The sequence below is a fragment of the Haliotis rubra genome, unplaced genomic scaffold (assembly GCF_003918875.1).
Source record: "Haliotis rubra isolate DU_JTF1 unplaced genomic scaffold, ASM391887v1 Scf574, whole genome shotgun sequence".
In the NCBI taxonomy this organism is placed as follows: Eukaryota; Metazoa; Mollusca; class Gastropoda; order Lepetellida; family Haliotidae; genus Haliotis; species Haliotis rubra.
The window spans coordinates 868-72,956 of record NW_025767273.1 but is presented as its reverse complement, the minus strand read 5'-3'; the positions used below and the strand labels follow the sequence as shown (position 1 = coordinate 72,956).

At 38.4% G+C, this 72,089-nt stretch overlaps 3 protein-coding genes and 1 long non-coding RNA gene across 4 annotated transcripts; 2 read left to right on the top strand and 2 right to left on the bottom strand.

Annotated features, from left to right (window-relative positions):
* Positions 1-15,006: 15,006 nt before the first annotated feature.
* LOC124254545 lies at positions 15,007-16,240 on the bottom strand. The gene is made up of 2 exons (XM_046688359.1): positions 16,060-16,240; positions 15,007-15,636 (listed from the first exon to the last, which is right to left on the bottom strand). The coding sequence occupies exon 2, from the start codon at positions 15,487-15,489 to the stop codon at positions 15,103-15,105; it is 387 nt and encodes a 128-aa protein (XP_046544315.1). The 5' UTR covers positions 15,490-15,636; positions 16,060-16,240; the 3' UTR covers positions 15,007-15,102.
* Positions 16,241-24,095: 7,855 nt separating this feature from the next.
* On the top strand, positions 24,096-26,324 carry LOC124254542. Its single transcript, XM_046688355.1, has 3 exons — positions 24,096-24,187; positions 24,966-25,202; positions 25,759-26,324. Exons 1-3 carry the CDS (start codon positions 24,133-24,135, stop codon positions 26,112-26,114), a joined length of 648 nt encoding a protein of 215 aa, XP_046544311.1. The 5' UTR covers positions 24,096-24,132; the 3' UTR covers positions 26,115-26,324.
* Positions 26,325-35,511: 9,187 nt separating this feature from the next.
* Positions 35,512-37,601, top strand: LOC124254543. The gene is made up of 3 exons (XM_046688357.1): positions 35,512-35,693; positions 36,052-36,288; positions 37,105-37,601. Exons 1-3 carry the CDS (start codon positions 35,513-35,515, stop codon positions 37,458-37,460), a joined length of 774 nt encoding a protein of 257 aa, XP_046544313.1. The 5' UTR covers position 35,512; the 3' UTR covers positions 37,461-37,601.
* Positions 37,602-63,335: 25,734 nt separating this feature from the next.
* LOC124254541 lies at positions 63,336-63,705 on the bottom strand. The gene is made up of 2 exons (XR_006892485.1): positions 63,638-63,705; positions 63,336-63,572 (listed from the first exon to the last, which is right to left on the bottom strand). It is a non-coding gene; the product is annotated as an uncharacterized LOC124254541 (long non-coding RNA).
* Positions 63,706-72,089: the final 8,384 nt, after the last annotated feature.

Below are 72,089 nucleotides of genomic sequence, written 5' to 3'. Positions count from 1 at the left end.
GAGTTTGACGCATGCATGAATGTACTTATGTGTGCAAAAATTGTGATGTATGTGCAATATCCATTTTTATTTATCTTAAATGAATTATTGTGATATATACATGTGTGTCATTGGCCAAATTGCGGGATGCTATGTAAACGTTTTAATCGTGTCTTTATGTACCGTATATTAATTAGCATGTGACACAATAATAAAATATTTTTCTTCTTCTTCTCTTCTTCGTATTGCGATATATTGGGAACTTAAAGGTCACATAAACCCTAGGGGGTAAAAATACATAAATCACTAACTCGCATCGTTATCAATGAAACCTCGTCATTAAAACTACTCATTTCGACCTTTAATTGACTTAAATCGACCTTTTTGACAACAGTGCACAATTCTCACCCGCGAACGAAATTTCAACCAATCAGAGCGGCGCGACTCTGTGACGTCATATGAGGAATAGCTTGGAGGGCCTGTGCAGAATTCATCTACATTTTAGGGGTTAAATTATGTTGTTTACAGGCTTGTATAAACCTGAAATCGTGACAATTGTTGTGGAAAATAAAAGCTATATGTTCTCACAATCTACTGTCATTTAATTTTGTCTCCTGCTTTGCCTAGTTTCCGAGTTACAACTTTGTTTTCATAGACGATTCTGTCAAAATCGATTGGTGTCGTTAGGCCCTATTTGTATAATGACTCCTGATCCAAATTGATCCCATTTCTGTGTTTTTACCTCGATATTTAATCATGTCATGTAAAAAATTCTGTTTGTATTCTCAAAACAGTGTCGGCCCATAAGTTTTCACATGCAATACAGCAATTAAATTAATACTACACATGTTATTTGTCATCATTCACTTGATGGTCAGTTAATGAATTTATAACAGGTATAATTAGTGGTAACACACTTAAATTACCCGACAAAGGTTCCCATTTGGCATTTTCTTGTGTCTGGAGTAAATATTCAACATTATAAACATCGATCAAAGGATTAACCGATAACACGGTGATTGATTAATTACTTTTATCTTACACAGCGGAATTGTCAAAAGGTAGTGTTTATGTATGTAGATTTACTAATCTATACTGAATACACTCTGTCGTCGGTGTCTGCGTAAAACAACGTCCTTCTTCAAAGGATTAACCGGCAATACATTGATTGATTGCCCATTATTGGCTAACTAAATTACTGTTTTTGAAGAAAGGCGGACATTATGCAATTGTTTGCCAGGTGTGCTATCTTGGGTGACCAATGAGACTATACACCAATACCTGAAAAGATTTATCCCTTTTTCGTATATTAAACTGTTAAAAGACACATCATTTGGAACAGTTTTGTGGATATTGATGGATACATTCCTCGAACAAGGTAATGGCCTGATATTGTTCCTATAACTTTAATCTGTTTTATTTTTAATATTTGCATTTTGTTTTTATTCATTTGTCGTAGCATTCAACAGAATCATTGTTTTCGCCGTGAAGTGTAATGAGACAGACAACATGCACTAGGGTGTGTGTGCGAATTATGATTCACATTGGCAAACTATAAAATGTCTAGATATTACAGTTCTGTTATAAATTCACTATAAGTATCAGCAGATCGTCTGCTTTTTATTTAGTTTCAAAATGCATACAAGTATGATAATAAACTAATTAGGATTATAAGACCAAATATAAAGACGCACATTGACTAGTATCTACATACTGGTGAGTGGACATTAACCATGGGAATGTAGCAAGAAATTTATCGCGCAGTATTGTGACTTCGACCCCCACCTCGCTTCCGTGGAAGAAATCGTTATGTTATAAGTTGTGTCATGCAAAATCCGTTTGGTTATGATTCCAATACATATTTAACTACGAGTAGAAAGTAGTCTTGATTTTCTAACTTGATGAAAACAAACTATAATCTCATTAATTCTAACAGATTTTTTTATTTTTAAAAATGGCGGTATTCTGTCGGGAACATCCGCCAGTCTGAGGATAAATGGTATTTAGGTTTGTTTCCACCGAGTTACAAAATCAAACTACTTTCTACTGGTAGTAAAATATGTATTTTATTGATGGCCAATAGATTTTGCATGACAAAAGCGTATAACATAACAATTTCTCTCGTGGCAGCGAGGTGGGTGTCAATATAATACTACTTACAATATTATTGTTACTTCGACCACAACCTCACTTCGAGGAAGAAATCGTTATGTTACAAGTTGTGTCTTAGAAAATCTTTATGGTCATCAATCATATGCATATTTTACTACAACTAGTAAGTAGTTTTGATCCTTTAACTTCCGTGAAGCGATCTGAACACAAGTAAGATATCGTTTCAGGCTCCCACAACGCTCGCTTCGCACTCACAAACATAACCCATTTAGCACGAACTGCGGGGTCCTGTGGAAATCTGTGCATGGGGACACCATCGCCCGACCCCTAGGAGCAATTGACGACAAAGCAACGATTCGGCATGTCGTCGTTGATGTCGAGAAATCATCAAAATGATGAGCGTGCTACACATTTTCTATACAACTAACTGAAAATCGTTCCTCATATGACGTCACTGCAGTGCTCCGGCGACAGAGTTACCTGTCTGTGGTTTCGTTGGCGGGCGAGAGGGAAGCAGGCGACTTTTTGGCAACTTTTAATCGCTCGGTATTAAATAACCACAAGTTTTTAAAGAATAAATTTGGTGTTCCGCATAAGACTCACCACAAATCTTTCATATGTAATGGTTAAAAGAGTAACAAAAAACAAAGTTTAGTGGTTCTTTAAGTGGTTGATAGTCAGTGACACTAATTGTGCATGTCAATCCTATTTTCTACATTTCACACATTTCTAACAACCCTGGATGCGCTTGTGGATACCACAATGAAGACACTGTTCATTATCTTTTTACATGTTAGTTATACACTGCTATTAGAAATAATACCTACTTCTATGTAAATGGCCACAATCTCCAAACTGTGTTATACGGAATACCTCCGACAAACAACAACGTCAATAAGAACATTTTCTACATAATAAGTCCCTGCAATCAATACATATCATGTTTATGGTTCTGATAACAACAATCCCCAAATATATATGTTGTTATGTAGGTTGCATAGTCATGGATTCCATTATCATTTTTTAATACAATTTATAGCATTACAGTATGCCGTTTTGTCATTGAAGAATGAAGGAAACCATTTGCTGTGAATAAATGTATGTGTAGATTTTAATTTAAACCATAAAGATAATCGCATAAAATCATATATGTTCTTTACCCAATATACTGATAAATGACTTTCGGAGTGAGCCTACAGAAATGCTTCGGTGAATGTGTTGAGACAGTGTCGGAGTATGTGTATCTGAGAACCTTCATTGACTCTAAGCTGACCTGGAACTCTAACAGTGAAGCCCTATAAAACAAGTGTCAGCAACGTCTTCACCTTATGCGTAAACTGAGATCTTTTAATGCTAAGCCATCTGTGGTGTCATCATTTTATGCAGCATTTATTCGGAGTATTTTAACATTTTCCTTCCATTGTTGGTATGGGTCTCTCTCAGTTCATCTCAAATCTAAAATAGAAAAAATTGTTAACACTGCAAGTAAAATTGCTGGAGTCAGATTTGAATGTTTATCATCAATTTATGATCTGCAAATCGTGAATCAAGCTGTCAAAATTATATCTGACCCAACTCACTACATGAATTCGGAATACAACCTCCTCCCTTCAGGCCGCCGCTACAAAGTTCCAATTGTGAAAACTATGAGAGCCCGTACATCCTTTATTCCAAGTACCATATCTCTCTTAAACAAATGTGAAGATGCTTAAATTCATGAATTTATGAAATTATGTTATGTATTTGTATCTTTCTGATGTGTCAGTAACTCTGTTGATGTACCACAAATTCCGGAAAAGGCAATAAAGTATCATTCTGTTCTATTCTATACCGGTTCTCAGAAGAAATATTGCAATATGTATCGTTTGAAAAACGTATTGCGATATACCGGTAATACCGTGCAGTCCTAATTGTTACAGAATAAAGATTTTGGGCATCACCTCAGTGAAGTTGAGAAAAATACTGCTGAAGATTTTACTGACTTTATTGATTTTAAGCCTTTCAGGCCTAGATAAGACTAACAACTAGTCTCTGAAATGAACATATTTTACTGAAAAAAAGTTCATAGTAAAAAAAAAAAAAAATTATCAAAAGGAGCACTAAGACTTTATTCATTTTCCTGAAGCTGTGGGGATCTAGACTTGCCACATTTTCTAGACTTGCGTGGGCTTTCTTGGATATATTTGCTTGAGGGTCTGTACGACAGACCAAGCCGAGATATATGAATGAAGAATGACCCCCATAAAAGGAAAACAATAGAACTCAGTTTCTCGCATATGGACGGTATTTATTACATATACACAGAACATGTTCAGTCCAACATTTCGCTGACACATTCGTCTTCCTCCCAGATGATGTCTAGTCCCCACACTGTTGTCTTTCTTGTGTCCAGACAATACACAGGCTCGTATAAAGGACATTCCTCTGTGTCCTCATCGTCAGTGACGTCAACTACGCTGACATAATTGTCCACATCTTCCCAAAGACCGGAATAATTCAGATTGTCCCCAAAGTGAGGCAGATCCACAATAACAAAATCACCAGGTAGCGCTTCAAATGATAGATCCTCTACCTGTTCCCACCATTGACAGTTGTCTGGAAGAACGTACTCCGAGTCAAAAAGATCGTCTGCTTCTCCGCCGTGACTTACTGGACTCTCGACAGATGTGTTTTCACTTATGACCTCAGTGTTGGTCACGCCTGGTAACAAACTTATGAATTCGTTCAAATTTTCAGGGGAAGAGATATTTTCCTGTTTTGAGATGGCAATCGTTTTGGGAGTGCTTCTGTGATACCTCGATTGGTAGAAAGTTGCGAAGCTTCCCGGTTCAGAATAACCCAGTTCTGGGAAGTTGTCCAAGACGGCAGGGTCAGTGATGAAGATCGGTGGGACTCGGATGTCGATGGAGACGGTGGTGATATCAGGTGCCATGGTGAACGAATAAGGGAGATCTGGAGAGAAAATGTTTTCAGTATAATAGAAGATCCCGATGCGTTTTAAGATTTTCATAAATGATTAATAAAAGTAAGAGTTATAACTCAAAATCTGGCGAAGCGACTTGTTTTGCATGAAAGAAAACCAAACTGACAAGCAAGTCAAACACCCAAGAAACATACCTGATTCGTACTCAGTAGAGTGGTGCGAAGCTGTATGCTGCGATACAAGACTGCAAGACTTTATACCAAGATTCTAAATTCTTCTCTCAACTTCCTTCTCTATACTTCCTTCTCACAGAGGTTCTCTCAGATGAACGAAGATGTTGAAGCGACCAAATACTTATACTACTGTCGCCACATGGTAATCCAATCATGTCATACGAGATTAATATTCTCCAGACGTGTATCGCGTCATGGGTGAACGTGTATTCAGCCATCTGACTGCCATTTGTCTCGTCTGCTCTTGATAGCTGTTCATGGCCGTGACGTCACTGATTGACCTCAGACGGTCACGCGCTGGTCCAGGATGCGTCTCCTTTCAGATAATGAGGAGGGAGATCCCCTGTTAGCTGTCCAAACTACGGAGTTTTACGTTACCACTTTGTTGTGGCGTTGTCATCAGTTCCCAGTTCCCATAACGAGATTGTGTTTATAAGGAGGGATTATGGAATCAGACAATTTGGCGCTGGACAATGGGGCCAGACACGTGATTTTTGTGTGTTGAATTTGACGCCGAATGCGAAAGATGTCGATAAGTCGCGTTCAGTTATGTTAAAAACAATGACCTTAATACGTCAATAAGAACTTCATCTGAACGGATGTATACTTTTTGGCGTTCAAGCATTGACAAGCGTAGCGATATGGTCGTTCTTATGGATCGTAGTAGTGGAGGGATGGGATGCTACATAGACAGCCGACGTAATTTTTAAATGAGCAAGTCGTGGTGCCCCATGACAAGGGCATGACGAAGGGATAATGTACATACATAGGCCAAGATTTAGTTTCCAACGCATGTTTTTTCATATTCTCTCTGAAAGGTGCACAAGTTAAAGAATATAGACTGCATTTCCCCTCGATGGACATAAGAAAAAGGGCTCGATACTAGCTCAAGATTTTACTCTGAAATATTTTACTGATGTTTAGCCTTTCAGAACTGAATATATGGAAGAAGAACATTGCCAAGTAGGCTTTATAAAGGATATGTAGGTTAGGATATTGATCACCTGGCAGTAGAATTGTTACTCGTGGATAAATGCAGAGCTTGTTGGATATATGAGGACGCGTGGGACACTGAGATGAAGTAAAACAGATGAACCACAGACACAGGGTGTTTAGTACTTGTAACAGAAAATGAACACAGACAGATACAATCGACATATATCGGAAACATCCTAGCGTTCATGTGGTCACGACCCGTGAAGGTCCGGGTTAGAATATTGATCTTCAGTAACCCATGCTTGTCGTAAGAGGCGACTAACGGGATCGGGTGGTCAGGCTCGCTGACTTGGTTGACACATGTCATCGGTTCCCAATTGCGCAGATCGATGCTCATGCTGTTGATCACTGGATTGTCTGGTCCAGACTCGATTATTATAGCTGGAATATTGCTGAGTGCGGCGTTAAACTAAACTCACTCATGTGGTCATTTTAATGAAGACGTTATTCACTACCCTTTTACATGTCAGAACTATCAAAATAAGAACAACTATGCATTTTTTATATTCAAGGATACGATGTTAAACTATTCTATACCGTAACGGCGCATTGAATAACTCAACTAATAGTAACATTCTTAACTCATTACACCACTACATATATACTCAATGTACGTCACGTTTTGCATACATGTAATTGGATTTTCTGCTGCAGCTCATTTCGTTGCTAGGCATAACCAACACCATAACGAACATAGCAATTATTCAATCGTATATCTTATATTTTTTGTCAGTATTGTTCTTTTGTTGTTAAATTATTTCATTCATGTATCCAGCTATTGGAATAAGGTACTGGAGCGGCGTTTGTATAAGCCATTAGGCTTGTTCGTCTATTCAGGTTTCAGTTTTGGCGAAATAAACATATGCTTAAAGCAAAAGTAACAGAACAGAAACGAGAACAGTTTTCTGCGGAGTGTGGTGTTTAGAGGTGTGTTTACTAGTCATAATAGTCCTGCAACATTAGCAGGATTGAATTCATTTCCCTTTTTTGTATTACCGAGATTTACATCACAATAAACGTATTTAAAAAGTAACTTCGCAGACATTAAATTTGTCACTTCCGTCCTGATGATAAAGATCGTTCATCTTTAACACTCGTTTATCTTTATCACTCGTTTATCTTTATCACTCGTTTATCTTTATCACTCGTTTAATCTTTATCACTCGTATATTTGGTCACCGTGACGTTCTCGTCTGACATTTGACCGTCACTTTCCTCGGGTAGAGACTTCCAATGTTAACTGTCAAAACTACGGAGTCAGGAGATGTGTTGTTGTAAGTTGTCACCCGTCTTAACGGATGAATGAACTAACCAACGGGATTTTCCGGTATCACCCAATTTAACAGAATCAGGTCTACTTCAAGTGCAGCTTCTACCTAGGAGGGAGATCCTTTGTTTGTTGTTAAAACATGTTTAGAGATGCTATGCGTTGTTGTAGAGTTATCATCAGTTCGCAATTAATGTCAACCTGAGATTGTGCTTATTAGCAGGGATAATTCAATCAGACGATCTGACACGAGACAATGTGGCAAAGGCGTGATGTTTGATCGTTGAATCTGAAGCTGCATGCGATAAATGTCGATTAGCATGGAGTTATGTTTAATACTTTGACCTCATTATGTGACTAATTATCAACAAAGTCTAAACAACTTCATCTTTACTGAGGGAAGCAATATAATTTGCAATCGAAAATCTATTTTAAAAAATCGACAAGCGAAGCGATGCCAATGTTTTGTGGATCGCGCGCAGTAGGGGCCTACATAAGACATAAATATGCTTTGAATGAGCAAGTTGCGTTATTAAAAAAGTTACTTTTGACGAGGGCATACTATATGAATAAAGAGCCAAAATCTAATTCCTGGAGCATATTCGATTCCCGCTGTGAGGTGCTATTGTTACTTGAGCTGTGTATTGGCAAATGAATTGTATTGCAATATATTGTGATTCAGGTACCTGTATTGCGATACGTATTAAATATGTCTTAGTACAGGGTTGGGTGGGTGTGTGGGTGAGTTTGACGCATGCATGAATGTACTTATGTGTGCAAAATTGTGATGTATGTGCAATATCCATTTTTATTTATCTTAAATGTTTTATTGTGATATATACATGTGTCTCATAGGCCAAATTGCCGGATGCTATGTAAACGTTTTAATCGTGTCTTTATGTACCGTATATTAATTAGCATGTGACACAATAATAAAATATTTTTCTTCTTCTTCTCTTCTTCGTATTGCGATATATTGGGAACTTAAGTGGTTGATAGTCAGTGACACTAATTGTGCATGTCAATCCTATTTTCTACATTTCACACATTTCTAACAACCCTGGATGCGCTTGTGGATACCACAATGGAGATACTGTTCATTATCTTTTTACATGTTAGTTATACACTGCTATTAGAAATAATTACTTCTATGTAAATGGTTCTGTGTTATAAATACCTCCGGCAACAACAACGTCAATAGAACATAATAGAGGCATTGTCTATTTGACAAATTATACTAACAATTATATGCAATCAATTAATGAAGTCTCATTCTCTAGGAATATAAATATGTTTAAACCATTTTCTACATAATAAGTCCCCAGACATATATATGTTATGGTTCTGATAACAACAATCTAGTAGGTTGCATTGTCATGGATTCTATTATCATTTTTATACAATTTATAGCATTACAGTATGCCGTTTTGTCATTGAAAAATGAAGGAAACCATTTGCTGTGAATAAAAGTATGTGTAGATTTTAATTTAAACCACAAAGATAATCGCATAAAATCATATATGTTCTTTACCCAATATACTGATAAATGACTTTCGGAGTGAGCCCACAGAAATGCTTCCAGTGATAATCAACGGTGAATGTGTTGAGACAGTGTCGGAGTATAAGTATCTGGGAACCTTCATTGACTCTAAGCTGAACTGGAACTCTAACACTGAAGCTCTATACAAGTGTCAGCAACGTCTTCATCTCATGCGTAAACTGAGATCTTTTAATGTTAACCCATCTGTGGTGTCATCATTTTATGCAGCATTTATTCGGAGTATTTTAACATTTTCCTTCCATTGTTGGTATGGGTCTCTCTCAGTTCATCTCAAATCTAAAATAGACAAAATTGTTAACACTGCAAGTAAAATTGCTGGAGTCAAATTTGAATGTTTATCATCAATTTATGATCTGCAAATCGTGAATCAAGCTGTCAAAATTATATCTGACCCAACTCACTACGTGTACATGAATTCGGAATACAACCTCCTCCCTTCAGGCCGCCGCTACAAAGTTCCAATTGTGAAAACTAAGAGAGCCCGTACATCCTTTATTCCAAGTACCATATCTCTTTTAAACAAATGTGAAGATGCTTAAATTCATGAATTTATGAAATTATGTTATGTATTTGTATCTTTCTGATGTGTCAGTAACTCTGTTGATGTAACACAAATTCCTGAAAAGGCAATAAAGTATCATTCTGTTCTATTCTATACCGGTTCTCAGAAGAAATATTGCAATATGTATCGTTTGAAAAGCGTATTGCGATATACCGGTAATACCGTGCAGTCCTAATTGTTACAGAATAAAGATTTTGGGCATCACCTCAGTGAAGTTGAGAAAAATACTGCTGAAGATTTTACTGACAACATTATTGATTTTAAGCCTTTCAAGCCTAGATAAGACTAACAACTAGTCTCTGAAATGAACATATTTTACTGAAAAAAAGTTCATAGCAAAAAAAAAAAACATATAATGAAAAGGAGCCCTAAGACTTTCTTCATTTTCCTGAAGCTGTGGAAATCTAGACTTGCCACATTTTCTAGACTTGCGTGGGCTTTCTTGGATATATTTGCTTCAGGGTCTGTACGACAGACTAAGCCTAGATATATGGATGAAGAAAATTGCCATGGAAGATTCATAAAAGCGCTGTAGGCCACCCGTTTATATCATCGCTATGAGAGGTTGTATGATTAAACGTTTTTCTTTAAAGATAAACACATCCGGCTATAAGACCATTTATTGAGCCCCATAAAAGGAAAACAAAAGAACTCAGTTTCGCGCATATGAACGGTATTTATTACATATACACAGAATATTTTCATTCCAACATTTCACTGACACATTCGTCTTCCTCCCAGATGATGTCTAGTCCCCACACTGTTGTCTTTCTGGTGTCCAGACAATACACGGGCTCGTATAAAGGACACTCCTGTGTGACCTCATCGTCAGTGACGTCAACTACGCTGACATAATTGTCCACATCTTCCCAAAGACCGGGATAATTCAGATTGTCCCCAAAGTGAGGCAGATCCACAATAACAAAATCACCAGGTAGCGCTTCAAATGATAGATCCTGCACCTGTTCCCACCATTGACAGTTGTCTGGAAGAACGTACTCCGAGTCAAAAAGATCGTCTGATTCTCCTCCGTGACTCACTGGACTCTCGACAGATGTGTTTTCACTTATGACCTCAGTGTTGGTCACGCCTGGTAACAAACTTATGAATTCGTTCAAATTTTCAGGGGACGAGATATTTTCCTGTTTTGAGATGGCAATCGTTTTAGGAGTGCTTCTGGGAGACCTCGATTGGTAGAAAGTTGCCAAGCTTCCCGGTTCAGAATAACCCAGTTCTGGGAAGTTGTCCAAGACGGCAGGGTCAGTGATGAAGATCGGTGGGACTCGGATGTCGATGGAGACGGTGGTGATATCAGGTGCCATGGTGAACGAATAAGGGAGATCTGGAGAGAAAAATGTTTTCAGTATAATACAAGATCCTGATACTAAGGCTGGGACGGGTAACCCGGACGGGTGGGTAATGAGTTGGACGTGGGTAGCCGTCTCAATACCCGGACCCGTTATGATCATGTGACTAATAGATTCAACAATGTAATATGTTATTCTTTCATGATTAAAAGTTTGCACTGACTTAGAAGATTTAGACATTATTTACAGTCAGCTGTTTTGAATGTAATACATGATTAAGATAATGAAAAAATCGAAATTTTAGCCTCGAAGAACATATTGCCATTTCTTATAAATTTGATGTCAGGAATTTACATATCGGGTATCCTTGGGTAGGGTAACAGGGGATCGGCTACCCGGGTAGAACACGCCCTACCTCAAACCTTTAAGATTTCTAAATACATGATTAATAGAGGTAAGAGTTTTGCATGAAAGTAAACTAATCTGACAAGCTGTGGAATAGATGATGTATGAAGTAAAAGTCAAACACCCAAGACACATACCCGATTCATACACAGTAGAGTGGTGCGAAGCTGTATCCTGCGATACAAGACTTCACGCTTTTATACCAAGATTCTGAATTCTTCTCTCAACTGCCTTCTCACAGTGGTTCTCTCAGATGAACGATGACGTTGAAGCGCACAAATACTTATACTACTGTCATCACATCGTAATCCAGTCATGTCATACGAGATAAATATTCTCCAGACGTGTATCGCGTCATGGGTGAACGTGTATTCAGCCGTCTGACTGACATTTGTCTCGTCTGCCCTGATTGCTGTTCACTGCCGTGACGGTAGGTGTGTGAACTCCGACTGCCTTGTGTAGGTCTGGCATGCAGCCTGTTTCTAAGAAGGGAATCCGCTAGTTACTGTCAAAACTAGCGGTGACTATTGAGGGGAAACAACTATAGCGATAGTCTATTGCAACATACTATTGCGACCAACTATTGCAATAGTTTTTTCTCCTTTAATTGTCTCATTTGAAGTCATTTCTCAAATGAATGTACAGTTTATATGAAATAAAAACAAGTTGAAGTAGTTTCAGTCTCCACCTTTTGTTTTTCCTTCCTTTCCCTTTATAAATTCGGCTTTTTGTTATTTTTCTCTTATGTTTTAACGTTTCTATTATAATTCATGTAGGTTAACGCCCCAGCATTTACATTTTTTGGGGTATGGTGGTTTATCCCTTATTATAACTTATTAATTATTATCGTAGCTCCCACCTATCCCGTCGGCGAAATTGGCACCCGCCAGAAGCCGACGTAAAATCATCAAACTCGTAGTCGTTCAGTCTCTTCTATAGTTTGGCATGAAATGCATGTGGACCCGGTTTTTTGTAAATATCTCTTCATCCAATGACCCAATCGATCTCAAACTGTGCAAGTGGATGTTTTGTCAGACAACCTAATCACATTGTAAATCACCTATTTTATGCATTTGTATTAAAGAATCTGTCTATGTAACTGTCAACAAAATAAACAGCAGAACGCAAACTGCTTGCAGAGGGAGGGAGCCAATGACCTGTAACAGCGGCAGTGTTTGGTCATCGATTGGGTCATTGGATGAAGAGATATTTACAAAAAACCGGGTCCACATGCATTTCCTGCCAAAATATTTTTATAATAACTGACAAGAAACTTGAAACACAGATCAAGTTAACAAGTTAACACATAAACTCAATGAAGCTGCAAGTCTGAACCCAAACCGCCTGTATTTTGCGCTGCGCATTTATCAAAAGAAGTCAATTACTAAACTATCGATAGTCACACGTACTATCGATATTTTTCGTTTCTGCCATCGATTAATTGCTATCGGAGACTCAACAATTGCAATTCATCGATAGTTCTATGCATCGTTACAGCCCTAGTCAAAACTACGTACTTGAGATGCGCTGTTATATATTTGTCATCAGTTGGCGATAAATATAAACATGACGAAGTTGTGTTTACTATCATTTTATTTTTACTTTCTATTTCTAATCTCGGTTTCTTCTTTATTTTTTTCTCCATGTTTATAAACTTCTTTTATTCCAAATTAAGGTAAATGTTAGCCCCATCATTTACATTTTTTCGGTATGGTGGTTTATTCCTTATTTAGTTAATATTTGTTTATTTATATTAGATCCCACCAACCCCGTCGGCGACATTGGCTACAGGCCCATATCGTGACGAGAACATTTGACATTGAAGCAGACGTTAAACATCAAATGATGATGATGATGATGAGGGTGTTTACTAGCTGGCAGTATGTATCACGCCCAAGGCATATAGGCGCGAAACGTGATTTTTATGTTGAATTCGACGCTCTGTACCCTAAACGTATTGTTGAGATACGCAAAAGGGTATGATACCCATGGAAACCTTAAATCAGTGAGTGAGTGAGTGAGTTATTATTTAACGTCACATCGGCAATATTTCAGCCATATCGTGACGAGAACACATGACATTGAAATAGAATATATATAGATAGTACAAAAACCTGCCGACAAAGGACAGTAAAGCCCTTAAATCAGCCATCGTATTAAATGTCTCAAAATATATAGGTGGCATGACCACCCGAAGATCGACAGGACTGGATATTATTTGTAAATTGTTATGACATGCTGTTTGCTTCCCCTAAAGATTATCTTATCTCACCTTATATCTCTATGCCCCAGCCCGACCCCAACCACCAAAATAGCTCACACCAAAGCCTTCACCGAGTATTCACCGGACATCCCGCTTCCAAGCTGCGCGAACCTATTTCACTGCGCATGTGCTATGAGCACAGCCCAGCTGTTGAAACCACTTCAATTCCCCCAAGCGCTGGGGAAAATTAGTGAATCGTTTGAACTCCGATTTCGCGCGGTTTTATTATCGCGTTATTTTTCAACTTTATAAGTTGATTTTGCATTTTTGATGATTTGTTTCGTTAAATCCATACCGAAAGGTATCAGAATCTGCAAAGTTGTGTTTTACGTTGCATGTGACCTTTAAAGTTATTATTTTTTAAGTCAGGTATCGTTTATAATGAAGCTAAGTTTAATTTCAAAATGGACATTTAAAATTTGTCCTTTGTAATATATTATCTAACACTAATTTGCATAAAGCCATGTCCTGTTCCAAATAAATGGCTTTGGAATTTGAAATAAACCGCATTTTTCATTTCTGCACTAATCTCTCCTCAGTAAAGTCCCGCGTTTCTTATCTCCCTACCACTGAGACTGTAGTTAGGCCGAACTCAGTTTAACAGATATTTCATATTTACACATATTAACTACATAAATTGTAGATATCAATGCGAAAAAACCCAGTTTTTTTCTATTTCCGACAGTACTTTTTTTAGTAACACTTCGTTATTTAGATTTAACAGCCGCTTCTTTCAGTAACTAATCAACGGGCTTGCGAACTGGCTTGTTTTGATATCTTGTTTATTGCTTCACAATATCCTCAAAGATATTCCTGCTGCATGACGCTTTTTGTCTGGACCAGACAATGCGGTGATCGACATTACGAGTATCAGTATACGCAGTTGGGGTAAATAACGGTTTATTCTCATTGACAAGACACTACAGGGGAATGACAGGTTTCATGTAAAACTCAAGATTCGAAAAAAACCCATGTTATTTTACCGCCAGACTATTTCTAAAACGTTTATGGTGTTTCAAGAGTTTTCTTCTTGTCTAAGGTACAATGTAATTTCTTATGTTATTTTAATAGTGCATTTTAGAGGTGACGTGCGTGATACTGTATTATTTTCTGCTGTCATTTTCGTTGCAGAGTATGATGTTCGATGTCTTCGTGCTCACGAAATCCACAAAGGATGTTGAAAACTGAGATGTGTGTTTTCGCCAGAAGAATACCGGGTGTTCATTCTCCCGGTGGTTGATGTATGTCATCGTGTCCCAATTGCGTAGATTGATGCTCATGCTGTTGATCACTGGATTGTCTGGTCCAGACTCGATTATTTACAGACCGCCGCCATATAGCTGGAATATTGCTGAGTGCGGCGGTAAACAACAAACAAACAGTAAAAACAAAGTGACAGACGATAACGACCCTTTATTACAATGATACGTACAGGGCATATGTACCTCACTGTAACATTCCCCTTACGACTACATGTATATGCACTATTCATCTTCATTCCTCCCAGATGATGTCCAGTCCCCATATTGTTGTCCACCTAGTGTCCAAATGGTATACACGCTCGTGAACAGCAACCCCTTCGTTGTCATCATCTGCACTGTCCACATCTTCCCGGAGACTGGAACAGTTCAAGTAGTCTTCAGCGTAGAGGTCCATCACGCTAAAGTCGCCGTCAGTTTCATAATGTGGGAGATCTGGCAAGTATTGCCACCATTTGCAGTCGGAGGGGAGGACGTACTGGGAGTCGAACAGATCGTCAGCATCCGACTCACGCAGGGTCACGGGACTCTCTGGCTGGACTTCCGGTTGGCGTCCTGGCAAGAAGTCTTCAGATGAGGCCAGATTTTCAGTCACGATTCTTGAAGCGTCATCGTTGAGCATTGCAGATAAGATGTTTCTTGATTACTTCTACAGAATCTGGTGGATAATATCAGGGTTCTGAGAAATGTCAAGATGGTAGTATGTGATCGTCGATGGCACCCGGATGTTAGGGGAGGGAACGAAAGCCACGTGTGTTGACAACTCGTTCTGGAAACAATGTGAGACAATATAAGGCGCCGCTTTCAACAATATTCATTTGTATGATAAAAAACAGTTAAGGTTTATCGCATTTAATGGTAAAGTTTCACATTTGGTGTTAAATCACGGGAGTCGAACCCACGACATGACTAAGTGACGAAACTCCAAGCAAAGTGGTCAACATGTGAAACATTTTGACATTACGAGTGGACCAACTGTGTCCCTAGTGAAATGTTTACTAGAGAAGGCTGATGGTAAGGGTGGGGAAACGGATTGTGGAAACAGATACGTCCACTGGTTGAAAAGCTTAATTCCCTCAGATTCAGTGAAATGAGTGAGTGAGTTTACGTTTACGCCGCTTTCAGAAATATTCCAGCAATATCACTACGGGGGACACCAGAATTGGGTTTCACACATTGTAACCATGCTCACCTTCAGTCAGTTGGGTCTGAAGTGCCTTGATATTTATTTCCTCGGCCTTTTAAGTTAGCGACAAATACCTATGTCGACGATCACTCTGGTCAGATATACTTGAGACCACTGGCTTGCTCACGACGTCCCCAGTTCTTAATTTGCAACGTCCAGACCGAGTTTATGTAATAGTGCTCTGCGTCATACGACTACGTCACATCGTCACGACCAATCGTCTTGCAGCAATCAATGGCTCCATGCTCTGACAGAGGTAATACTTGCTGACTTATATATTGATATAAACAAAGTGTGGAGTTCGTAGCATGACCTTGCTTGTAACTCCCAGTCACGATTTTGCTGAATGGGATAAGCCCAAATGTCAGTGTAGGAAATTCATCTCTGAGACGCGCTGGTCAGTATACAGTCCGTGTTTCTCGTTGTCATGCACGCGGTGACTGTCGTCAACAATGGTCAATCAGTCATCCACGTTTTCGCCGTGGGTCGCAATGCATTTGGTGGGATGCGTCCTTTGTCTTCGGCGTTTCTTTTCTTGTGGGCTGTATGCCTCGAGAAAACTCTGACTTTTAGTCACTGAGTGGGTGCATGCAAAATGACGTTTTAAATCAATAACAGTCGAATGATATAATATATTACGTGTATATTTCGGAAATATCTTCTCACCACAGACCCCCAATACAAATCTACGTGGATGTACAGAAATCAACTTGAATAATGGTAACTATATCCATTTGAATCATGTCGGGGCCATGGCGATCAAGTGTGGTAAGTCAGAGTAAAAAATGTGCAATAAACCATTACGAGAATATTGTAAATCTATTTAGCCTATTGGTAATGAAATAGACTGTGGTAGCATATTTATGAAAACTATCGTAGCCCTCAGATTTCGTAAGATTGTCGCAAGTCTAAGACTGCTCCAACCTTTCGTAAATGTACTTTATCTTTATTCCAAGATGACGGCATACTCTGCTTTACATTGAAAATGGAACATTTTCTGTTTGAGGTGAGGTGAAATTGGGTTTAACGTCGTGCTTGAGAATATTTCGCTCATATGACGACGTGCATGCGTGTGTATGTGTATGTGGGGCTGCTTGTACTAGCCCAGACTTAAGCTGGTTTTATAGTGCTAGCCCACTGAGATACCATGCCGCAGTGAAGCATGAATACCCCACTCAGACACATTATACTGACTCCGAGCCGAACCAGTCCTTGTTGTACCCATTAATGCCAAGCGCCAGGCAGGGACCAACAAGTACCATATTTTAACGTCTTTTGTATGACGCGGTCGGGGATCGAACCCGCGACCTTCCGCTCTCTGGGCGGACGCTCTAACCATTACACCACGGAGGCGGTCTTTTCTGTTTGAACTTCTTGATTCAAATTGTCCCTTCAAGCATACGAATGAGTCGGTGAGTGAGTTGGGTTTTACCCCGCTTTTAGCAATATTCCAGCAATATCACGGCGGGGGGCAACAGAAATGGGCTTCACTCATTTTGCCCATGTGGGGAATCGAACCCGGGTCTTTGTCGTGACGAGCGAACGCTTTAACCACTAGGCAACCTCACCGCCCCTCAAGCATACGGAGAAGGCACAAGGGATGCATTGCGATGGCGACCCCCAAAACTGAGCCGATAGCCAAAATTATATTTACTTTCCAAGTCTAATCCGAAATCAATGAGAAACATAAGATGTTTTCGATAATTTGGGAAGGATATGAGCAGATAGTCTCAGCAGGTAACAGTGATGACCTTGACCGTTTGTATAAACCAGGGGCGGTAAATCTTGGTTCCCACTGTCACACGTGTCCTCAGGTTGTGAATTGTCCGTCTACTGCATCTTATGGTCCGCGAAATACAGTAGACTGGCCAGCCTGGAACATGCCATTTGCACGTTCACGTTCAACACTTGTAAGGCGTGGTGCAAGAGAATTGTTTATATCTCAAGGGTTGTTAGCGTGTTTTTCTAATCACCAGCAAGTTCAGCACATGAAATTGTGGTCACGTGATCTTGGACACGTACATGGTCGCGTTTTCACGAAAGAGCGTGCTGCAATCACCCCCGCAACAGTTGAAATGGGTATGTGCGTCAGGTTTGACCTGGTATTCGCCCATATTAACTACCTTGTACTACCCATTTTCAATGGAATTCATTTCTCCAAGTGTAAAGTTTCTTTTTTCTTTCAGTGTATTTTCGTTTGAAAATCGTCTTTGCATTGGAACGTGCATTGTTGTCGGGTAGTCTTGCAGTATTTTATCATCAGAAGAAAACGTTTACGTGTTGGAATTTTGCGGAATGTCACACAGATATGCTTGTAAAACAATATGTCCTCACAATGTGACAATGAATTAAGTGTAAGTTCTCCACATATAATCAGCGGATGGGACATTCAATGACGTCATTGGGAAATACCTAATGGTTGTTGTTTACGCCGCACTCAGCAATATTCCAGCTATGTCGCGGCGGTCTGTCAATAATCGAGATAGGGAATACAAGTCTGTATATCCAGATACTAAATTATTCTGACAGCTTCTTCTTCTTGATGTTTCTCTCGAATGAAGGTGAAGATGATGATGATGATGATGATGATGATGATGATGATTTGGATATTTTACCTGCGCTTTCCGTCATTATGCGAATTTCGTGCAATGCCATACAATGACGCATTCGTAACTACTCGCCTCTTTCCGTGAATGACGGATGACGATGTTGAAGAGAACAAATATTAACACTACCGTCATCACATCATTATACATTCATGTCACAACAAATAAATATTCTCCAGACGTGTATCGCGTCATGGGTGAACGTGTATTCTGTCAGTTGTCCCGTCTGCTTCCGATCTGTGATCGCGGTTAACGACCGTGACGTCGTCGTCTGACCTTTGACCGTCACGCGCCGGACAAGCATGCGGCTCCTCACCGAGAAACTACCGAGGTGAAAGATGCGCTGTTGTAGAGTCGTCACCTGTGCCGATAGATGAGTGAACGGACGAGACGAGCAGCGGGATTAACCCAATTAGATCAAACGGTATACCCAGCTATAGTCCACACACAACATTTCCGCAACGATGTGGGAAGGTTGTAGATTGGTAACGTCATGACACAACGTGGTCACAATGTTAGTATTACGTCATTTTATAACGGCATTTCACAACGTTACAGCAACGGTACATATATACGTTGTGTATCGATTATTACACAGTAACTTGGTGTCACAATAGAGTTTTCTGTAAAAAAATTCACTTTGAGATTCTTTCTTCACTATTCAGCTACAGCTTCAGAAAACACGACCAAAACAACATGCAAATTGACGAATAAACATTGAAGTGAATTTCTGCTTTGTTTCTTATGTGCTGTTCACTACTGGGAAAACTATTCAACTATTAACTTTAAATGAATGAATGAATGAATTGTTTATTAACGTGTCACGCATAAAATTACAAGGTATACACACAATAAATATACAAAGATAAAATAGATTATGAAGGGCCTCAATAGGCCGAAGAGACACGGTATAAAACTGTAAAATATAACTTATTTCAATAAGATAAAATAACCGTACAGTACAATGTATATATAAGGTACATAAAATTGTAAAAATATTTAATAAAATAATGACTAGATAGAATTAGTTGAAATATTCTTAAAACATTTACGACGATAAAACATCTTAAAACACATTAAACCTAAGTTAGATAAGAAAGCAGTAGAAGATAACAAAAAATTAAATTTAAAATCTAAAGTATTACAAGTAAAAGATGTGTTACTGAATATATTAGGTAAATAGAACTTTAAGACAACGTAAAACACGTTAGCATCAAATAACTTTAACAATGTGACGACGTGAAAATGACACATCTCAACGTCACGTCACAACGTTGTGATAAGGTAAATGGGAGTCCACAGAATAACGCTGTAACACTGTGAAATTGTTAGCTGGGTAGCTCTACGACCGTGGCGTTTTTTCTGACGCTATATGCGATAAGTACCAATTAGTAAGGTTTAAGTGCTGTCAAGTGGATGTTTCTTTTCTGTTTTTGAGTCTTCAACAGCATCTTTAGTGTGCGTGTGTTAAGTGAGTTCAGTATTTTTTTACGCCGCATTTGATAATGTTCCGGCAACATCACACAACGGGACTTAAATCTTATATCATGATCCGAGAGTATGGGGATCAAAGCACGAATGAGACTCAACCCCTCAAAACTACTAGAATGTGTGCTTCAGAAAGGGTAATGCTAGTAATTGGTTAATGCCTTTGTAATTGGTTAGGCGGCTGCCTTTGTGTGCTGGCGATTAGGTGCTTGACTCTGGTGGCGTGTAGTCATGAATAAGCCTGGCTATGTAAATTAACCCATTAACTCACATTCTGGTATGGCAGAATCAGTTTATCTGTTATTTAATATGCCTTTTCTGCTTTTATTCAGACTTACCTCTGTCCAAGTAAGTTTATCAAGATGTATCTAAGAAACTGTCCGCGTCAGTTTATGACTGACTAACTGTGTTTTGGTTTTACGCCGCTTTTAGCAATATTCCAGCAACATCACGGCGGGGGACACCAGAAGTGGGCTTCACACATTGTACCCATGTGGGGATTCGAACCCGGGTCCTCGACGTGACGCAGTTTATGAAGATGTAAGTAAGACACTGTCCACGTCAGTTTATGAAGATGTATCTAAGAAACTGTACGTGTCAGTTTATGAAGATGTAAGTAAGACACTGTCCATGTCAGTTTATCAAGATATAAGTAAGACACTGTCTACGTCAGTTTATGAAGGTGTATCTAAGAAACTGTACGTGTCAGTTTATGAAGATGTAAGTAAGGCATTGTCCGCGTCAGTTTATGAAGATGTAAGTAAGACACTGTCTACGTCAGTTTATGAAGATGTAAGTAAGGCATTGTCCACGTCAGTTTATGAAGATGTAAGTAAGACACTGTCCACGTCAGTTTATGAAGATGTAAGTAAGACACTGTCTACGTCAGTTTATGAAGATGTAAGTAAGACACTGTCCACGTCAGTTTATGAAGATGTAAGTAAGACACTGTCCACGTCAGTTTATGAAGATGTAAGTAAGACACTGTCCAGGTCAGTTTATCAAGATGTAAGTAAGACACTGTCTACGTCAGTTTATGAAGATGTAAGTAAGACACTGTCTACGTCAGTTTATGAAGATGTAAGTAGACACTGTCCACGTCAGTTTATGAAGATGTAAGTAAGACACTGTCCAAGTCAGTTTATCAAGATGTAAGTAAGACACTGTCCATGTCAGTTTATCAAGATATAAGTAAGACACTGTCTACGTCAGTTTATGAAGGTGTATCTAAGAAACTGTACGTGTCAGTTTATGAAGATGTAAGTAAGGCATTGTCCGCGTCAGTTTATGAAGATGTAAGTAAGACACTGTCCACGTCAGTTTATGAAGATGTAAGTAAGACACTGTCTACGTCAGTTTATGAAGATGTAAGTAAGACACTGTCCACGTCAGTTTATCAAGATGTAAGTAAGGCATTGTCCGCGTCAGTTTATGAAGATGTAAGTAAGACACTGTCCACGTCAGTTTATGAAGATGTAAGTAAGACACTGTCCACGTCAGTTTATGAAGATGTAAGTAAGACACTGTCCACGTCAGTTTATGAAGATGTAAGTAAGACACTGTCTACGTCAGTTTATCAAGATGTAAGTAAGACGAGATGTAAACTAAAACAGCGGTCTTGTTGGTGGAACAGGACAAATGCTTGTATTTACTCACACCAGTAGGTTCAACATCTGACACTAGAACTTGAACTTCACATGAATATGTCATTGTGACATGAGCAACCTCGTCCCAGGATTTTGTCTCAGAGTGCGGAAAAATTGCGTTTTAAAATTCATTTCTAAACCTTTTCTTGGCGAGCATTCACCCGACCCGACGAGATGTCTCAATCGCTGTCCGACCTCAGATCTATCGCCTCCGGGCGTTCAATATGAGCACTCGAGCACTCATAACAATTGACCTTCGTGTACCTTCGTGTTCCCGTCCCGTTTTAACCCTAATCGCCACATTCAGGATGTGGCCCGTGAACATCAGGGGTGTTTGACAAACAGGACCGGACAGTCAGGCTTGCTGACATTGTTGACAAATGTCAAAATGTCCCAATCATAGTGAGTGAGTGAGTATGGTTTTAGGCCACTTTATGCAATATACCAATAATATCACGACGGGTGACACCAGAAAAAATGGGTTCACACATTTTGCCCATGTGGAATCGAACCCGGGCCTTCGGCGTGACGAGCGAATGCTTTAACCACTAGGCTGGCTAACACCAACCAAAACACCCCACCCCCATCCCCCACCACCCCACCCCGTCTTAGATCGATGCTCATGGTGATAATCACAATAATCCCACCAAACACCGCTGAAATATTGCATACTAACAAATAAACAAACAAACAAATAAAACAAGAACGGCATGTTTGCTGTGCAAGATTTTGAACATAACATAATGTTTAAGGGGAATCCTTTGCGCCATTACTTGAGTCCATTGTATACCACGAACTTGCACGACCATATACTGTGTACATCCCTCTCTGAATGTTTAAACCCAACCCTATATCCATATGCAGTTAAGTCTAAACCAATGGAAAATAACGACACAAATCATCAAAAACGTCTGTCTGGCAACACCGCGATTAAGTCTGATAATGCAGATCATTTTAATGATAATAATAATAATATAATCTTTATCAGCTCCCCTTCCAGTCCAGTCGATAAGATTAGCAATCTGGCCCCGATTTCTCGAAACAAACTTAAGTTTTTACTCAAATTTCAAACTGAGTTTGACAATTTGAAACAGCTGAATTTTAAACTCAACTGCATTTTTTAAATAAAAGAGCCCAAACATCTTAAGTAATCTATCCACCAAACTCAAATTGTCTACTATGTTTGAGTTTATTATCGATTTTAGTCATTCTGCGAAATGCATTTTCTCAAATTTGAGTAAAAACTCAACTTAAGTCAAAACTCAGACTTAAGTTTGTTTCGAGAAATCGGGGCCTGGTCACGTTTTAAAGACTAGCATGACACGAATAAAAATGTGTATCGCAGTATGACTGGCTGTAAAACAATTTTGAAAGAGACTATTTAATGTAGAAAAATATTTATAAAACATCTTTTTCATGTCCCAACTTTGAAACAAAAGTGACAAAAATATTGATTCCCATAATAGTGCAATTACGACCATATGATAAACATGTAATATGAATCACTACAAATAGGGATTATGCCATGTGTTCACGAAAAGGTGACATTAAGACATAAACTTTCCATAATCATAAAATCTCTACTTACAACAGAGTTCCGCGAACGATTTCATCTACCTCATAAAGATGTTTTAAAGAAACAACTACATGGTGTTCGCTATGGTGAGCTAAGCGTGGTCCACCGGCATGACATTAAACATGGCGACGAGGATCTAGCATCTGTGTTACGTGTAATTAATAAGATGATGAGCATTTGTTGAGGGTTCGTTGAGCGGAAATTTTAACATTTGGGACAACAGACTCAGAATTAATGCTCAAAAGTGTTTATCTCTTGTCCTTGTCCGGGGTCCATGAGACGTACCACACGTCATACACGTTAAGATGGAGATAAATACATGTGCATAACTGAAGGCTGGGCACTTCGCCTAAATCGTGGTTATATTTAAGAATTTCGTGTAAAATATCTTTAAATGACACGAGTAGTTTCCAGTTGGACTCCAACACTGACAACAATATCAAACAATTGTAATGCTACCGGATATTTTTCGTTTCGTGTTCCGGGAATCGACGTTATGACGAAGTTCGTCAAACAGTCGCGAACAATAAATTCCCCGCACCCTGAAGCTATTGAGGTAAGCCTGCCTTTCGTTCACAGCGTCACAGCCAACGTCTTTTGTCAATCAATCGACTGTTTACACACAAATGTATCCGGGATGACGTCCCTCAGTACGCTGTCATTGGCTGGGTCTGTGTGGGGGACAGTGTATATATATTGATGGAGCATGTACCACCGTATTCACTCCCAAACCGAAGACTGAAATCAGTACATCCCCTTCACAATGCTTCAACTATCGACAATAGTAGCAGCGATATGTTGCGTTTGCTGTGTAGCAGGTAAGCAAAATGTTCTGATGTTTAAATGTCATATCTTGATATTCATTCGTTTGTAAGCTATTGGCCGTGGACCATTAACGCTCTGTAGACTATTTGTACATGCAAAACCTCAACGCCAGAGAATAATCGGGCTCCATTACCTGTCGAAATAACACATTTACATTTCTGCGTTAGAAGCAAAATCTAAGTGTAAATTACCTCAAGCATGTTTAAAATGTCAATTTGTGGCTAAAAGCAATTTTGATTTTTAAACGTAAGATGTCTTTAGATAACTATCATCAGTTGTGTGACATGCAAAATAATGTTTTTGATTATTGAATAATTTATTTAGAATTACAGGAGAAAAAACACACGTAGGAGTTGTCTTAGCACCACCCATGTTTTTGATTTAATATGATATCACTAATTTAAAATATTGTCCACTGAGAGGCATACAATTAAGCTCCTGAATTTAGTTATACTACACTCCTGGACAAAAATAACATTCAGTTATCTGCAATGTATTTTCACACAATACTTTGCTTCATTTACCCATGTTGTTGTTCGATTCCATGATGAAGCATCAAACAACAAAGAGAGAATTATTATTTCCTAGAAATCGAAATATAAATCTTCAAGTGACGAAAAGGAACAGGCAAAGATGTACATGTATATGGTCTATTCTATTGCACATAAACGGAAAATAACCAGCTAAGTGATAGTATTGTGTCACCATTGTGTCACCATTGTGTCACCATCCTGAAATTATATGTAAATTATTTTCCTTTTCTTCTGCAAGGCTATGACCTATTTGTCGACCTGACGTCAGGGACGACCCTCCATACCAGCAGTTCTCTGTCCTGGGCGACATCCCTGTATGGGTCAGGCACTTGCGGGAAGAAGGGCGTTCTCAAGTTGAGCTTTGGTGCTCCTGGGTCTGCCAACAGGAAGAACAAAGTTCTGATTGACATGTGGTTCAACAACCCATCAGGCTGGGTGTTCAACATCGGCGACTCACCCACCAACAACGGATACGGTAAGCTATCTTATATTGATAACATTATGTTTGACATTGCATATTATTCAAAACTACGGCTTTACTACCATATGTTAATAATAATTTATCCTCATTTGAATATTTTGAGCGCTGAAAAAAGCACAAGGTAATTAATGTAATAAGTACAGGAATAAGTATACATAAGTATGGAATAAACGTTAATTGGTCATGATCAAAAGTTACTTTTATAAATAACACCATCAGATTTGTTTATTTGCATAGAGTGAGTAGGAGTTTAAGCTACATTTAGCAAGGAGATTGTTTTGCTCACGGTCACCCTCTCTGGTGCAAGAATACATTATAAACATATCATTGGCTGCATAGGTTGTGAGGTATCCTTCAATAACATATTATACATTCAGTTCGGTTTCTTTGATGCCCGAAATTATTGTCTCAGAATAATTGACTACAGGGAAATTTAAAACAATTCAGGTTTGTTGATGGATCCCAAATTTCCATTCCATAACCTTCACCTGATATGATTCCAACTTGATGTGTCCTGTATCCTACATGTTACTGTCTTTTATCATCACAGGTGGAGACAGTGCCACCACATCCCGGGACGCCGAAATACAAGGAACCAGTTCTACATTTCGTATCTATGGTAACGACCAGAACAGTCCCGCAGGTGGGATTCTCTTGACCCGTCCCAACATCATCACCAACCGTCTCAGCGTGATCATCGCCGACGGCCTCGTCATCTGGAACAACTGGGGAGCAGAGTTCAACTATTACCTCAACACGAACCTACTGTATGCCTTGAATGGACAGTCGGATTCCGAGGGCGGCTCCCCCAACTACGACATCTACTTCGGCATCAACCGCAGCATCGGTTCCGGTGGTCGTGTGGGCACTGGTCTTTGTCATGCTTATGTTACGTGGCTCAGTTAAACAATCTGGACAGCCTGAGATCCATAAGAGTGTGACTGAAGGTTTGAGACAATTTGCCGATCCCTGCTATAAAGTGTTATTTGCTAATGCGACCACCAAAAGATTGAGCTTCCATTTACTGTCTTTGTTGAAATATGATTTAGTCTTGTGTATTGTTTTGATACTGTTTATTGTTTTTAATTGTTTTACTAAAATAAAACATAAACATAATTTGATTTGTTTTGTTTCTTATGGAGGAAGCTGAGATTAAAGAGTCAGTTGTCAACGCGACACGCCCCCGTGTCCGACATGGACAGTCGTGTGGTCATTGTCTGTGGTCACATGTTAATGTGTTGCATCGACATGTGTTCATAAAAACCCAAAATAACACATTTATAACATTATGAGTGGTGCTTAAATTTGCACAGGTCTATATTGTTCGTCCCATGCGATTGTGGACAGGATTATGTAGGCAAAACATCAAGACCCCTCAAACCCGAATCAAAGAGCATCAGACCTCGTCCAAGACAATACCGACCATAGTATCCAATGGGACAGAACCAAAAGGTTAACAACTTGAGACTTTAAAATCAGTAAGCTATCCACATAAAAACCGAAACCATCAAACAACCGTGACCAAGGTTATTACCTACCCCCTACCAACTCACCGAAGATCCTCATCATTGATATTTCCACCATATTGATATGGTTGTTGTCTCTCAAACTCCCGAAGGATTACAGTGTCATATAAATAGCTTGCAAGAGTACTGTGCAGAATGGGGTTTGCATGTCAATTTAAGTAAGACTAAGGCTATGTTTTTTCGCCAAAGGGTAAAATAAGAAATAATGAAAATAATGAGTTTGGGACGATTAAAGGTCAGGATTTGGAAATTGTGGATCATTTTAACTATCTCGGTTATCATATTCTTACTCTGGATCTTTTTCATTTGTTCAGAAAACTCTTGCAGGGAAGGGCCTGAAGTCTATGAATGTTTTGTCTTCTCACTTAAGGTGTTGAGTTTTCTCACCCAAAACATGGTGTCAACTCTTTGATTCTTTCGTCTCAGCTATGGTTGTGAGATATGGGACCTAAATTATGCACCGGAATTAGAAAAAATACATCTTAGGTTTTGTAAGGAAATATTACATGTCCATCCTAAAGCATCAAATGCAGCAGTTTACAGTGAATATTGGTAGAATACCATTGTGCGTAAATAGATATTGTAGAGTTTTACATTACTGGTTTAAATTGTTATACGCTGAAAACATGGTCTTGAAAGCTGCATATAACATATCACTACTCTATTGCGAAAAAGGTGAAAAATTGGTGTTACTCAGTAAAGGAATTGTTGTGTAAAAATGGTTATGCATATGTTTGGCTAGATCCGTATTCTGGTGATTGCATGTCATTTGTAGCCTCATTTAAACCACGCATGAATGATAATTGTATGCAGAAGTGAGTTAGAGAAGAGTAGTAAAATTCTATTGTATTGGAAAGTTAAACAGATGTTTGAATATGACTTTTATCTTAATAATTCCACAGGGGACTATCTCCTACGTAGGACATATAATATCTCCTACTTAGGAGATGAGCGATATATATACTGAACATCATTGTAAACGCACCACTTATAAAAGTTCAGATTATTATAAGCACGTGTAAGGAATTGATATGGGTGGAATTGATATGGAATTTGAGTGGATAATAACAGATGGACGACTGACAAAAACAACAACACAGAAAAGACGCTCATTCATTGAAAAGTTCCACAGTCAAAAGAATCAAACACACGTGGGGTCAAATCGAAAAGTCAATATCGCGTGTGACCGCCATTTGCACTGACACATGCAGTTCAACGTCTCCTCATTGAGTCAATAAGCGTCCGAATAGAGTTCTTGAGGATGGCATTCCACTTCTGCAGTAGTGTAGCCTCAAGTTCCCAGATGTTTCGCATCTGTTGTCGCAGCGAAAGACTTTGACCAATTTCGTCCCACAAGTGTTCCATGGGGGATACATCTGGCGACTGTGCTGGCCAATGAATAACCTGGATGTGTTGCTGGGCCAGATACTGCATGGAAAGTCTTGTTGTGTGTGCCCGAGCGTTGTCCTGTTGAAAAGTATGGACATATTGGTGGTGATTGAAGACAGATACGATGTGATTCTGAAGAATCTGCTCACTGTAATAAAGGGCATTAACTCTCCCTTGACAGACATGGAGGCAGTCCTGTGACTTTAATTTATTTCACCCCAGACCATGACACACCCACCACCCAAAGGTCTGTGTGAACCACACACTCATCAGCATAACGTTCACCACGTCTACGCCAAACACGTAATCGGCCGTCAGCATTACGTAGATGAAGACGTGACTCGTCAGTGACTACCACACTATGCCATTGTTGTAACCTTTACTGAAAATGCCTGCTAGCCAATTGTATACGCTCATTACGGTGTCTGTCTGTCAGAATTGGTGCAACGTAAGGACGTCGAGCATGGAGCCCTGTAGCGTGTAGACGGCGTCGCATGGAGTCAGCGCTGATGACCCCCCACGTCAACCTTGAACTAATGCAGCAGTCCTGGCAGTCGGCACTGTTCAATCACTGATATGGACAAGGTCAATATGGCGATCCTGATGGAGCGTCGTAACACGTTGTTGCCAAAGTCATTGAAGGTCACGGGTGCTGCCTGTCTACTGATGTCGTCTATGAGGCCTAACGATGGTGGAGTGGCCAAGTCCAAGTTGTCGAGCAATATCCTGCTGCTGGTGCCAACCTGAATCATGCCCCTAGTGCGTTCTCTTTCGTGAGGTGTTAACCTCGGCATCTCTGTCCTCGTTTCACAATCGTTAGTGAAGCATTGAGAATCGGTTCTCATACACCTGCTTTTAATGTCACGGTCAGTATGATTTCAGAATGAAATTCGCGCTTTTTTCATGGCGTGGCTGCATGTTGATGCATTTTGGAATTAAGAGTCATACTGTGGACAGGAATTTGTTTCTAAAGCATTTTTTCAACTGGACATGCCCTTCGACTTCATGTTAGTTATATTCATTGATCATTGTCATGCTGAAATCCATCTTGATGAAAATATGGACAATTTGAGACTGGTGCGTTTTCAATGATGTTCAGTATATTAATAGACATTAATTTGAAATGGTCGACTTAAATCCCCAGACACGCAAACAATCCCCTGTTTCAGTCACTTTAAGAGTATTCAGTCATGTGTTTCATTCACTATTAGAGTCTACTGTTTCATTCACTAGTAGAGTCATGTGTTGAACTAATTGCTGCACATTACTGTCATGTGTTGAACTAATTGCTGCACATTACTGTCATGTGTTGAACTAATTGTTGCACATTACTGTCATGTGTTGGACCGACTGTTATACTTTACTGCCTTGCGTTCAGTTTTGCTCTACTATTACACGTTGCAGTTAGTTCACTGTCATATGTTACATTTTGTCACACTTCACTATTATGCGTTAGATATTTCAGAGTGAGTGTGTGAGTGAGTGAGTTAATATTTAACGTCACATCGGCAATGTCTCAGCCATATCGTGACGAGAACATATTTGACATTGAAATGGAATATATGTATATGATAAAAACCTGACTACGAATGACAGTAAAACAACTAGAATATCACAATTACAACTAAAACTAGTGTGGAAAGTTAAAACTAATAGCACTATTTGGACAATACAATATAAGAACTGGCTATAGATCGCCAACAACCGAAGGTAGATCACCAAATTAGGGACCATGGGGACTGACATTACTTTTGCTACCTGCATGGACCCTAGCTGGATTTATATAATCCCTTTAGCCGCTGGCGATTGAAGTCAAATTTAGCCATAATTAAAATGACAAGAATACTACATTTAAAACAGCTGGCGAATTAAAATTTCCTTTGAATGTTTCGGGACTTACGTACCCTCCCAGGAGGACAATAATTTTACGCTACTTCAACCCCCTTTGAGGGTACAGCCACTAACAATCTCAGTTACTAATCTAAACTACCAATAATAAAATCTGTATCTATTTAAGAATCAGTTAACAACTCTAATTCTTTTAAAAATGCAATAATTAAATGAGAACTTATATTTGTAAAACGATCCTTCATGGTTCGAGCTTTGAAATATATATCCCAGGGATAGAATATTCAACACAGTAGATATTTCAGAGGTCGTTGCACATGGGTCATAATCTGCGTGCACAGACCTGTGTTAGACTATCGGTGGCAATCTATGCATGCTTATTCCCACGATTCAGAAGCCGGTCGAGTGTAGTAGCTAAGTCGACACAGAAAATGTTTGTCAACAATATTTTCCCTGACCTTCCTCTAAGATGAAAGACAACGTTACCATCTTCTTGTGAATAAATATTACAGCTTGTAGAGTTTGTAGCATTTCACATCATGGGGATTCTGCGTTAGAACTAGACCTCAGAAATCTGTGCTTGTGGTCCGAGAGGACTTCAAGTGGATCCGGTCGGTAGGCTATACGGCATTTTAAATGCGAGCGACATTACTCATTGGCCAATATATGGCTTTTGTGTTACAGCGGTTTACAAATAACTAAAATTCTTTGCCTTTTTGAATTTCGTAGTGTTTTTCGCCGCACTCAACACTTTTCCACCCAGTCAAGTCAACCTGTAAATAATCAGGAACAAACAAATCGCAAACAACGAGCGTTGTATCCGATCCAATCTAGCCCCATTTGAAGACAAGCAACAACTTGCGGAGGACGTGTTATTACCAGAGTTTCATGTCATAACCTCACCCCCTCTCTCTCCCTCTGTGTATGAATAGATGCATGTATGATAGATCAAACATAACCACACCCAATTTGCCATAACTGCACTTATCAATAGAAGGTTCACGTCACCCAACCGTAATACACATACACAATAACGCTGTGTAGCAACACTGCGTCAGTGTCATGAATATTCACTGACTCACATTTCCACTATATAACGTCCTGCATAACCAAACATTTCTCAAATTAATACCCATACTTCATGATTCATACTTCATAATCCGAGCCTGAAAAAGGGAATTTTTCTGCAATTGCTACGATTGGCATACGCATGTCAACGATCGTAATTACAACATTAAGCGTCACTCAGTACCCCGATTCGAAATGTAAATAATTTCTAGTCATTACTAGCCTCTAAGTAGACACAAAATGTACTATTAAAACAATGGAAGAAATCATTATCAAGTCATGACGTGGTTGCTCGACTTAATAATTATGTGTGACCCATCCACATAACTGCAGGATTCTTATCAATGTCCCTTTCACCTCACGGAACATTAGTTGTATATATACACAAATGTTAATATATATTTATCATCTCCTACGTAGGAGATATTAAGGAGATACTAAGTCCTACTTAGGAGATACTAAGTCCTACGTTGGAGATATTAAGTCCCACGTAGGAGATAGTAGTACTACGTAGAATGTATTATGTCCTACGTAAAAGATATTATGTCCTACGTAGGAGATTTTAAGTCCCACGTAGGAGATAGTGAGAGCAAAAATTGTTTTCACCGTGGCCCCTACTACGCTTCCGTCTTTCATGCAACCGTAAACCTCTTTCATATGGGCACAGGTCACAAATCAGGTGAAGTTAAGCAACGTTGTTCACGGAGAGTCCTTGGATAGGTGACCGTGTTTGGCAGCTTGACTCCTGAGAGTTTCTAGGATTTCGGTCCTGCCCCACAATGAAGCACCTATGTGTTCACACCTTTGGCAGTTGTGAGTTTGTTTAAAATTGGCTCTGTTCATCCTGCAGAAAATGGGTACCCGGTGGTCATATGACTATTAACCTTCTAGCGCCTAACAGACGGCTTGGGTTATCCGGGGTAATAATATTGCCTGGAGTATGTCCCTGTGCATGGAGTTCAGCGCTATTTAAATGGCCAATTATTATAAGACAAAGATAACGAAGTAAGTAAGTTATTTTGGTTTAAGGTTGAACAGATCAGATACTAGTATTTCACACCATCTCAGCTTAATGTGAGAGGAAAGCCCAAGTACTACTTTGCCGCTCTTGTGAAATCCATGAGTACGGGTACTGTGTTGAAAAACCTGGGAACATAATCAGAACTTTCGTGGGATTCGAACTCACGAAGGGAGGGAACCGACTGGGCAATCCTCGTCATTCATATCAACATTTACGAGACTTGTAAAGGTCAAACTGAATTATACGATTTATATTTAATATAATATATCGTATCGAGGAAATTCTCGGCCAAGTATAATATATGAGTATACTTCCCCTGACCTCATCAAACAATCTAAACGTTTAGGATATGACATTACAAGTAATGTTTAAGTAATCCCTGGAAATATTTGTTCCAGGTGAAGGGTGTAGACGCATGATAGTGATTAGCCTGTATGTCAAAATGCAATACTACAGGGAAACCTGTAAAGCTGATGAAACATTCACCAGTGAGGGAGTATGGCTTTAAGCCGGTTATATTCCAGCGATATAACGGTCGGGGACACCAGAAATGGGGTCTACACATCGTACCCACGTTGGGAATCGAACCCGGGTCTTCGGCGGGACGAGGGAACGATTTAACCACTAGGCTACCCAACCGCCCCGCAGTGAACAGTGACGTGAGGAATGAAATATACTGTAGGACTAGGATGACACACACAAACTGACGGGTGGTCACACACGCGCTTCGCACTGAAACACTCTGTCCAGCAACAACTGCAAGAACAGGTTTAGCAAGTAAATGGAAGCCAACAATAACCCATTGAATAATAAGATGAAATATCTACTATACGCTAACCAATGCAGAATCAAAATTATGCACTAAGGTTTTCAGAATTTGTCTGTAGTATGAGTGAGTTATGATAATTTTTGGATGACAACTTCTTTATCATATTATGGATCGATGTTAAGGAATAGATTTTTATACCTTGGTCAAGCAAGAGAGACAACGATATTATTCTTCATTAACCTTTAAAATGCCAATCAAACAGATCAGTGTGTGAAGTGCCTCAGGGCTATCATATGTACCCTTCCATTAGTCGATGTTTTCACATACTCCGAAATGGATGTCCATATAATTCTGCTTTCCATATTTGCGTAATGCATATTTTGCTTCATATACGTTCGACGTACTGGGTATTGGATTAAAGGGCTTTTTGGCTTTGTTTAATTGGGTATCCAAGTACGTTAAAACGCACACAGAGATACTGTGCTTTCCCATGTTGAATATTTCTTTATATTTTCATCAATATTCATCAAGGGAGATATTTGCTTTCTTCACGTCCCAAGAGAATGGGAGAGGTTTTGCTGTGTATTTATTATAAATATTGCTGGTTTGTCGGTAAGACGAAATGTTAAACAGTGTGTGTGTGTGTGTGTGTGTGTGTGTGTGTGTGTGTGTGTGTGTGCGTGTGTGTGTCTGTCTGTCTGTCTCTGTGTGACTATTGCGTATGTATGTTTTGGACAATGTAATGGAAGGGATGATATTGTATGTAAGACAAGATAAACTTTTCTTGTGTGGTTCATATTCATGCAAGTTGCATGCAGAAATTCTAATGCAAGCATGATGTTATTTTATCTTTAAAACCACACGGTCCTCTATTCTTCATACTGTGTCACGTTGGCCCTTTTATATGCCCTATCGTCTTCTTCCTTTAAACGCATGATGTTTCAGTAGTCTGTCACTAGTTCTTACGTAAACATTCCTTTTCACATTCCATTCAGACTTATCAGGAGTTGTCAGTAATCATAAATCGAATCTCCGGAGTCTGATTTTCAGCGACAGTGGAAACCATTTCTTCGCACACCCATATCTCTATTCATCGAAACTCTCCGGCCCATAGTATAGATGCCTCTTTGCTTCGGGACAGGCTTGTGCACGATTCAGTGAATACGAACATCAAACTTGTGTTTACAAATGTGAGTAACGGAAGTTATTCAGTCATGAATGATTTCCATAGGGCGGCATGAAATACAAATACGTTGTGGTCCATAAGTTTTGTACAAGTAACAGAGTCGTGCAGTTTATGAAGATGGAGTGCATTTACTTAATGGTGTCACAAGACAAACTCAACTAATCCGCAACGATGTTTTGTTCAGTCGTGATAACGAACTTCCTTGTTGGGACAAGTACATTTTCTGTAAGAGTTAATAGTGCAGCTACTGCTATCGCATCCTATCTTAATATTATCTGAGACTATTGTACTTATTTTAATCAGTGTTCAGTTATGGTATTTCTGTGATAGTAATGTAGAAATACGTGTGATACATTCCTGAGATAGGTACAACAGTACAGAAAAGTGTAGATCCTTGATAATGCATTCATTCATGTAAAATTCTAAATCGCCAACGCTAGAAGATAAGCAGCCTCAACTGCTCCCTGAAACAGATTCCTCTGGGTGTAAAGATCCAGTGGATGGAATTATATATATTAAAATCAATAAATTTGAACGTAAAAACTTGTCATTGAAGGACAGTAAATACACTACAGCATCACAGAATTAAATTTAAAACTAGTACGCTATCAAAAAATTAAATCATTATAGACAACAGTACAAAACAAAAACGGGTTATGGATCACCAACAACTGAAGGTAGATCACCATACTAGGGTCCATGGGGTGAATGAGTGGTAAAATTTTCATCGGCAGTATTTCAGCCATATTGTGACTATATCAAGTTATATATTTATAATAATTATAGGTAAATTATAAAAGCCTGTCAGCGAAGTACTGTAAAACAACTAGTTTATCACAGATGTAAATTTAAAAACTAGTAATCAAACTTCAAACATTTTAACTATACAAGACGATACAATATGCCAAAAACTGAAGGTAGATCACCATACTAGGGTCCATGGGGTACATTTGCTACCTGCATGGACCCTAGTTCTAGGTGTAAAGGTCCACTGGATGGAACTATATGAATGGATAGCTGAATATCGGGTGTTTCCGATAAGAAATAAGAGATGCCTGAGACATTGTCCACTTGTTATTTTGCAACAACCATAGTTGTGTAAGTTTGCTATGCTTAATGTGATAGTTGTATCACATTCCAGATCACAAAACTGATCATAATTTGTGATGTGAATGTTCGTTGCAGAGAAATATATTACAAAATGCTTTTCAAAAGTCGATTTGCTATAATTGATATTAATATTGTATTACAGTAAGAGCCCATTCCTGATCGCAAATACTGTGTCATAATTTGTGATGTGCGTGTATGCTGCACAGAAATACCTTCACAATGCTTTTCAAAAGGCGGTCATGTACTTAACATAACGCAAGCTGTCGAAAAAGCAAAAGAACATATGCCCTTACTTGATATTGTGGCTATTAATAACTGATGATATTATCACGAATCGCTACCAAGTCATCCATGAAGACGCTTCCTGTATGGAGACATCCCGGATACATGACGTATTGTGAATCTCTCGTATTGGCTGATCTCTGTCGGGGTACTGTATATAACAGACCGCTGTGCGCAGATCATCATACAACCCAGACACAGAGAGAACCTGACCGTCCTGCAGCCGCCATGCATCACCTACTACCTGCAACATTAGCTGTGCTCTGTTGTTTCTCTCTCGTCACAGGTAGGCATGCAATGTGGAAGCACCGTTGTACCTCGTCGCACTTTAAAGCTCATATACGTATAGACTTGTTTTGACAAAAGCCGTATTTTGTGGGCAGATCTTTTTCTGCCACAATATACCTAATGTTCTGTTGCTCAAATTATCATTTCTCAAAGCAGCAACGACTTTTAATCAATCCCAGACACGAGAAGTATAGCTTTGATTGATGTATTGGTCCCAATCATTTGCATCCTTGTCGAGTTAATTTGTAAACAAGTAAATTGGTCGTCACCCTTGTATGTTTGATGTGGCCTATTTGTAATATGTACCCAGAATATTGAGGTACCATCATCACGATTGGTGCTTTTTCTTCTCTAAGGCTATGACCTATTTGTCGACCTGACGTCAGGGACGACCCTCCATACCAGCAGTTCCCTGTCCTGGGCGACATCCCTGTATGGGTCAGGCACGTGCGGGAAGAAGGGCGTTCTCAAGTTGAGCTTTGGTGCTCCCGGGTCTGCCAACAGGAAGAACAAAGTTCTGATTGACATGTGGTTCAACAACCCATCAGGCTGGGTGTTCAACATCGGCGACTCACCCACCAATAATGGATACGGTAGGTCAACTATTGTTGTATCTGTGCCGATCAATAAATGATAAGTGAAGATTATGATTGATAATTATGTTCATTGTTACTTACCACTAAGATGTCAATGCATTTATGACAATTCTTGGAGTAGTATGTCGATTATATCAAGCGAGAGATGATTAACTTACATTGTTGACGGAACTACTCATGTGGTGAGGTACAAAGCTGCACAATAAATGATAAGTGAAGATTATGATTGTGGAACCACATCAGTTAAATAAGAGAATCATAGCATTAACGTTTTCAATGACCACATATTGCATTAACGTTTTCAATGCCACATAGTAGTAGTATGAATCATAATAACATAGGAAAAGACTTTCGGAGAGTGTGTATTGCCTTAGGTTAAGGAAGATCAACACACGATGGAAGGCCTAACACAGAGATTGAAGGTACTGATAACGGCGAAAACTGAATAGCGTTGTTTGATTTGATTGTTTATTTAGAACATAAATGAGTAAATCAATGTAAAATAAGGTTTGAAAGTTTTCACACAGCATATCCAAACTGCTGTCCTTGCTTCATTACCCAGCAGTTTAGGATCTCAGTCGTAACTAAGTCCGCCATCAGCAAAGCACATTTCTTGAAAGATTGAAGTGAATTGCCTTTTTGTTATATACAGCCCATTTTTATGTTGAACCCAACCTGTGATCGCAGGTCAAGAAATCATGACCTGAGCACTTAATTCTATTTAAGTTCATAACGCACGAGATAGAACGGTAGCTGGTACGACTATATTATGAATATATATGTCCTAAATGTTAAGGTCTTTTATCATCACAGGTGGGGATGGTGCCACCACATCACGGGATGCCGAAATACAAGGAACCAGTTCTACATTTCGTATCTATGGTAACGACCAGAATAGTCCCGCAGGTGGGATTCTCTTGACCCGTCCCAACATCATCACCAACCGTCTCAGCGTGATCATCGCCGACGGCCTCGTCATTTGGAATAACTGGGGAGCTGAGTTCAACTATTACCTCAACACGAACCTACTGTATGCCTTGAATGGACAGTCGGATTCCGAGGGCGGCTCCCCCAATTACGACATCTACTTCGGCATCAACCGCAGCATCGGTTCCGGTTGGCGTGCCGGCAGTGGTCTTTGTCATGCCTTTGTTACGTGGCTCAGTTAAACAACCTTGACAGCCTGAGATCCACAAGAGTGTGACTGAAGGTTTAAGACAGTTTGGTATAGTTCCATGTTCACTTTTCTGACTGATTATAAACAGCAGGACACTTTATATTTTACGTTTTGTTTTGTTTTGTTAAGATATTTTAAAGACATATATTGAAATAAACATTTCAACATTATAATCGTGATTCGTATATTTTGTGTAAATGAAAGGAAGCCAGTAATGTGACGGTTGTCAAAGCAGGCAACCCACGTGTTCGGGTTGAGTCGAAAGTGATCCTCCCCCATATACCCATTCATAAGCAATATTCTTTGAGGTGGACAAAGTGGACATACACCTACATTTGGACCATCACTGTTTACATAGAATCCCCGACCGCGTCATACCAAAAGACGTTAACATATGGTACTTGTTGGTCCCTGCCTGGCGCTCGGCATTAACAGGTACAACAAGGACTGGTCGGCGCGGAGTCAGTATAATGTATCTGAGTGAGGTATTCATGCTTCACTGCGGCATGGTATCTCAGTGGGCTAGCACTTTAAAACCAGCTTCAGTCTGGGCTAGTACAAGCAGCCGCACATACACATACACACGCATGCACGTCGTCATATGAGCGAAATATTCTCAAGCACGACGTTAAACCCACTTTCACCTCACCTCACCTGTTTATATAGAACGTCAAATATATTCAGTGTCTGCCGAAACAGTGACTGAGTTTAGTTTTACGCCGCACTCAGCAATATTCCAGCTGTATGTCGGCAGTTTGTAAATAATCGAGCCTTGACCAGGCAATCCAGTGATCGACAGCATGAGCATCAATCTACACAATTAGGATACGATGACATGTGTCAATCAAGTCAGTGAGGCTGATCACCAGCTCTCGTTAGTCGACAAGCATGGGTTGCTGAATACCCAATTCACAGGTCGTCTGCCGAAACAAATCCCAATGGGATTAAAATTACATGTGGTTAAACTTTGATGAATGGATCAAGGAAAATTCCCATTTACAGTAGACATACATGTAGAAGTTAATGTGAATTGTGGTTTAATTACTAGTATGGGATTCCGATTACGTGCTAGTATATTGTAAGTATGTGCTTTTGAATCACTATCAAATAGTATTTGCCAATAGGCGAGAATATCTCACCCTCCTGGTAAATATGAAACAACACTGCTAGAGAATTCAGTCCTGATTCTGTAAAAAGATACAACAACAGCTTGTACGGCTATGTGACCCACGTGCTAGCTTCGTTTTACTATCACAGGTTTTGAGAATATCGGACTCTTGCAGCTGCGGCAAAAACAATACAAATATACTTAGTCTATTTCTTTCCAAAACGTAATCTTTGCGTGATTGTAAACAGCTTCAGCGCCAAAACGCGGCAATTTTCACATTTTCACTTCTTCACGAAGCGTTTGAAGAAATATTCGTCATAACGTCACCAAAGAAACATGCAAAGCAAAATGTATGTGCGAGTAAGCGAAAAGCAAGCGGTATCGACGATCATAATAAAACGGCAAATATTATGTTTAACTTTGTCCTTCGTTTTGCCTCATCATTCCATGACTGAGTGCCGCCAATCGAAATATCGCCATAGGCCGCCTTGAAGCTGGTGAGTCGCAGTCTGCATTTGCCCGACATTTCAACATTCTTAAGGGCGCAGTATCTCGCCTTTGAGATCATTTCCTGCAGAGCAATTCCGCCCAAGATCAACGAAGAAGAGGACGTCCAAGAGTTACCACCCAAGACCAGGACCGCTGCTCATTTGCGTCATCGTCTTGCCACAGCCGTGGAGACTGCACGACGCATCCCTGGTTTGAGAAGAATTTCCGACCAAAGCTGACAGGAATCGATTGCGTGAAGTGGGGATTCGACCAAGAAGGCCAGTTGTCACCCCTGTTTTGAGAGACTTCCATGGGCGCAATAGCTTGTGTTGGTGTCGTAGACTCCGGAACTGGAACCTTAGAAACTGGAAACGAATCTGGTTCAGTGATGAATCACGAATTCTTCTTCTTCGGGAAGTTGGAATTTTTACAGTCGGAGAAATGAACGTTTTGCCCGTGATTGCATTCGACAGGTCGACAAATTCGGTGGAGCCACTGTCATGGTGCGGGGTTGGATATCCAGCACATAAAGATCTGATTTAGTGGTGGATCAGGGGAATCCGACAGTAAATCGTACATCAACGAAGTCCTTGCACGTCACATACTTCAGATTATGAACCGTCAGAGGGAGTTGGTCCAGCATGACGACGCTACTTCACATACATCACGCGTCACGGTCCGCTACCTTGCCATTTCTAACGTCATTGTCTTGCCATGGCCTACCCAATCACCAGATCTAAACCCGATAGAACACTTATGTGATGAATTCGATCTACGTGTACGTCAACGTCAACACACGCCTCAAACTTCCACAGCTGGCCATCCCGCTGCCTTAAGAGTGGGGAAGAATTCTACAAGACCGACTTCGTCGACTTATACAGTCTGTGCCGAGACGGTGTCGAGCAGTAAATTGCTGCCAATGGTGGCCATTCAAAGCACCGACTTTGACACCACCTTGTGGACCCAAGTAAACAAACACAACAATAAAGGCTTGGCGAACTCGCTGTCTATAGACATGTGAAGTTTCAACTTTTTACCATTGAAATTACATGAAATAACTGCTCTTAAACCATGGCTCCTTTGTTTCAGACCGGGGTTTAACTGACTGCCAAACCAGTTCAACCCCAGGTCGGAACTACTTTCCAAACAACAAACAAGTAATTTGCGATAAAGTTTTATTCGGGATAATTTACATTTTCGCGAGAGTTTTTTCACTTGAAGTGGATATTGAGGGAGATATTAACATGAGGTGAACGCTGCCGTCAGACGGGCAGTCACTGTGCACTATGGAGTTAACATGTCGGTTGTAACAGTTCACCGAAATTTTGCCGGTACACCCTGCACAACCAGGCTCAAGTATTCTCAAGGTACTCACAGGTACTGGCTATATCTTCATCACTACTTGAATTCATCATAACGTACATATCCAGTCCTATTTGTGAAGATGGAGGCGATGTCACTGTCAAATACGTGTGCGTCCATACTGTACATGTGCTCTGACCAAAGTTGCGATACGCATGCGCGTGCCTTGAGGTATTCAGAAAACAAATAATCACTCATGTCAAATGGCCCAAGCAGAAACCAATAGCAGCCCGAAACAAGAATAATTAATCGTTAAGAATGTGTCATGCAACACATGCTAGCCAGCGTCTGAAGTCAGTGGCTTCGATGGGTAAGCCTGTTCACAACCATGAACGCAAAACATACCTACACACAAAATGCAGATAGCTATTTCAACTTAAATTTACAGAATAATGAATGAAGTTAATACCATCTAAAGATGGCCATGGTTTAAATAGGTTAGACCACTCGGGGCCCCGTGTTTAACCGTTGAAATGCTGAGATAAATCCCTCGGCGCTACGCGCCTAGGGGTTTAAGTCAGCATTTCAACGGTTAAACACTGGGTCCCTCGTGGTCTAACCTATAATTTAAACTAACGCAAGAAATTCTTCTAAAAATGGCTTATGCGTTTCTTTTTTTGTAGAGTGTATATGTAATCATTTGTTCTATAAATATGATATAAAAGCATGTGAATTCTATTTGAATTCATGTGGATTAATCTTCACCAAAATCGAACACATTCGCTGAAATATTTAACACTAAGATGATGACCACCGCCACCAAGTTCAACATTAGATTCCTTATTACTGAAATATCTCTTGTAAAATGAACAACCGACTATTTTTATACTTTCTCTGAATATAAATCCCCATTTTCACTTCCATAATACGGAAACTAAATACAAAACAATCACCTCAAATGATGAGAAAGGTCAAGCTTAGTCAACTAAGAAATGGGAAAACATGCATTTTCATTTGGGTTTCACATATATCTCTTGAAAAATGAACAACTTACTATTTCTATATTTTCTCTGAATGTAAATCACCATTTAATATGTCAATAACATGGAAACTAAATGAAGAAACAATCACCTTAAATGAAGTTCGGATAGAGCTTAGTCAACTTAAAACTGGGAAAACATGCATTTTCGCTTATTATTGTGGTTCTAATCATACACACAAAGGCGGACGTATCTCGAAATTATGATAACCACAATGAAATTTTGTGATAAAGGTAGATATTTACAATGTCAATATAGAATGAACTGCAATCCATGCATTTTGTATTGAAAGGACATTTAAACTTTCCGGTTTGACCATTCTCGCCGTTCTTCGCGCTCAAGGCTCTAGGTATGTACTCGTCTCCTTCATTCGTCACCACTCGCCCCTTTCTGTAACCTGCCAGAAGACTCGTCCCCCTCTAGATGCTTGTTATGTGCGAAAATACGACAAACCAATAAGAACGCGCGTAAATGACTGCTGTGCTTTGGTAAAAATAATACGGAGTACTTAAATCGTTTATGGCATTATGGCATTGTTTAAAAAATCATGAAAATATATATCGTCATATTGAAAGTACAAAGAACTTGGCTAACATAATTTTGCTGCCTATTATGGTGTTTTTGATAAGAATCATGCGATTGACGGTGAGAGCTTCAAATACACGCACGTGGGTTTGTTGACATAACGGCTCTCATGGGTCCAACTGAGGGTGTTTCTGACGATCTTGCGGGCTTGCTATGGAGATTGTACGTGCGCTTCCAACAATTTTAGGAAATGTAATTATAAATCGCTACGAGTTTCAAAACAATAATATTATATCTGTATGTAACTAATCATATTAACAAATATTATAAAGTCATTTTTGAGTTTCTGCTTTGGGATTTCATGTAGCGTTTTTTTTACAAATTTTATTTGCGTATTCAATAAAACAAATCCCATTTGTGATTATGAAACCCTTTTCAGAAATATAATTGGAAATATAAGGTGAATATCTGGTAATAATTACGTCAGAATATGTCTTTAACAAATATGTTGTTTTCTTTCTTTTAGTTGTACCAGGGAGGTTTAATTCTTTAGAATAAATAGCAAAACAAAAACAGCAATACAATGTATGAGTACTTCGGTGATATTAAGTACCATTGGAATCAAACAGGAATAGAGTTATCGTTCCTATTTGAAGTAGTTCCGATGTTCCTACGCCAATATGAAATCCTTCCAGAGGGGCACGAGTCGCTATTCGGCTTGTCCCGGAATAACACGAGTTGGTCACGAATGCGTCTCCTTGTAACGCAATGTTGGCCCTCAGTTGGGGTTTCTGAGACACAACAATATGCTGTGCGGAGTTACGTCCCTTGGTACCCGTGATTGTTGATTTTTCCGGGTTTGCCAGCGCCCATGCTCGTGAGTTTCAGCAAAATGTTAAAGGTCCAATATTTGCATTGGCTGTGCTCCAACACAAGATCTGATAACTGGAATACTGTTCAAAGCGTCGGGAAGCCCAACTCGATCATTCACTCACCAGACAAACTTGGTGTAAGTTACGACAATTACGCCAATTAAGCGTCATTAGTCCAAATTTTCCAAATGGCCACTACAAGTATGGATGTTTTGGGATGTGTTTTATTGCACACATGTAGGCAGCGTTCGAAATAGTTACTCGCCAGCTAGCCAAATGCTAGGGAAAAGTAATTGTTCCTTGTCAATATCAAAGAGACCCGTCAAGATTCGGGTTAGAATTGGTCTTGTTTTAGGTGGTAACGCTTGCTGACCAGTCCCAGGCGTGATCATGTACAGATCGTCATTATACAGCTGGTATATTGCTGAATGCTGCGTTACAACAACAAACAAACAAAGCATTAAAGAAATTTCATGCTCGAACAAAAACGCCAACATCCAAGCTGTGCTCTGCGCATCAATATGGAGGACAAGTGTGATGAGGTCAACTTTCCAAATGTCAACTTTTATTTATGTCGAGATATCTTCCAACATCTCCAACAAACCGTGTCTCTATTTCAAACATTTGAGGTACAATGCACTTTCTATGAACATTTCAAACCGCGTCATAGGACGCTTGTTCAAAAGTGATTACAGCATTCAAGGCCTAAGTAAAGCTTTAAAAGCGTTTTATTTCAGACACATTGAGGATATTTCAAAATAATGTCATAACTTTGCATCTTTTTCAGTTTGATAATTGATTTGCCTTTCCATGTGTTTGTGACGGGTGAGGTAGGTTTAACTCACTTTTTGCGAACACCTGGTATTACCACTCTTTAAAAGTGATTCATACATAAATTTTATGATATAATCGGTATTTAATAATTGACTTGCCTTTCCATGTGTTTGTGATATTTACATTCTACATGTTCCCAGAAATATACCGATGACACTTCACAGTTGTTTACAAATATCACGACATCTAATCTTAATGGAGCCACATTTTCAAAGAGGCTGCTGATGATGTAAAGTCTGACATATTTTACACTTGCAAGTTGGCCTTGTTGTTAAATACTCTCAGAATGCTTTGATGGCTCTGCAAACTGATCTCATCTTACACTTGCGGACCAAGTTAGCTAAACGCTAGCATTTCTTTTTCTTTTTCTTCTGATGATTCCATATCATTTTGTCCGATAAATAAAGGTTCGGATTGTAGGTTCAAAATCAAATGAATAAAATAAAGATACAATTCCATGAAAGGGGTTTCACGAACATGTCAGTCCATGAACCTTAGCTTCTGGCCTTTTGTTTGCACAGTAAGATAGGAGAAGACAAGGCATCACAACGAGGACCTTTGATATATGCAGAAGTAATACTCAGAGGACGTGGTGTCACATGCCCGGCAAAGTTAGAGGATATTAAGAACATGAAATCAACTTTAAACGTAACCTTAAATTTCACCCCGTCTATCGTCGCCAATCCGGAGCCCAACTAAATTCTAAAGCCACATGCAAAGTATTCAATGTTCTACCCTAGCGTACCTTAATCACCAAAGGATGAAAAAAATGTCACTGGTAGCAAATTCGAGGTCATATATTTCGCGCTACACGACATGATCAAAGTGCAACAGACTTAAGCATTTCAAAGGCAGCCTGGCAACGTGTGCACGTCCGGGAATAACCAGTGGGCAACTGGAGGCGATATCAGCGTTAAACTGCACCTTTATCAAGCAGAATAACGATACAGTAAGATCACAAATCTGCTCTGTCTGCAGTTAATACCTTGGAGTGGAGAACCAGAAGGATATATCAGAAAATGTCATGTCGCCAATGAGTGATTGAAGATAAATGACGGGCAATCAATACCATGTTACTGAAGTAATTTGTGTGTAAAGTCACTGTACTTAGGATGGACACATGTAGTATTAGGTTCTTTTGCATGTGATAGATCCTGCATGATCATGAGGGCCATGGCAACACATGTGAATTGGGAACGTCAACGTCAAGATTTGTCTGTGATCCAAGCCTGTGATCACCAACGTTCAAACTACCTTAGCGCTAAGACTGTCGTAAGTTCATGTTAAGATATGGGAGTGACGGACACCTTATAGCACTAAGATCACTTTGTACAGCGGCATCCAGATGGATATGATCCACTTCGGAATATAGTTCAGGTAATTAATTTTTTGTAATTGTTACCTGTACAGAATATTTGTCCAGTGGATATCCATTTCAATATTCAATGCCAGCTAATATCACAAAACATTAATTGCATTACATTAAATAATTTATCTAGGGGTTCTAGCACGTCAAAACTAATACATTGATAATGTCGCTCAAAAAGCATTTTTCTTATGCTTTCTGTAAATGTACCGAATATTTTTAAATGTATCGTTGTTTTATTAATGCGACACAATGAGATAATTATTTGTGACAATGATTATAATAATTGTTTTGTCGCGCATTCTGTATCTCATTGTCTTTTTTACTTTAGCTTCTTTTTAATTAAAATTTGGTAAACTTTGTAGATTTAATACTGTTGAGGATGAAGTTCACTTTATTGTTGGTTGTCCCGTATACTCTGATTTACGTTACGATATCTGGAATTACGTAGAATCAGTAGAACCAGGTTTTCTTCAACTACCACCAGTCGACTAGTATCTCTAATGGATAATAGAATGTCTTATAAGCCACTCGCTGCACTCCTTTCAAAATGTAAAGTCCTCGTCAGCTTCACATCTCTTCTTAAATTATTGTGTGTACTCGGGTGTATTTCATCACATTATAGTGTGTGTTAAATTTTTTGTATGTACATATGTGTGTGTCTATGTATATATGTTCTACTTTTTATCAATACGTTATTTTAATATAACAATAATTTTAACGAAATCCAGTCTCAGCAGGGTCTGTTGTCAGGATGCCGCTTTAGCATATCAGTGTCTTTTTTCCAAATTTGACGCATCAATGGCAAAAATGATGTCCGATGCAATTCCCTCTTTTGACTTATACCATACGTTCCCGTATTATTTCAGGTGAACAATTGTCTAGACTTAGCATATGTTTCTTACAGGTGCCACCAGTGGGGCAGGATACGGTCACCTTTTCGCAAACATCATTATTTCATAGTGATTCATAAATACATGCTCTGTCATCGTATCGCATGGTGACATTCCCTGGATTGTCTGGTCCAGACCCGATTTGTTTACAAACAACATTGTGCAGCTGTAATAATTCTGAAACAAATATCTGCCCATGATATAGTCACATTTGTACAGCATTTAGCAGAGATTTCTTATGGACGTGGAAAGGGTTTTGTTGCTTTTATTGTGTTCATATACATGTATGTATGTATGTATGTATGTATGTATGTATGTATGTATGTATGTATGTATGTATGTATGTATGTATGTATGTATGTATGTATGTATGTATGTGTGTGTGTGTGTGTGTGTGTGTGTGTGTGTGTGTGTGTGTGTGTGTGTGTGTGTGTGTGCGTGCGTGCGTGCGTGCGTGCGTGCGTGCGTGCGTGCGTGCGTGCGCGTGCGTGTGTTTGGTAGATTGGCATGTGACACAATAATAAAATACGCTCAGTCTCGAATATCTGCTTAAAAGGATCTCATTTGACGTAGAAAAAAAATAGCTTTGAAAATTATACACAGAGTGTTCATGAAAAGGCTAAGCGGTTATTGTATGAAAACCTTGTTCAATTTTATTTTTAAACCTCAATCCAATATCGACTTAACGTTCTGGGGTTAACCCTTATAGTCATCATACTTCGAAAACCTGGCTTTCATGTACATCTACTAATGATCAGCACATTATGACAAATGAATTAATTATACAAACTATAATTAGGAAATGTTTATTATTTTATAAGGTGATATTTGTGACATTTTTAGCGGAACAGTCAAACATGCACTATCTTGATGGATAACGGTTATATATTTGTGACGCCCTCACATCGTTTATCCATATCCTGGGCACAGTAAACATTCTCGTATGCACATAAGCAGTAAATGCGATTGCATAACGACATGCGGATCAATGTATGGTAAAGGAGTACTTGTGGATGAATGTGACTGGCGATCACTCGATTTTACTATGTCAGTGAATTTAAATGTGTTATTTTCATGTTTTTGTAGATAATCTTACATCCTTATGTCAAAAAGAGGTGAGTGTGTTCATGTCATTATTATTCCACAGACGGTAATTTCTAGTGTGATGTATTATGGCTACAAATACATTTCTGTTGTGCAGTAACATCCAGTTTTAAAAATATTTTGTGTAACAAATTTAGTAATTGTCTTCAAATAGTACCGAAAGATCTCCTATTATTTAGAATACCTGTAAAATGTTTCTGTCATAGTGCAAACATATGCCAAATACTTCAAATCACCTTGTGATAATATAATATTCAAAATATACAATTCACAAATGCATATGTGCAGCAATTCTGCAGATACTTCACATTAATGAGTGTAACTTAGTTTGTTGGAAAACATGCAAAGCAAAACATTTTACAGACAATCGACAATATATGACAATATATATATGTGCTCACTGTATTATATATCACATGAACAAATGGCACACCAAACCAAGGTTGACCCATGGGAGAAAGAGGTCTGTTGACAAACATTTCAGTGTTACAAATATTCTTTATCACGTTAAATGCGATTGAAAATGTTAAATAGTACAGCTTACTCTCATAGACTTTACTTCAAAACAACAACAACGAAGTTCTTTCCAATCTCGCGCGTGTACGTTTGAACAAAGTTGGCGGCATTTCAAACAAAGACTTATGGGTACTCAATTATATTTTTTTCAATTCTATTGTAAACATGCTAATAGCCTGCTTACCCTTCACAAGTTTAGAAAAACACTGATAACTGCAATATGTGTTTATGTAAATTGTTTGTTTTTACAATGTCCGTCACAACTCGCGGGGCCTCATTCATTCCAAATCAAGCGCCGGTTTCGGGACAACAATTTTAGTACGCGGTCTGACTGCCAGGTGGGCAGCACCTGCTCCCTCGACCGTGACGGACACAGGGACTGGGCAGCTGTCCACCTTGGCAGAATTTCTTCAACCTAAACAGTGATACAATAAGAACGGTGGATGTATTTCCCGTAATAAAGTACTCCAGCAGTGTAAACCTTTTTCAGATTTTCCGATGCGTTGATCATATGATGACCGATCCAATTTGATCCTATTTCTGTGTTTTTTGCCTCGATATTTAATCATGTCAAGAAACAATGTGATGTTTGATGACCTATTATTTTAAAACCACACAGCGTATATCCCTAAGATTGTGTAGACAATTCATACTGCATGCAATACAGCGATTACTACTCCCTTGCTGTAACCGTGTTTGGTGATATAAACCTACAACCGTTTATTTGTCATCATTCACTTGATGGTCAGTTAGTGAATTTATAACAGGTATAATAAGTGGTAACATCACTCAGATTATCCGACAAAGATTCCCATTTAGCATTTCTCATGTCTGCACTAAATATACAACATTTTAAATTAAGGTCTTAAAGAACCACTAAACTTTGTTTTTTGTTACTCTTTTAACCATTACATATGAAAGATTTGTGGTTAGTCTTATGCGGAACACCAAATTTATTCTTTAAAAACTTGTGGTTAATTAATACCGAGCGATTAAAAGTGGCCAAAAAGTCGCCTGCTTCTCTCTCGCCCGCCAACGAAACCACAGACAGGTTACGTAACTCTGTCGCCAGAGCACTGCAGTGACGTCATATGAGGAACGATTTTCAGTTAGTTGTATAGAAAGTGTGTAGCATGCTCATCATTTTGATGATTTCTCGACATCAACGACGACATGCCGAATCGTTGCTTTGTCGTCAATTGTCTCCTAGGGGTCGGGCGATGGTGTCACCATGCACAGATTTCCACAGGACCCTGCAGTTCGTGCTAAATGGGTTATGTTTGTGAGTGCGAAGCGAGCGTTGTGGAAGCCTGAAACGATATCTTACTTGTGTTCAGATCGCTTCACGGAAGTTAAAGAATCAAAACTACTTACTAGTTGTAGTAAAATATGTATATGATTGATGACCATAAAGATTTTCCATGACACAACTTGTAACATAACGATTTCTTCCTCGGAAGTGAGGTTGTGGTCGAAGTAACAATAATATTGTAAGTAGTATTATATTGACACCCACCTCGCTGCCAGGAGAGAAATTGTTATGTTATACGCTATGTCATGCAAAATCCTATTGGCCATCAATAAAATGAATATTTTACTACCAGTAGAAAGTAGTTTTGATTTTGTAACTCGGTGAAAACAAACCTAAATAGCATTTATCCTCAGACTGGCGGATGTTCCCGACAGGGCGCCGCCATTTTGGAAAATCGTAAAGTCTGTTAGAATTAATGAGATTATAGTTTGTTTTCATCAAGTTAGAAAATCAAAACTACTTTCTACTCGTAGTTAAATATGTATTGGAATCATAACCAAACGGATTTTGCATGACACAACTTATAACATAACGATTTCTTCCACGGAAGCGAGGTGGGGGTCGAAGTTACAATACTGCCCGATAAATTTCTTGCTACATTCACATGGTTAATGTCCACTCACCAGTATGTAGATACTAGTCAATGTGCGTCTTTATATTTTGTCTTATAATCCTAATTAGTTTGTTATCATACTTGTATGCATTTTGAAACTTAATATAAAGCAGACGATCTGCTGATACTTATAGTGAATTTATAACAGAACTGTAATAGCTAGACATTTTATAGTTTGCCAATGTGAATCATAATCCGCACACACACCCTAGTGTATGTTTTCTGTCTCATTACACTTCACGGCGAAAAAAACAATGATTCTGTTGAATGCTACGACAAATGAATAAAAACAAAATGCAAATATTAAAATTAAAACAGATTAAAGTTATAGGAACAATATCAGGCCATTACCTTGTTCGAGGAATGTATCCATCAATGTCCACAAAACTGTTCCAAATGATGTGTCTTTTAACAGTTTAATATACGAAAAGTGATCAATCTTTTCAGGTATTGGTGTATAGTCTCATTGGCCACCCAAGATAGCACACCTGGCAACTAATTGCATAATGTCCGCCTTTCTTTAATAACAGTAATTTAGTTAGCCAATAATGGGCAATCAATCAATGTATTGCCGGTTAATCCTTTGAACGAAGCACGTTGTTTTTACGCAGACACCGACACGACAGAGTGTATTCAGTATAGATTAGTAAATCTACATACATAAACACTACCTTTTGACAATTCCGCTGTGTAAGATAAAAGTAATTAATCAATCAGCGTGTTATCGGTTAATTCTTTGATCGATGTTTATAATGTTGAATATTTACTCCAGACACAAGAAATGCCAAATGGGAACCTTTGTCGGGTAATCTAAGTGTGTTACCACTAATTATACCTGTTATAAATTCATTAACTGACCATCAAGTGAATGATGACAAATAACATGTGTAGGTTTATACCACCTAACACGGGTTACAACAAGGGAGTATTAATTGCTGTATTGCATGTGAAAACTTATGGGCCGACACTGTTTTTAGAATACCAACAGATTTTTACACGACATGATTAAATATCGAGGTAAAAAAACACAGAAATGGGATCAATTTAGATCAGTCATTATACAAATAGGGCCTAACGACACCAATCGATTTTGACAGAATCGTCTATGAAAACAAGTTGTAACTCGGAAACTAGGCAAAGCAGGAGACAAAATTAAATGACAGTAGATTGTGAGAACATATAGCTTTCATTTTCCCCAACAACTGTCACGATTTCAGGTTTATACAAGCCTGTAAACAAGATAATTTACCCCCTAAAATGTAGATGAATTCTGCATCGGCTCTCAAAGCTATTCCTCATATGACGTCACAGAGACGCGCCGCTCTGATTGGTTGAAATTTCGTTCGCGGGTGTGAATTGTGCACTGTTGTCAAAAAGGTCGATTTAAGTCAATTAAAGGTCGAAATGAGTAGTTTTAATGACTGGGTTTCATTTATAACGATGCCAGTTAGTGATTTATGTATTTGTACCCCCTAGGGTTTATGTGATACAGCGATTACTACTCCCTTGCTGTAACCGTGTTTGGTGATATAAACCTACAACCGTTTATTTGTCATCATTCACTTGATGGTCAGTTAGTGAATTTATAACAGGTATAATAAGTGGTAACATCACTCAGATTACCCGACAAAGATTCCCATTTAGCATTTCTCATGTCTGCACTAAATATTCAACATTTTAAATTAAGGTCTTATGTACTACATGTTATGTAATATATGCATGGAGGTGCAGCAAAGGAACTATCAGCTGAGTTAAAAACAAACACAGATGTAAGGATTAACCGATAACACGCTAATTGATTTATTACTTTTATCTTGCACGCCGTATTTGTCAAAAGGGCCCCGTCAAAAGGTAGGGTTGTTTGAAGAGTTACTAACGTATACTGAAGTGGTTTATTACTGTGAAGTAGACATTTGTGATGTTTATAACAACAATAAGGGCGTCACGCAGGGATTTTCAAGTTGACCGCATTTGTAGAACATTAGACATAATCTGTGATGATAAGCATGCAGGTAACACTAAATTCCAAAGTTGAAAATAAAATAAATTGTACAACGAAGTGATATACGTAGAAAATACCAGATTTTAGAGAATATTTTACTTTATTCATGATATGGCAACAACAATGAAATTCATTAAAGTGACATCTTAGCACAAATTATTTTAATCATCATCATGATAAAACAATTTCATAATACATGTACATAGTACGCATCCAGTCTACACTGCAGTTTCATTAAGTATGAAACTGCGTCTGCGAACGCAATTACACTTATTCTGCCTGCAGACAAATCATCAGTGGCATTGTAAAATATATTTATGTTTTCTGTTGTATTTATTGTCACAGCGGATATTTTTACCTTTCAATCATTGTTGACACGTTTGTGGTTACGTATGTCAGGATGTTTGGTGACTATATCATCGACAGTGGAGACAGCTGAGTCTCTACAACATACCTAGGACATCCAAGATGCAGCATTTCTCTAAAGTGTACCATACATAGATCTCTTCCACCTCATGAAGTCGGAATAAACTTTTACTCTACAGATGTACCTGCTGTTTTGCCATAATCAATGACTGTCAAAACAAGCTTCGAATTCATTGATTTTCATTATGTAAGTGAACAAGGGGTACTAGTACCTATTTCGTTAGGTAGTTCAGAAAGCTAATCCCTTAAAACAATATGCACCGTCATCCCTCCAACATCAAAGGATTTTCAATGTAATAACAAAGGTCTGCTTCCAGATAAGACATCACTGAATACACCCACATTCTGTCGTGTAAACACAGCCACCTTCCTTCGAGGATTAACCGATAATATTTGATTATTTAAAAGAATTGTGGACATTATGTAAATAATTGGCAGGTGTATTATCTTTGGTGTCCAATGAAACACGGTCACGTGACATGGGACAGGTTTTTGGGCAGCTGCAGATGAATGGCATATCGTTCCATTATGTGGATACTGATGGATACATTTCTCGAACAAGGTAATAGCCCATTAGTTTTGTTATAACGTTAGTTGTTTTTAAGTTTGATGTCTGTATTTTATTTTTATTTTTTTCTTGTAGCATTCAACAAAATCATTCCACTAGGCGAGACAGACAACATGTACTAAGTACAAAAAATCACCTCAAATGATGAGAAAGGTCAAGCTTAGTCAACAAAGATAGGAAAACATGCATTTTCATATGGGTTTCACATATATCTCTTGAAAAATGAACAACTTACTATTTCTATATTTTCTCTGAATGTAAATCACCATTTAATATGTCAATAACATGGAAACTAAATGAAGAAACAATCACCTTAAATGATAAGTTCGGATAGAGCTTAGTCAACTTAAAACTGGGAAAACATGCATTTTCGCTTATTATTGTGGGTCTAATCATACACACAAAGGCGGACGTATCTCGAAATTATGATAACCACAATGAAATTTTGTGATAAAGGTAGATATTTACAATGTCAATATAGAATGAACTGCAATCCATGCATTTTGTATTGAAATTTTCAGCAAGTAATGGAGCTACACATGTACACTCCGAGGACATTTAAACTTTCCGGTTTGACCATTCTCGCCGTTCTTCGCGCTCAAGGCTCTAGGTATGTACTCGTCTCCTTCATTCGTCACCACTCGCCCCTTTCCGTAACCTGCCAGAAGCCTCGTCCCCCTCTCGATGCTTGCTATCATTCGTCACCACTCGCCCTTTCCGTAACCTGCAAGAAGACTCGTCCCCCTCTCGATGCTTGTTATGTGCGAAAATACGACAAACCAATAAGAACGCGCGTAAATGACTGCTGTGCTTTGGTAAAAATAATACGGAGTACTTAAATCGTTTATGGCATTATGGCATTGTTTAAAAATATGAAAAATATATATCGTCATATTGAAAGTACAAAGAACTTAGCTAACATAATTTTGCTGCCTATTATGGTGTTTTGATAAGAATCATGCGATTGACGGTGAGAGCTTCAAATACACGCACGTGCGTTTGTTGACATAACGGCTCTCATGGGTCCAACTGAGGATGTTTCTGCGGGCTTGCTATGGAGATTGTACGTGCGCTTCCAACAATTTTAGGAAATGTAATTATAAATCGCTACGAGTTTCAAAACAATAATATTATATCTGTATGTAACTAATCAACTTTAATCTTTAACATTGGGCATATATTTAAATTCTCTGGGAATATTTTAGTCTGACCTTCTTGTGGTCATTAATATATTTTCAGCGAATTCAGTTAAAAATCCACTTGTGGTATGACAGCAAGGTTACACGTATGTTCAGTTTGAAATATTATAAAAGTCATTTTTGAGTTTCTGCTTTGGGATTTCATGTAGCGTTTTTGTTTACAAATTTTATTTGCGTATTCAATAAAACAAATCCCATTTGTGATTATGAAACCCTTTTCAGAAATATAATTGGAAATATAAGGTGAATATCTGGTAATAATTACGTCAGAATATGTCTTTAACAAATATGTTGTTTTCTTTCTTTTAGTTGTACCAAGGAGGTTTAATTCTTTAGAATAAATAGTAAAAACAAAAACAGCAATACAATGTATGAGTACTTCGGTGATATTAAGTACCATTGGAATCAAACAGGAATAGAGTTATCGTTCCTATTTGAAGTAGTTCCGATGTTCCTACGCCAATATGAAATCCTTCCAGAGGGGCACGAGTCGGTATTCGGCTTGTCCCGGAATAACACGAAGTTGGTCACGAATGCGTCTCCTTGTAACGCAATGTTGGCCCTCAGTTGGGATTGCTGAGACACAACAATATGCTGTGCGGAGTTACGTCCCTTGGTACCGGTGATTGTTGATTTTCCGGGTTTGCCAGCGCCCATGCTCGTGAGTTTCAGCAAAATGTTAAAGGTCAATATTTGCATTGGCTGTGCTCCAACACAAGATCTGATAACTGGAATACTGTTCAAAGCGTCGGGAAGCCCAACTCGATCATTCACTCACCAGACAAACTTGGTGTAAGTTACGACAATTACGCCAATTAAGCGTCATTAGTCCAAATTTTCCAAATGGCCACTACAAGTATGGATGTTTTGGGATGTGTTTTATTGCACACATGTAGGCAGCGTTCGAAATAGTTACTCGCCCGCTAGCCAAATGCTAGGGAAAAATAATTGTTCCTTGTCAATATCAAAGAAACCCGTCAAGATTCGGGTTAGAATTGGTCTTGTTTTAGGTGGTAACGCTTGCTGACCAGTCCAGGCGTGATCATGTACAGATCGTCATTATACAGCTGGTATATTGCTGAATGCTGCGTTACAACAACAAACAAACAAAGCATTAAAGAAATTTCATGCTCGAACAAAACGCCAACATCAAGCTGTGCTCTGCGCATCAATATGGAGGACAAGTGTGATGAGGTCAACTTTCCAAATGTCAACTATTATTTATGTCGAGATTTCTTCCAACATCTCCAACAAACCGTGTCTCTATTTCAAACATTTGAGGTACAATGCACTTTCTATGAACATTTCAAACCGCGTCATAGGACGCTTGTTCAAAAGTGATTACAGCCTTCAAGGCCTAAGTAAAGCTTTAAAAGCGTTTTATTTCAGACACGTTGAGGATATTTCAAAATAATGTCATAACTTTGCATCTTTTTCAGTTTGATAATTGCCTTTCCATGTGTTTGTGACGGGTGAGGTAGGTTTCACTCACTTTTTGCGAACACCTGGTATTACCACTCTTTAAAAGTGATTCATAAATAAATTTTATGATATAATCGGTATTTAATAATTGACTTGCCATTCCATGTGTTTGTGATATTTACATTCTACATGTTCCCAGAAATATACCGATGACACTTCACAGTTGTTTACAAATATCACGACATCTAATCTTAATGGAGCCACATTTTCAAAGAGGCTGCTGATGATGTAAAGTCTGACATATTTTACACTTGCAAGTTGGCCTTGTTGTTAAATACTCTCAGAATGCTTTGATGGCTCTGCAAACTGATCTCATCCGACACTTGCGGACAAAGTTAGCTAAACGCTAGCATTTCTTTTTCTTCTGATGATTCCATAACATTTTGTCCGATAAATAAAGGTTCGGATTGTAGGTTCAAAATCAAATGAATAAAATAAAGATACAATTTCATGAAAGGGGTTTCACGAACATGTCAGTCCATGAACCTTAGCTTCTGGCCTTTTGTTTGCACAGTAAGATAGGAGAAGACAAGGCATCACAACGAGGACCTTTGATATATGCAGAAGTAATACTCTAAATACTCTAATACTTTAAACGTATCCTTAAATTTCGCCCCGTCTTTCGTCGCCAATCCCGAGCCCAACTAAATTCTAAAGCCACATGCAAAGTATTCAATGTTCTACCCTAGATGATAAAAATGTCACTGGTAGCAAATTCCAGGTCATATATTTCGCACTACACGACATGCTCAAAGTGCAACAGACTTAAGCATTTCAAAGGCAGCCTGGCAACGTGTGCACGTCCGGGAATAACCAGTGGGCAACTGGAGGCGATATCAGCGTTCAGCTGCACCTTTATCAAGCAGAATAACGATACATTAAGTTTACAAAGTTTGCACTGTCTGCCTCGAGTCGTAGAGTAAAATGAAATGAAATGAAATCATTATGTTTTGATGTCACTGTTCCCAATGAGTGATTGAAGATAAATGACGGGCAATCCATACCATGTTACTGAAGTAATTTGTCCGTAAAGTCACTGTACTTAGGATGGACACATGTAGTATTAGGTTCTTTTGCATGTGATAGATCCTGCATGATCACGAGGGCCAAGGCAACACATGTAAATTGGGATAAAAGGCAACGTCAAGATCTGTCTGTGATCCAAGCCTGTGATCACCAACGTTCAAACTACCTTAGCGCTAAGACTGTCGTAAGTCCTTGGTTAAGATATGGGAGTGACGGACACCTTATAGCACTAAGATCACTTTGTACAGCGGCATCCAGATGGATATGATCCACTTCGGAATATAGTTCAGGTAATTAATTTTTTGTAATTGTTACCTGTACAGAATATTTGTCCAGTGGATATCCATTTCAATATTCAATGCCAGCTAATATCACAAAAACATTAATTACATTACATTAAATAATTTATCTAGGGGTTCTAGCACGTCAAAAACAAATACATTGATAATGTCGCCCAAAAAGCATTTTTCTTATGCTTTCTGTAAATGTACCGAATATTTTTAAATGTATCGTTGTTTTATTAATGCGACACAATGAGATAATTATTTGTGACAATGATTATAATAATTGTTTTGTCGCGCATTCTGTATCTCATTGTCTTTTTTACTTTAGCTTCTTTTTAATTAAAATTTGGTAAACTTTGTAGATTTAATACTGTTGAGGATGAAGTTCACTTTATTGTTGGTGGTTGTCCCGTATGCTCTGATTTACGTTACGATATCTGGAATTACGTAGAATCAGTAGAACCAGGTTTTCTTCAACTACCACCAGTCGACTAGTATCTCTAATGGATAATAGAATGTCTTATAAGCCACTCGCTGCACTCCTTTCAAAAATGTAAAGTCCTCGTCAGCTTCACATCTCTTCTTAAATTATTGTGTGTACTCAGGTGTATTTCATCACATTATAGTGTGTGTTAAATTTTTTGTATGTACATATGTGTGTGTCTATGTATATATGTTCTACTTTTTATCAATACGTTATTTTAATATAACAATAATTTTAACGAAATCCAGTCTCAGCAGGGTCTGTTGTCAGGATGCCGCTTTAGCATATCAGTGTCTTTTCCAAATTTGACGCATCAATGGCAAAATGATGTCCGATGCAATTCCCTCTTTTGACTTATACCATACGTTCCCGTATTATTTCAGGTGAACAATTGCATATGTTTCTTACAGGTGCCACCAGTGGGGCAGGATACGCTCACCTTTTCGCAAACATCATTATTTCATAGTGATTCATAAACACATGCTCTGTCATCGTATCGCATGGTGACATTCCCTGGATTTGTTTACAAACAACATTGTGCAGCTGTAATAATTCTGAAACAAATATCTGCCCATGATATAGTCACATTTGTACAGCATTTAGCAGAGATTTCTTATGGACGTGGAAAGGGTTTTGTTGCTTTTATTGTGTTCATATACATGTATGTATGTAGTATACATGTATGTATGTATGTATGTATGTATGTATGTATGTGTGTGTGTGTGTGTGTGTGCGTGCGTGCGTGCATGCGTGCGTGCGTGCTCGCGTGCGTGTGTTTGGTAGATTGGCATGTGACACAATAATAAAATACGCTCAGTCTCGAATATCTGCTTAATAGGATCTCATTTGACGTAGAAAAAAAATAACTATGAAAATTATACACAGAGTGTTCATGAAAGGCTAAGCCCGGTTATTGTATGAAAACCTTGTGTAATTTTATTTTAAACCTCAATTCAATATCGACTTAACGTTCTGGGGTTAACCCTTATAGTCATCGCCGCTGAAAACCTGGCTTTCATGTACATCTACTAATGATCAGCACATTATGACAAATGAATTAATTATGCAAACTATGATTAGGAAATGTTTATTATTTTATAAGGTGATATTTGTGACATTTTAGCGGAACAGTCAAACATGCACTATCTTGATGGATAACGGTTATATATTTGTGACGCCCTCACATCGTTTATCCATATCCTGGGCACAGTAAACATTCTCGTATGCACATAAGCAGTAAATGGGATTGCATAACGACGGTACGGATCAATTTATGGTAAAGGAGTACTTGTGGATGAATGTGACTGGCGATCACTCGATTTTACTATGTCAGTGAATTTAAATGTGTTATTTTTCATTTTTTGGTAGATAATCTTACCTCCTTGTGCCAAAAGAGGTGGAGTGTGTTCATGTCATTATTATTCCACAGACGGTAATTTCTAGTGTGATGTATTATGGCTACAAATACATTTCTGTTGTGCAGTAACATCCAGTTTTAAAATATTTTGTGTAACAAATTTTGTAATTGTCTTCAAAATAGTACCGAAAGATCTCCTATTATTTTAGAATACCTGTAAAATGTTTCTGTCATAAAGTGCAAACATATGCCAAATACTTCAAATCACCTTGTGATAATATAATATTCAAAATATACAATTCACAAATGCATATGTGCAGCAATTCTGCAGATACTTCACATTAATGAGTGTAACTTAGTTTGTTGGAAAACATGCAAAACAAAACATTTTACAGACAATCGACGCCTGTTTGCATTACACCTCAGTATTTTTGACGAATTACATTATAAATATTTATAACAGTTATATGCCTCCGTATTTTTTAGTGGTGGCCTTGTCAGTTCAATAAAAAACAATCACTGTATGATTTTACAATTTGTTTTTGTTAAATGCAACATGTAATCCGTATTGATGCTGTATATCGAACGTGACGTGAACGGTGGAGTGAAGGGTGTGTGTCTACCATTATTGGCATGAGTATATATGTGATTATTTATAATTTACACAGTGAGCACATCTCGCGGGGCCTCATTCATTTCAAATCAAGCGCCGGTTTCGGGACAACAATTTTAATTACGCGGTCTGACTGCCAGGTGGGCAGCACCTGCTCCCTCGACCGTGACGGACTAAGGGACTGGGCAGCTGTCACCTTGGCAGGAATTTCTTCAACCTAAACAGTGATACAATAAGAACGGTTGGATGTATTTCCCGTAATAAAAGTACCCCAGCAGTGTAAACCTTTTTTCAGATTTTCCGATGCGTTGATCATATGATGACCGATCCAATTTGATCCTATTTCTGTGTTTTTTGCCTCGATATTTAATCATATCAAGAAACAATGTGATGTTTGATGACCTATTATTTTTTTAAAACCACACAGCGTATTAGATTTTGTAGACAATTAATACTGCATGCAATACAGCGATTACTACTCCTTGCTGTAACCGCGTTTGGAGATATAAACCTACAACCGTTTATTTGTCATCATTCACTTGATGGTCAGTTAATTGAATTTATAACAGGTATAATAAGTGGTAACATCACTCAGATTACCCGACAAGATTCCCATTTAGCATTTCTCATGTCTGCACTAAATATTCAACATTTTAAATTAAGGTCTTATGTACTACATGTTATGTAATATATGCATGGAGGTGCAGCAAAGGGAACTATCAGCTGAGTTAAAAAACAAACAGAGATGTAAGAATTAACCGATAACACGCTAATTGATTTATTACTTTTATCTTTTGCGCCGTATTTGTCAAAAGGGCCCCGTCAAAGGTAGGGTTGTTTGAAGAGTTACTAACGTATGTACTGAGTGGTTTATTACTGTGAAGTAGACATTTATGATGTTTATATAATAACAATAAGGGCGTCACGCAGGGATTTTCAAGTTGACCGCATTTGGAGAGACAGTGGACATAATCTGTGATGATAAGCATGCAGGTAACACTAAATTCCCAAGTTGAAAATAAAATAAATTGTACAACGAAGTGATATACGTAGAAAATACCAGATTTTAGAGAATATTTTACTTTATTCATTAAAGTGACATCTTAGCACAAATTATTTTAATCAGCATCATGATAAAACAATTTCATAATACATGTACATAGTACGCATCCAGTCTACCACTGCAGTTTCATTAAGTATGAAACTGCGTCTGCAAATTGCAATTACACTTATTCTGCCTGCAGACAAATCATCAATGGCATTGTAAAATATATTTATGTTATCTGTTGTATTTATTGTCACAGCGGATATTTATACCTTTCAATCATTGTTGACACGTTTGTGGTTACGTATGTCAGGATGTTTGGTGACTATATCATCGACAGTGGAACAGCTGAGTCTCTACAACATACCCAGGACATCCAAGATGCAGCATTTCTCTAAAGTGTACCATACATAGATATCTTCCACCTCATGAAGTCGGAATAAACTTTTACTCTACAGATGTACCTGCTGTTTTGCCATAATGAAAGTGATGAATTTGAAAGTATGGCCAGCATATTATGTACCCAAATTGATGAGTTGGTGCTTACTCATATCAATTAATGACAATCAATGATTGTCAAAACAAGCTAAGTGAGGTCAAATTCATTGATTTTCATTATGTAAGTGAACAAGGGTTACCTCTTTCGTTAGGTAGGTCAGAAAGCTAATCCCTTAAAACCTTATGCACCGTCAGCCCTCCAACATCAAAGGATTTTCACTGTAATAACAAAGGTCTACTTCCAGATAAGACATCACTGAATACACCCACATTCTGTCGTGTAAACACAGCCACCTTCCTTCGAGGATTAACCGACAATATTTGATTTTTAAAGAATTGTGGACATTATATAAAAATTGCCAGGTGTATTATCTTTGGTGTCCAATGAAACACGGTCACGTGACATGGGACAGGTTTTGTGCAGCTGCAGATGAATGGCATATCGTTCCATTATGTGGATACTGATGGATACATTTCTCGAACAAGGTAATAGCCCATTAGTTTTGTTAAAACGTTAGTTGTTTTAAGTTTAATGTCTGTATTTTATTTTTATTTTCTTGTAGCATTCAACAAAATCATTCCACTAGGCGAGACAGACAACATGTACTAAGTCACACAATTTAGGGCAAATGTGTGTGAAATATGATTCCGTTATATTTTAGGTACTCTATAACATATCTAGAAATTACAGTCATTTTTATAAATTTATTAGGTTCCAAAGTGCTTATAAATATAATATTGGATTAATAATGATAATGCTATAATTAAAAGGCAAAACGTTCATTGACTTCATTTTCTTTCAATCCTAACAGTATTCACTACTGGCAGATGAAGTTAAACTTAAATATATTTTATGTCTATAAGTCTACTGTATATTTTGTTGCGGCCTGTATTATGTTCTTTATTGAACATTTGCGAAAATATTGCCCTTTTTATTACAGTTATGTGTAATGTGCATAACCACTCCCAGTTAGTTGTATTAGTATGCATCACTTTGAGAAACATTACAAATGGAAAGCCAATGGGTAACTGAAACCTAATGGAGCCTTACCGATTCCTCAGTAATTTATAAGTTTAAGGTATCTGTAAGTTTACCTAACAAAAAGTAAAGCAGACAAAGTAGAATCTAAGTTTCCATATTCTTTCAATTAGGTTTAACATTTCCTGAAATTAATCTTGTTTCATGTGACAATATCTTTTATTTGAATTCTGGTGTACAGAAACACTGAGATCACTAAACTGAAACCTATATACATGTAATACATAGACAGTTTAACGTAGGTTACTGTAGGTTTCTGGATATATGCTGTATATACTGGTATATATTGAGTCAAAGTAATTTCCTCTACGTTCGTTTCATGCAAGTTCCCATCAATGATGGTTTCCAGTTGCTTTATGCAATGATACTTTTCTGTAAGTTTCCTTTTTCTGGAAACTAACTTTCTTAGTTTCCGGCAGTTTCCAGTAGCCAGAAACTAACCTTGTTGGTTTCCGGCAGTTTCCAGTTTCAGATACAAATATTTTCACAAACAAAGAGTTTCTAGGACTTCAGTCCTCCGCCACAACAAGCACATGTAGTCTCACCGTGACTTTGTTCAAAATTGCCTCTGTTGGATAAAGTCATGTGACTATAACCTTCTAGCGCCTAACAGGCAGCTTAGGTTATCCAGGGTAATAATAATAATCAGATTCTTATAAAGCGCCGCGAGCAATCACTTGGTGTTTGGAGACTATTTGTGCGCTATAGAAGATGACTATTCATTAAACATAACCATACAACACACACCACACACACACACAGACACACACACACACACACACACACACACACACACACACACACACACACATACATACATACATGCTTGGATACATGCTACAAAATGTCATATTCTGCACTGCCAAATATAAATTATGACATCTGATCATTCAGAATGCTAGAGGTATAACATAACACCACTATAAGCATAACATACTTCACACAGTTCAACACTGTACATAGCTCAAAGCATACAACACACTATTCATAACGCTGTACATACATGCACATATACAGTCCTTAGACTGTACGTTGACACTCAACCACACACAGTTTGTACATATACGTTTTGATATAAAATAGGTACATTAAGAAGCAAGTAATAACAGAAGTATATTACTAAATAAACATTTCCTTCTTAAACATTTAAAACTTGTTTGGGCTATATTAAAATACATATTTTGAATTAAATAGATCACCGTCGGAGTCCAAAAATCAAATTCAGGCACTTCTCTGGATAATTGAGAGTGAAGTTGATATCTGATGTCACTGGAGGGCGGGCAACATGTGACAAAATGGTTCCCATCTTCTACACTCTGAGTGTTGCAGAGTTTGCAATAACGTTCATCAGCTGGGATTAGAGGGGAGCTGAATGTGCCCGTTTCTAAGGCTAATTTTAGAGATCCACACCTCGGGGATGCGACAATTGATCTGTGCGGCCGTGGGAGTGTGACTTAGGATTCAGTACACAAATCATGTTTAAACAACTGATATGTCCTAAATTTTGGTAGATTATTTACTTCAATTCTCCAGTTCGGTTAAAAAGTATTTGACAGATATTTTTAATAACATTGTTTATCACCCAGAATGTTCTCTGCGTTGATAGTGTCAGCACATCTATTAGGTTAAATTCCTCAAATATGTTCACTACTTTTGTTTCCCAGGATTTTGCTCTAGTTTTAGACCATTGGTGAATAGCATTATTGAGCCTTTTTGACCCCATCCGTTCAAGCCTATACCACAAACGAGCTACTTCAATGGGGTTGTAGTCAAAAGGGCCGAAAAATAAAGTCAAAAGGGCCGAGGCTAAAGGTCAAATGGGCCGAAATGAAAAGTCAAAATGGCCGAAAAATAAAAATTCATAAATTACATAGTAAAGTATCTCGACTCAGTGTCGACGTCATAGTCTGGCAGACTATGTCACCTCAACGTGGATAGAGGGCAATCTCCCAATGATAACATGGAACCATTAAGTTGGATTCCAACCAGATGACGGTGTACGAGTATGCAGACAGTGCATCGTATGTTCTTAAATTGAACAGCATCTTAACTGAACTTTAAGTGAAATATAGTATAAATGATAAGATGATTAACATGTTAGATGAGACTTTGTACATATTTTAAGTGAAATATAGTATAAAATGATACGATGATTAGCATGTTAGATGATACTTTGTACATATTTCAAATAATGATTTAATGAATACATATGTATGAATGATATGAACATGAGCGTATTGTGGTTGTCGCCTTCCTCTGGGATTAGGGTTCTTGTATAAACACACGAACCCATTGTTGCAAATGTTCACCCTTTTCGCACGAAGGCGAAAACGAAAAACGGCCAATGTTTATACACGCCCGAAAAAGTCGCCTTCCTGCGAGTGAACCGTTCCAAAGTGTATGTGAACTTGTATAAATTATGAACGAATGTACTTGTTCCTCTCATTTCGATCCGGTCTCCCACACATAGCAAGCACGCTCAACCCTCTCCGCTCACATTAATGTTATGGGGGTATTATGTTCCCATGCTATATGTGTCAATAAATAATGTACAACCTTTCCAAACTTTTTTTTCTGTTCGGCCCATTTGACTAGGAATAAGGCCCTTTTGACTTTTTGTCACGGCCCATTTGACTTTCACCTCGGCCGTTTTGACTTTTCCATCGGCCCTTTGACTTGGCACTTCTCGGCCCTTTTGTCCTTCGGCCCATTTGACTAGTTCCCCTCAATGAAGACTTTGTACTTGCCCATCACATGCCCCAGAGCTCGCGATGCAGACTTGATGAGTTGTTTCACTACAGAACGTAAATCACAGTATTCTGTAAACCACAGACCTAGATATCTGTAGGAGCCTGTGTTACGGTTAATAATGTGCCGTGACAAAAGGTCTAAGAATCCCATTTGAACCAGCAAAATAGAACACAGACAAGTCTAAAATATTCAATAATATTTTGATCAAACAATGAGCAAACTACAATAAATGACAATACAGATTTCTAATACAATGCAATTGAGTCACAAATATAAAATATTAACTCACCAGAGTCTTGACACTCACAATGAGAACAGATATACTGATTGACGGTTGTTTACAATGACAGCAGGCAAGCATCGTCAGTCTTCCGACGATGGCAGACAGATGTGTATAAATCCAGTCATGTGAAAAGTCCGTCGCACAACGCAACAACCAGCCTTTATATAGCTCTTACACAGTTCTCAAGCATTCTAACAAAGCTATGCTCCATCATTATTCTCTCAGAACGTTATGGAATTATGTGGAACATACGGCATGATGAAAGCCGTAAATAAACAAGTTTGCCAAGGGAGGCAACTCTGAAGCGAGCCAAAACCCACACTCAAAACATTAAACATTGTGACCCATAATAATTATCAGTTAATCAATGTGATATTACAAATTACAAACACACACTCTTATAACACCAGTATATTCCAATTCATTTTCTCCAATGTGAAACTTACATTTACATTGCTTTAAAGATGGAGTTCTAAAGTGCATAGCTTAAATTTTTGACATATTAGTACAAAATCTCCATTTAAGCGTGCAATTATGAAGAATATTCAGTAGATGTTGCAGAGAGTATTTTATCAGGAGAGAATATCACAATGCCATCTGTATATAGCAATACTGATATGGTTCTCTGGTCAGTTATGTTTACACCACAGTTCTAATTATTTATTTCTTGATCGAGATCACTTATGTAAATTGCAAATAATGTCGGTGATAGTTTACATCCCTGTTTCACACCTGCTGTAAATATGTCCGTGTTATAAGTATTCAGTTTGACATCACAGATAACATTTTCATATAAAGAACGGATAGCATGAATCATCTTACCACTCACACCACACTTCAGTAGTTTAATAGTTAGCGTACACAGGAAACTTTCAATGGTTTGGTAATATGATTGCGACTGACTTTCATCCGTATTTATATAAATGGCAGCTAATTTAGGTAATCCTATCATCTGATTAGAACGACGATGAGGTTACAATTGCGAACTTCAGTTACTCGGAACTATATATTTTATTTTGAAAAAGTTATTGATGACAACGGTGTTTCTGATTAGATGCTTAGCTTGTATGCCACCGTTTGTATACTATATGTGGTGCCTGTGCTTTGATAAGAGTGATGATGACATTAATTACTCTGTAATAATGATGGTAAACGGTGTTTGTTAAGTTAAAATGTGATATGAATTCAATAGCAGTGCGTCGATGAAGAAATAAAGAACACAGGAAACATCTGTCTGTGTTAAAGTGGTTCACCTTGCCAAATGTTAGAAAAACCAATAACATCCTATTATCTACTTAGAACGACGATGAGGCTGCTCGCCCGAATTTTAACTCTATCTCAACAGAATTATATGATTTATTTTGAAAAAGGTATTGTTGACAAGGGTGTTTATGTTCGATGTTTACTAATACTGTCTGACGAGCACAATAAGAGATACTGATCTTGGATTATGTCCTGTGCGTGTCAGTACTCATCAATGTGTCCATTGGCAGGGTTGAGATAGCGGTACACGGTTGGTTTGTCTGGACTATTTCCAATTTCCAATCGCATATAACGTGATAAGGACTTTTTATAACACTCAGTTATGTTTATATTTTCTCCATGTTAATGGTATCCCCCTGTCCTTTGAAAATCATTGTGTGTTCCGAAATGTGTGTGTTTGTGCGTATCCCATATCTATAAAATTGGAATATACAAAATAATGACATGATACGAAGTCATATTCTGCGTGTTTAAGTTCTGTCCTTAGGGACACACGCGCGCGTTCATGCACACCACGACAAACATTCAATTCTTCTCATCTTAACACAGTCTCCCTCCCTCCCAATCACTGTGTTGTTCCAATCATCATTTCTTGTTAATCCTATATATTCTTCCATAACATGTTTTTCCTTACAATTCCTTAGAAGTGTAAGGCCAAGGCATATAACTATTATAAATAATTATCATGTCTTTCTCAAATGCATCTCGTCACAGATACTGAGTGAGTGAGTGAGTGAGTTAAAATTTAACGTCAAATCGGCAATATTTCAGCCATATCGTGACGAGAACATTTGATATTGAAATGAAATATATGTATATTATAAAAAAACCTGCCGACGAAGGACAGTAAAACAACTAGAATATCACAATTAGAATTAAAACTAGCGTGGAAAGTTTAAAACGAATAACACTATTGGGACAATACAATATAAAAACAGGCTATAGATCGCCAACAACAGAAGGTAGATCACCATACCAGGGACCATGGGGACTTACAGTACCTTGGCTACCTGCATGGACCCTAGTTGGATTTACACCATCCCTTCAGCTGTTGGCGATTGTAAGAAATGGTAGCCAAAATTAAAATGACAAGAATGCTACGTTTACAAATCCTGGCAAGTTTAAATTGACTTTGAACATTTTGGGACTTACGTACCCTCTCAGGAGGACAATAATTTTACACTACTTCAACCCCCTTTGAGGGTACAGCCACTAACAATCTCAGTTACTAATCTAAACTACCAATAATAAAATATGTATCTATTTACAAATCAGTTAACAAGTTTAATTCTTTAAAAATGCAATAATTAAATGAGAACTTATATTACTAAAAAGATCCTTCATAGTTTGTGATTTGAAATAGATATCCCTTGTGATGGAATATTCAACACAGTCAAGCACGACATGCTTGACCGTGATTCTTTCATCACAAGGGATACAAAAGGGAGGATGCTCACCTTTTAATAGGTACTCATGAGTATATCTTGTGTGGCCAATACGACATCGTCGTATGATGACCTCTTCAAATCTGGACTGACAACCCAAGTAGGTGTAACCGATAGTTGGTTTTATTGCATGTAATTTATTGATACCTACTTTGCTGTCCCACTTCTTTTGCATCAGATCACGGATATAAGATCTTATAGCAGCTTTGTAATCAGAGTATGGAAAAAGAAGTGGTGTCACGGATTTGTTGAGTGCTGCCTTAGCAGCAAGATCGGCCATTGTATTCCCAGAAATGCCAACTTGGCTGGGTAACCAACAAAAGACGATGTCGCATTGGCCAGTACAATTCAATAATTTCTAATAAAAGTGAATGTTTACAAGAAAGATTTTTAATAGCCTGAAGACACGAAAGAGAATCGGAAAAGATGATGTATTGTTTATATTTACGGTGTTTATTTATATATTTAAGAGCTGTTAATATGGCGTTAGCTTCTGCTGTGAAAATAGAGCTGTTATTTGGTAGTCGAAAAGATATTGTTTTGGACCCAATGACAGTGGCACAAGCCACCGCGCCACCATCCTTGGATCCATCTGTAAATAAGGATTTATATGTATTATATTTATTTCTTAATTGACTAAATTCTTGTTTTTACTGTAAATCATTAGTTTCGGATTTTTTAAATGTGGTTAATGTTAAGTCAACGTCTGGCCTCACCAATTGCCAAGGAGGAGAAGAAAGAAGACGAGCTCAATTTCGGCAGCAGAAATGAATGGTTTAATTCTGTGCCCAAGAGGCGGAACAAGAGAAGGCTTTTTGTTATACAAATCCTCATAAAGAGGATTGAAGACACAGTTAAATGCAGGGTTAGACTCGTTAGAATATAGTTTGGTAATATATTGTAAATATAATTTAATACGGCGTTGGGAAAGAGAAGGCTCATCTGCCTCAACATAGAGACTATCAACTGGAGAAGTTCTAAATGATCCAAGACAAAGTCTTAGACCTTGGTGGTGAACAGAATCAAGTAGTTTAAGGTTGCTTTTGCAGGCTCCGCCATATACGATCGAGCCATAATCAAGTTTAGATCGTACCAATGATCGGTATAAGTGAAGGAGGGTAGTTTGATCCCCTCCCCACTTTGAATTGGAGACAACCTTTAACAAATCGAGTGCATTCAGGCATTTAGCTTTAAGGGATTTAATATGTGGCAGGAATGTTAAATGAGAATCGAAAATTAGGCCCAAGAATTTGGCCTCCTTTACAACTTTGATGGGAGTGCCATTTAAAGATAGTTCTGGGTCCTTATGAGGCTTATATTTACGGCAGAAATGTATACAATTAGTTTTGGATTTAGAAAATTTAAAGCCGTTTTCAAGACACCATTTATTTATTTTATTTAAACACAACTGCAGTTGCCGTTCAATAGTATGCATATTTTACCGCGACAAGAAATATCAAAATCATCCACAAAAGTGATCCATCAATTGAATCGGTTAAAACCTTGGATAAATTGTTAATCTTAATGCTAAATAATGTGACAGACAAAATACTGCCTTGTGGAACACCCTGATCCTGATTATAATGGTCAGACAGGGTAGAACCCACTCGGACTTGAAATTGCCTGTCTGTTAAAAATTGTGATATAAAAAGAGGCAAACGGCCTCTCAAACCAAAATCATGTAAATCCTTCAAAATGCCATGCTTCCAGGTCGTATCATAAGCTTTCTCAAGATCAAAGAAAATTGATACAGCATGTTGTTTATTTACTATAGCATTTTTAACAAAGGATTCTAAACGTACCAAATGATCAATGGTTATACGGTTTTTCCTGAAACCACATTGAATATTGGTTATAAGGATATTGGTTTCAAGATACCAAGTTAATCTATTATTCACCATACGTTCCATGGTTTTACAAACACAGCTAGTTAGAGAGATCGGCCTGTAATTCGACGGATCTGTATGATCCTTGCCAGGTTTTGGTATTGGGACTACAATGGCATTACGCCATGAAGGAGGAAATTCTCCAGACGTCCATATTTGGTCAAATATATCTAAAAGTGTCATCAGACATGGTTCCGGTAAGTGTTTCAGTAGCTGGTAATGTATATTGTCATCACCCGCTGCAGTGTCATGAGCTTGCTCAAGAGCAGTGTGTAGCTCATGTAATGAAAACACTTCATTATAATCTTCACCGTTATGTGATTCGAAATTAAGTTTTGTCTTTTCCTGTTGCTTCTGATATCTCTGAAACTCAGGGACATAATTTGCCGATGATGAATTTTTGGCAAGAGTTTCGCCAATTTTATCTGCAATTTTAGATTTGTCAGTTATTAAATTATCGCCATCCTTTGCCTTTAATTCTTTTTGAACCATGTTCCATACCTTAGACATTGGCGTGCGTGAATTAATTTTGGAGACATAATTTCTCCAAGATTGTCGTTTGTTTTGTTTAAATGTACGACGCGCCTTTGCATTGAGTATTTTAAACTTATTTAAGTTATGGCCAGTTGGATGATGGCGGAAATAACGCTCGTCCTTTTCCCTCGCTTTTCTGGCTTGTCTACAATCTGTATTAAACCATGGTTTTCGTACATGTGGTGTCGTAGAGGACTTCGGTATACACTCATCAGCTATTTCATTTAAAACCTCAGAAAAAGTTTGAATGGGATCAGTTATATCACTGAAACATTCAGGTCGCAGTTTCGATTTGCATATAGTTTGATATGAAGACCAGTTAGCCTTCGAAAAGTTCCATCTTGTATACGATGGAGAATCAGATGGAGTTATTTCTGAAAGGATAGTTGGGAAGTGGTCACTTCCACAAAGGTCATTATGAACAGACCAATCAAATTCATTCAGGAGGTTAGAATCTGCAAGAGACAAATCCAGAGAAGAATAAGTGCCAGTTGCAGGATGCAGATAGGTGCTTGAATCATCATTAAATATGCACAGGTCATTATTGGAAATGAAATCTTCAATTATTTTGCCTTTAGTATTAGTGTTAGTACTGCCACAGAGCGGGTTGTGACCGTTTAGGTCACCCATAATAACACATGGCTTTGGGAGTTGATCATAGAGTGATTGAAGATCAGTCAGCTGAAGGTTCGATGAAGGCGGAATATACAGAGAGCTTAGTAAATGCTACACCCAGAGTAAGTCGCACTGCAACAGCTTGGAGATTATTGTTAAGTGGAACAGGGCTGTGAATAACATCCTGTCGTATAAGGATAGTAGAACCTCCAGTGGCTCTATCACCTGGAGGGGGGAAATAATGATACGTTTCAAACTGACGTAAGTTAAAATTATCTGTCTGTTTCAGATACGTCTCTTGCAGACAAAACGCTGATGGTGTTAAATCCTGGATTAATAGCTGTAATTCATCAAAATTTGCCCGGAGTCCTCTACATTTCCACTGCACGATATTGGTAGATAGACCGATCTTTTAGGCGGATTAATTGGGGATCTACCCCGCACTGTTTTCGAGGGCGACAAGCTATGCGCCCTAGAATGGACGTTTTCGGACACGTCCATGTCCTCAAGTGATCCGTATTTGTTAAATATCTTGATTTAATCATCTGATCCTTTTGGGGCTCTGCCACTTTGTTTCTTCACAGCATCTGGCTTCGGTTTGCCTTTGTTTGTAACTATTTGTTGAACGTTTGACGTTGATTGAGACGTGTCACGGAGAAGACGTGTCACGGTCAAAGATGATTCTGATTGGGGTGTGTCAGGAAGTGTTTCTGCAGTTTGTGTAGATATTGCAGGTGACAAAATCTTCGGAGAATCTGTTTTTATCCAAGTCAAGTTCGTCTGACAGCTGGCAGATGATGTAGTTACTGATGGGGTTGTGTCTGAAGATGTTTTGGCTTTGGAAGCATAAGTTTCCTTAATTTCAGATCGTAAGACAAGCTTTTTGGCATCAGCAAAACCGATGTTTTGAGTAAACTTTATCTTATTTATCTCCATCTGCTGTTTCCAAATGGGACAATCTTTTGAGAACGATGAGTGATCACCTGCACAATTGGTACACTTCTTAAAGGTACTGACACAATCTTCTGTTGTATGTGTCTTCTCACCACAGTGAGCACACACAACAGACAATGTGCAAGTATTAACACCGTGTCCGTATTTCTGACATTTGAAACACCGCAGAGGACTTGGGATGTACACATCAACTTTACATTGCAGTAACCTGCCTTGACTGATGGTGGAGGATTCGGGGCAGAGAAAGAAAGAGATATGTATTGGTTTGCACAGTTTCATTATTTTACGGGTTGTAAACCTTTTCACGTAAAGGACTCCTTGATCTTTCATCTCCGTTACAATGTCAATTTCCGTCATATCTGCAAAGAGACGATCTCGGTCTCGTACAATACCCTTATTGGTGTTAAGTGTTCTGTGTGCAGAGACCATAACCGGAACTCCGACAAACAGCTCTGTGGACAGCAGGTTAGTTGCTTGCTGTTTTCTGTGACACTCGAGTAATACAGCTCCTGTACGCAAGCGTTTATTGTTTTTAATTTCACCTGCAAGGCCGTGGACACCTTTTGATATTGCAAACGGATTTAGCTTCAATGGAGTTTTATCAAGAGTCTCAAGAACGAGAAAACGTGGCCAGTGATCAACGGATTTTGAAGGTCGCTGTTCGTCGTCATCAGTATCGAGTGGACGCTTCGTTTTTTTGTTTGGGGTTTCGTAAGCCATGTTGAGTTTATTTTGATTCGTCATCCGAGCTCCCCACCCACCACGGAGTATCATAAGACAATGCTGATCGCAAGTGGATTTCCAACTTGCAGCACCAAGGATACCCGGATGATATACTCAAGCAGAATAATCAACAAGTAATTATTCCACCAGATTGGCCCATGAGCCACTGC

Coding starts and splice junctions, on each gene's coding strand:
- LOC124254545 (XM_046688359.1), bottom strand. CDS start 15,489: ATGCTCAACGATGACGCTTCAAGAATCGTGACTGAAAATCTGGCCTCA.
- LOC124254542 (XM_046688355.1), top strand. CDS start 24,133: ATGCTTCAACTATCGACAATAGTAGCAGCGATATGTTGCGTTTGCTGT. Junction 24,188..24,965: donor TTGCGTTTGCTGTGTAGCAG/GTAAGCAAAATG, acceptor TTCTTCTGCAAG/GCTATGACCTATTTGTCGAC. Junction 25,203..25,758: donor ACCCACCAACAACGGATACG/GTAAGCTATCTT, acceptor TTATCATCACAG/GTGGAGACAGTGCCACCACA.
- LOC124254543 (XM_046688357.1), top strand. CDS start 35,513: ATGACGTATTGTGAATCTCTCGTATTGGCTGATCTCTGTCGGGGTACT. Junction 35,694..36,051: donor TTGTTTCTCTCTCGTCACAG/GTAGGCATGCAA, acceptor TTCTTCTCTAAG/GCTATGACCTATTTGTCGAC. Junction 36,289..37,104: donor ACCCACCAATAATGGATACG/GTAGGTCAACTA, acceptor TTATCATCACAG/GTGGGGATGGTGCCACCACA.